Source organism: Mauremys mutica, chromosome 2, assembly GCF_020497125.1.
Source record: "Mauremys mutica isolate MM-2020 ecotype Southern chromosome 2, ASM2049712v1, whole genome shotgun sequence".
Taxonomy (NCBI): Eukaryota; Metazoa; Chordata; order Testudines; family Geoemydidae; genus Mauremys; species Mauremys mutica.
In genome coordinates this window covers 167,754,342-167,824,141 of record NC_059073.1, presented here as the reverse complement: position 1 = coordinate 167,824,141, position 69,800 = coordinate 167,754,342, and positions in this window count along the sequence as shown.

The window sequence follows — 69,800 nt, the reverse complement described above, 5'->3', positions numbered from 1 at the left end:
GACAGAGCTCCTCTGCAACTACCTAAAGTTTAGTGTGTGCAGATGCAATAGCTATCTATCTATCTAATCACGAACACTAATAAGCATCTTTAATTTTTCTTGTTTAAGCGTTTCCATTTGAGCTCCCTCTGTTCTACTTACAACTTTATTCACTTTTAACAACGTAGCGATCTAGCTAGCTGTCTAGCGATCTAATTATCTATCTAATCACAAACACTAATGAGCACCTTTTATTTTTCTTGTGTACGGTTTACAATTACAAATGGAACTTCCCCTGTTTCACTGACAGCATTTCTCAAGATTTATACAGTTACACTGTCTGTCTCTCGCTCTAGCTCGATCGATGGAGCTAACTAATCACGAACAGTGATAAGAAGCTTTACTTTTTCTCTTTGTAAGAGTCCCTGTTTTCCTGATAGCTTTACTCAAGCGTTATTCAGTTACTCGATCTAGCAATCTAGCTAGCTAGCTATCGGATCAGACAGGCACCTGAATACATAAGACATTATTAAATATAACCTAAGACTTACACAGCTACCCCTCTGATACTTGTCAGTGAAACAGGGGAAGTTCCGCTGGAAATGCGTAAACAAGAAAAATAAAAGCTCATTAGTTTTAGTGATTAGATAGCTGTCTAGGTCGCTAGACAGCTAGCTAGATCGCTAGATAGATCAATGTGGAGAAAAGTTGTAAGTAGACCAGGAGGAGTTCAAATGGAAATTCTTAAGCCAGAAAAATTAAAGATGCTCATTAGTGTTTATGGATAGCTAGATCTGTAGATAGATAAGGTAACTGTAGAACTTTTCAGTAATGTTGTCAGTAAAACTGCCGCAGTTCCAATGGCATTGCTTAAACAAGAAAAATTAAAGATGCTTATTAGTGTTCGTGATAGATAGATAGATAGATAGATAGATAGATAGATAGATAGATAGATAGATAGATAGATAGATAGATAGATAGATCCGTGCATCTGAACACCCTAAACTTTAGATAGTTGGCTAATCGCTGTCTCTAGAGCGGCCCAAAACCAACCCCCTGAGTCAAATACCTGTGAGCTGTGGATAGCTGTAGGCTTTGAACCCATTTCTAGTTCCTTTTCTGAAACAGCGTACATTTCAAATGGACTGGGTCCCCTTGTAGCTAGACATTGCTCTTGTCTGTAGCTGCACTATGATTCGAGCGTCTTTAAAATCAATGGCCGACTACCAGTTTATTTCCACAGCAGATTTGCTCACCTATATCAAAGACTTCTGACTCGACTGAGATTACGTCCCTGAAGAGTAAACATTAGCAGATTAGGTTATTTTTAAAGAATTCAAGTATAGAGAGTACCTGAAAGCCGTAGTTTTCTGCTAGGAAGTGGGAACTCAAAAAGGCAGACGATTATTAGGAGAGAAAAATCTATTAGTTATGTAGCACTGCCAAATACTCAGCAGTGCATCAGAATTGCAGAAGGAGGACGATTCCATTAGACTTTCCTCGCTCGCAGAGATAAGGCTCGAAAGGGTCATGTTTTGCTATATTCACGGAAGGAGCTCTAACAAAGGGCTTAACAGTGCAACCGAATGCTATTTTGTGGCTATTTCAAAGAGAAATTCGTACCTATCAGTGAGCTGCAATGACTGGCTCATGTTTAGCAAGGTTCACGAAAGGAATCTTTACCAAATGTCCAGCAGGGGATGCTATTGGCTTGTGAAAGACGATTCTCAGATAAATCGGTGCCTAGCAGTGATCCTGAACGAATTTCTCATAATTTCTCATATTTTCTCATATTCTCCTATTTTCCTTTTCTGAAACAGCGTACATTTCAAATGGACTGGATCCCCTTGTAGCTAGACATTGCTCTTGTCTGTAGCTGCACTATGATTCGAATTTCTCATATTTTCCATTTTCACACACGCAGATTAGTCTTATGGCCAGCAATGCAACCGAATAGCATTTGTAAAATGGTTCCAGGAGAAAGTGTTGCCTAGCAGTGCTTTGCACTGAACGTCTCCTTTTTAGCAATTTTCACGAAAGGAACTCTGCCAAATAGCCACCAGTGCTTTCGAATAGCAATTGGAGGTTGGTTCAAGGGGAAAGTCGTGTCTAGCACTGATGTGGGTTTAATAATTCTTCATTAGCTCTTTTCATGTGCCTAGCTTACATTTTGACTGAATTTCTGAGGTTTAGCTATTTTCACAAACGGATCTCTGCCAAATGGGCAGGAGTGTAATCGAATAACATTTGTAGGATGGTTCCAGGAGCAATTCGTGCCTACGAGTGATTTGGAATGAATTGCTCATGTGTAGCTGTTTTCACAGCGTATCTCGGTCATGTTGTTGCTGTGCATCCGAATAGCAAATTTAGGATGGGAACAGGAGGAAGTCGTGCTTACCAATGATGTGGAATCCTTTCTCATGTTTAGCTGCTTTGAAACCTTCTTTGAAATCGTACCTCTGTCAAATTGACAGCAGTGCAGTTTGATATCAATTTTAGGATGGTACCAGGAGAAATTCATGACTACTAATAATCCGCAATGAATTTCTCACATTTCGCTGTTTTCCCAAACGGATCTCTGCCAAATTGCCAGCAATGCATCGGAATAGCATTTGTAAGATGGGTCTAGGAGAAAGTGTTGCCTAGCAGTGGTTTGCACTGAACGTCTCCTTTTTAGGAATTTTCACAAACGGAGCTCTTCCAAATAGCCAGCAGTGGAACCGAATAGCATTTTTAGCGTGTTTCCAGAAGAAATTCATGCCTACGAGTGATTTCGAATGAATTGCTCAGGTATAGCTGTTTTCACAGCGTAGCTCGGTCAAGTTGCTAGCTGTGCATCCGAATAGCAATTTTAGGATGGGAGCAGGAGGAATTCGTGCTTCCCAATAATCTGCAGTGAATTTCTCATGTTTCACTGTTTTCACAACGTAGAACTGCCAATTACTCAGCAGTGTATCAGAATTGCAGAAGGAGGACGATTCCATTAGACGTTCCTCGCTCGCAGCGAAAAGGGTCATGTTTTGCTATTTTCACGGAAGGAGCTCTAACAAAGGGCTTAACAGTGCAACTCTGCTTTACGAAAGGGCTCTGAACCAAGAGAGCCCAAATCACAGCCCCCCCAGACTGGAACGCGTTGAGAAGACCCCAGCCCAGCTTGAACCCCAGGGGTATTGGAGTGACAAAAAGCCCTGGGCTGCATAAGCCTTTCCACCTGCCAACTGCGAGTGCCCTTGAGTCCCCCCGACCTAAAGGGGGGCAGGAAACTGGAATGGCCTGGGGTAACTCTTCCCCCATAACTGGGGGGATCCTGGGGCATCCATGGGAATGTAGGTGGGTTCGAACTTCCCCAGGTCACTGGCTGAAGTGACCCCACTCAGTTCGGTCTCGAAGGGGGGAGAGATGTGACGAAGGGGGACTGTTCTTACTGGGGGTCTGTGAATGCTGTGTTGGTGCCTCAGTGTCCCCTATGCAGTTCTTAAGTATCTAGCAAAGCAAGAGACCAGTGCACCTAAATGCCTGACACTCTGTCTCCTTGCAACTGATGGCCTGGGCCCCTCCTCTGCAAAGGTGCCAACTGAAGGTGTTGGAGACTGTCACGGAGTGTGGGGGAGTCCGGCCCTGCACCCCTCTTCCTCGGACTCACAGGGACTCTCAGCCAGCCTGTAAAACAGAAGGTTTATTGAAAAACAGGAGCACAGGCTACAGCAGAGCTAGTGTTCAGAGCCAGGACCTCTCAATCTTGCCTTTCTGGGGTTCACGGTGCTTGGATCCCAGCCTAGGATTCCCTGAACTCCCACCATCCAGCCCCAATCCGAAACTGACTCCCCCTCTCCACTCGGCTCTTTTTCTTTGTCTAGCTCCCCTGGCAAAGGTGTTGACCTCCCCTCCCCCCTGCCTAGCTCAGGTTACAGGCTGAATACCTGTCCCTCACCTAAAGTCCTCCCCGGCTCTCCCAACCCCACACAGACAGCCCCTACTCCATCACACAGGGTTGCAGGCTCCAGGCCAAGAGAGTGGGGCTGCGGGGCTTCTGAACTTGGGTGGGGGAGCGGGACACCGGGTTGCTGGGCTCTTGGCTGGGTAGCAGGAGTCTCAGGGCTCATGCCAGGGGACCGTGGCTCCATGGTTGCGGGCTCCTGCCAGAAGAGCGGGGGTGTGGGGTTGCCGGCGGGATCGCGATTTTGCGGGCTCCAGTCCAGCGAGTGGGGCTGCAGGGTTGCGGGGCTGTGAGTGAAGAGAGTGCGGCTGCGGGGTTGCTGCGCTTGGGCGGGAGAGTGGGACCGCGGGCCTGCAGGGCTCCTGCCGGAGAGCAGGACCGCGGTGTTGCGGGTAGGGCTTCCCGCCCTAGGGTTAGGGTTCCTATGGGTAGGGCACTTGGAGCTAGGGTTAGGGTTCCTATAGGTAGGGCTTCCCGCCCTAGGGTTAGGGTTCCTATGGATAGGGCTTCCCGCCCTAGGATTAGGGTTCCTATGTGTAGGGCACTTGGAGCTAGGGTTAGGGTTCCTATGGGTAGGGCTTCCCGCCCTAAGGTTAGGGTTCCTATGGGTAGGGCTTCCCACCCTAGGATTAGAGTTCCTATGTGTAGGGCACTTGGAGCTAGGGTTAGGGTTCCTATTGGTAGGGCACTTGGAGCTAGGGTTAGGGTTCCTATGGGTAGGGCTTCCCTCCCTAGGGTTAGGGTTCCTATATGTACGGCTTCCCGTCCTTGGGTTAGGGTTCCTATGGGTAGGGCACTTGGAGCTAGGGTTAGGGTTCCGATGGGTAGCGCTTCCCGCCCTAGGGTTAGGGTTCCTATGGGTAGGGCACTTGGAGCTACGGTTAGGGTTCCTATGGGTAGGGCTTCCCGCCCTAGGGTTAGGGTTCCTATGTGTAGGGCACTTGGAGCTAGGGTTAGGGTTCCTATGGGTAGGGCTTCCCGCCCTAGGGTTAGGGTTCCTATATGTACGGTTTCCCGCCCTTGGGTTAGGGTTCCTATGGGTAGGGCACTTGGAGCTAGGGTTAGGGTTCCGATGGGTAGGGCTTCCCGCCCTAGGGTTAGGGTTCCTATGGGTAGGGCACTTGGAGATAGGGTTAGGGTTCCTATTGGTAGGGCTTCCCGCCCTAGGGTTAGGGTTCCTATGTGTAGGGCACTTGGAGCTAGGGTTGGGTTCCTATGGGTAGGGCTTCCCGCCCTAGGGTTAGGGTTCCTATATGTAGGGCTTCCCGCCCTAGGGTTAGGGTTCCTATGGGTAGGGCACTTGGAGCTAGGGTTAGGTTTCCTATGGGTAGGGCTTCCCGCCCTACGGTTAGGGTTCCTATGTGTAGGGCACTTGGAGCTAGGGTAAGGGTTCCTATGGGTAGGGCTTCCCACCCTAGGGTTAGGGTTCCTATAAGTATGGCACTTGGAGCTAAGGTTAGGGTTCCTATGGGTAGGGCTTCCCGCCCTAGGGTTAGGGTTTCTATGTGTACGGCACTTGGAGCTAGGGTTAGGGTTCCTATGTGTAGGGCACTTGGAGCTAGGGTTAGGGTTCCTATGGGTAGGGCTTCCCTGCCTAGGGTTAGGGTTCCTATGGGTAGGGCACCTGGAGCTAGGGTTAGGGTTCCTATCTGTAGCGCACTTGGAGCTAGGGTTAGGGTTCCTATGGGTAGGGCTTCCCGCCCTAGGGTTAGGGTTCCTATGGGTAGGGCACTTGGAGCTAGGTTTAGGGTTCCTATGGGTAGGGCACTTGGAGCTAGGGTTAGGGTTCCTATCTGTAGCGCACTTGGAGCTAGGGTTAGGGTTCCTATGAGTAGGGCTTCCCGCCCTAGGGTTAGGGTTCCTATGTGTAGGGCACTTGGAGATAGGGTTAGGGTTCCTATGGGTAGGGCTTCCCGCCATAGGGTTAGGGTTCCTATGTGTAGGGCACTTGGAGCTAGGGTTAGGGTTCCTATGGGTAGGGCACTTGGAGCTATGGTTAGGGTTCCTATGGGTAGGGCACTTGGAGCTAGGGTTAGGGTTCCTATGGGTAGGGCTTCCCGCCCTAGGGTTAGGGTTCCTATATGTAGGGCTTCCAGCCCTAGGGTTAGGGTTCCTATGGGTAGGGCACTTGGACCTAGGGTTAGGGTTCCTATGGGTAGGGCTTCCCGCCCTACGGTTAGGGTTCCTATGTGTAGGGCACTTGGAGCTAGGGTTAGGGTTCCTATGGGTAGGGCTTCCCGCCCTAGGGTTAGGGTTCCTATAAGTAGGGCACTTGGAGCTAAGGTTAGGGTTCCTATGGGTAGGGCTTCCCGCCCTAGGGTTAGGGTTTCTATGTGTACGGCACTTGGAGCTAGGGTTAGGGTTCCTATGTGTAGGGCACTTGGAGCTAGGGTTAGGGTTCCTATGGGTAGGGCTTCCCTGCCTAGGGTTAGGGTTCCTATGGGTAGGGCACCTGGAGCTAGGGTTAGGGTTCCTATCTGTAGCGCACTTGGAGCTAGGGTTAGGGTTCCTATGGGTAGGGCTTCCCGCCCTAGGGTTAGGGTTCCTATGGGTAGGGCACTTGGAGCTAGGTTTAGGGTTCCTATGGGTAGGGCACTTGGAGCTAGGGTTAGGGTTCCTATCTGTAGCGCACTTGGAGCTAGGGTTAGGGTTCCTATGAGTAGGGCTTCCCGCCCTAGGGTTAGGGTTCCTATGTGTAGGGCACTTGGAGCTAGGGTTAGGGTTCCTATGGGTAGGGCTTCCCGCCATAGGGTTAGGGTTCCTATGTGTAGGGCACTTGGAGCTAGGGTTAGGGTTCCTATGGGTAGGGCACTTGGAGCTATGGTTAGGGTTCCTATGGGTAGCACACTTGGAGCTAGGGTTAGGGTTCCTATGGGTAGGGCACTTGGAGCTAGGGTTAGGGTTCCTATGGGTAGGGCTTCCCGCCCTAGGGTTAGGGTTCCTATGGGTAGGGCTTCCCGCCCTAGGATTAGGGTTCCTATGTGTAGGGCACTTGGAGCTAGGGTTAGGGTTCCTATGGGTAGGGCACTTGGGGCTAGGGTTAGGGTTCCTATGGGTAGGGCTTCCCGCCCTAGGGTTAGGGTTCCTATGGGTAGGGCTTCCCTCCCTAGAGTTAGGGTTCCTATGGGTAGGGCTTCCCGCCCTAGGGTTAGGGTTCCTATGTGTAGGGCACCTGGAGCTAGGGTTAGGGTTCCTATGGGTAGGGCTTCCCGCCCTAGGGTTAGGGTTCCTAGGGGTAGGGCACTTGGAGCTAGGGTTAGGGTTCCTATGGGTAGGGCTTCCCGCCCTAGGGTTAGGGTTCCTATGTTTAGGGCACTTGGAGCTAGGGTTAGGGTTCCTATGGGTAGGGCACTTGGAGCTAGGGTTAGGGTTCCTATGGGTAGGGCTTCCCGCCCTAGGGTTAGGGTTCCTATGAGTAGGGCACTTGGAGCTAGGGTTAGGGATCCTATGGGTAGGGCTTCCCGCCCTAGGGTTAGGGTTCCTATGGGTAGGGCTTCCCGCCCTAGGGTTATGGTTCCTATGTGTAGGGCACTTGGAGCTAGGGTTAGGGTTCCAATGGGTAGGGCTTCCCGCCCTAGGGTTAGGGTTCCTATGTGTAGGGCACTTGGAGCTAGGGTTAGGGTTCCGATGGGTAGGGCTTCCCGCCCTAGGGTTAGGGTTCCTATGGGTAGGGCACTTGGAGCTAGGGTTATGGTTCCTATGGGTAGGGCACTTGGAGCTAGGGTTAGGGTTCCTATGGGTAGGGCTTCCCGCCCTAGGGTTAGGGTTCCTATGGGTAGGGCACCTGGAGCTAGGGTTAGGGTTCCTATGGGTAGGGAACTTGGAGCTAGGGTTAGGGTTCCTATGGGTAGGGCACTTGGAGCTAGGGTTAGGGTTCCTACGGGTAGGGCACTTGGACCTAGTGTTTGGCTTCCTATGTCTAGGGCTTTCCGCCCTAGGGTTAGGGTTCTTATGGGTAGGGCACTTGGACCTAGGGTTAGGGTTCCTATGGGTACGGCACTTGGAGCTAGGGTTAGGGTTCCTATGGGTAGGGCTTCCCGCCCTAGGGTTAGGGTTCCTATGGGTAGGGCACTTGGAGCTAGGGTTAGGGTTCCTATGGGTAGGGCTTCCCGCCCTAGGGTTATGTTTCCTATGTGTAGGGCACTTGGAGCTAGGGTTAGGGTTCCTATGGGTAGGGCTTCCCGCCCTATGGTTAGGGTTCCTATGTGTAGGGCACTTGGAGCTAGGATTAGGGTTCCTATGGGTAGGGCTTCCCGCCATAGGGTTAGGGTTCCTATGGGTAGGGCTTCCCGCCCTAGGGTTATGGTTCCTATGTGTAGGGCACCTGGAGCTAGGGTTAGGGTTTCTATGGGTAGGGCACTTGGAGCTAGGGTTAGGGTTCCTATGGGTAGGGCACTTGGAGCTAGGGTTAGGGTTCCTATGGGTAGGGCACTTGGAGCTAGGGTTTGGGTTCCTATAGGTAGGGCTTCCCCCCCTAGTGTTAGGGTTCCTATGTGTAGGGCACTTGGAGCTAGGGTTAGGGTTCCTATGGGTAGGGCTTCCCGCCCTAGGGTTAGGGTACCTATGTGTAAGGCACTTGGAGCTAGGGTTAGGGTTCCTATGGGTAGGGCTTCCCGCCCTAGGATTAGGGTTCCTATGGGTAGGGCTTCCCGCCCTAGGGTTAGGGTTCCTATGTGTAGTGCACCTGGAGCTAGGGTTAGGGTTCCTATGGGTAGGGCACTTGGAGCTAGGGTTTGGGTTCCTATAGGTAGGGCTTCCCGCCCTAGGGTTAGGATTGCTATGGGTAGGGCTTCCAGCCCTAGGGTTAGGGTTCCTATGGGTAGGGCACTGGGAGTTAGGGTTAGGGTTCCTATGCGTAGGGCTTCCCGCCCTAGGGTTAGGGTTCCTATGTGTAGGGCACTTGGATCTAGGGTTAGGTTTCCTATGGGTAGGGCACTTGGAGCTAGGGTTAGGGTTCCTATGTGTAGGGCACTTGGAGCTAGGATTAGGGTTCCTATTTGTAGGGCACTTGGAGCTAGGGTTAGGGTTCCTATGGGTAGGGTACTTGGAGCTAGGGTTAGGGTTCCTATGGGTAGGGCTTCCCGCCCTAGGGTTAGGGTTCCTATGAGTAGGGCTTCCCGCCCTAGGGTTAGGGTTCCTATGTGTAGGGCACTTGGATCTAGGGTTAGGGTTCCAATGGGTAGGGCACTTGGAGCTAGGGTTAGGGTTCCTATGGGTAGGGCACTTGGAGCTAGGGTTAGGGTTCTTATGGGTAGGGCACTTGGAGCTAGGCTTAGGGTTCCTATGGGTAGGGCTTCCCGCCCTATGGTTAGGGTTCCTATCGGTAGGGCACTTGGAGCTAGGGTTAGGGTTCCTATGGGTAGGGCTTCCCGCCCTAGGGTTAGGGTTCCTATGAGTAGGGCACTTGGAGCTAGGGTTAGGGATCTAATGGGTAGGGCTTCCCGCCCTAGGGTTAGGGTTCCTATGGGTAGGGCTTCCCGCCCTAGGGTTAGGGTTCCTATGTGTAGGGCACTTGGAGCTAGGGTTAGGGTTCCAATGGGTAGGGCTTCCAGCCCTAGGGTTAGGGTTCCTATGTGTAGGGCACTTGGAGCTAGGGTTAGGGTTCCTATGGGTAGGGCTTCCCGCCCTAGGGTTAGGGTTCCTATGGGTAGGGCACTTGGAGCTAGGGTTAGGGTTCCTATGGGTAGGGCACTTGGAGCTAGGGTTAGGGTTCCTATGGGTAGGGCACTTGGAGCTAGGGTTAGGGTTCCTATGGGTAGGGCACTTGGAGCTAGGGTTAGGGTTCCTATGGGTAGGGCACTTGGAGCTAGGGTTAGGGTTCCTATGGGTAGGGCACTTGGAGCTAGGGTTAGGGTTCCTACGGGTAGGGCACTTGGACCTAGTGTTTGGCTTCCTATGTGTAGGGCTTTCCGCCCTAGGGTTAGGGTTCTTATGGGTAGGGCACTTGGAGCTAGGGTTAGGGTTCCTATGGGTAGGGCACTTGGAGCTAGGGTTAGGGTTCCTATGGGTAGGGCTTCCCGCCCTAGGGTTAGGGTTCCTATGGGTAGGGCACTTGGAGCTAGGGTTAGGGTTCCTATGGGTAGGGCTTCCCGCCCTAGGGTTAGGTTTCCTATGTGTAGGGCACTTGGAGCTAGGATTAGGGTTCCTATGGGTAGGGCTTCCCGCCCTAGGGTTAGGGTTCCTATGGGTAGGGCTTCCCGCCCTAGGGTTATGGTTCCTATGTGTAGGGCACCTGGAGCTAGGGTTAGGGTTCCTATGGGTAGGGCACTTGGAGCTAGGGTTAGGGTTCCTATGGGTAGGGCACTTGGAGCTAGGGTTAGGGTTCCTATGGGTAGGGCACTTGGAGCTAGGGTTAGGGTTCCTATGGGTAGGGCTTCCCGCCCTAGGGTTAGGGTTCCTATGTGTAGGGCACTTGGAGCTAGGGTTAGGGTTCCTATGGGTAGGGCTTCCCGCCCTAGGGTTAGGGTTCCTATGGGTAGGGCTTCCCGCCCTAGGGTTAGGGTTCCTATGGGTAGTGCACCTGGAGCTAGGGTTAGGGTTCCTATGGGTAGGGCACTTGGAGCTAGGGTTTGGGTTCCTATAGGTAGGGCTTCCCGCCCTAGGGTTAGGATTGCTATGGGTAGGGCTTCCAGCCCTAGGGTTAGGGTTCCTATGGGTAGGGCACTGGGAGTTAGGGTTAGGGTTCCTATGGGTAGGGCTTCCCGCCCTAGGGTTAGTGTTCCTATGAGTAGGGCACTTGGAGCTAGGGTTAGAGATCCTATGGGTAGGGCTTCCCGCCCTAGGGTTAGGGTTCCTATGGGTAGGGCTTCCCGCCCTAGAGTTAGGGTTCCTATGTGTAGGGAACTTGGAGCTAGGGTTAGGGTTCCTATGGGTAGGGCTTCCCGCCCTAGGGTTAGGGTTCCTATGTGTAGGGCACTTGGATCTAGGGCTAGGTTTCCTATGGGTAGGGCACTTGGAGCTAGGGTTAGGGTTCCTATGTGTAGGGCACTTGGAGCTAGGATTAGGGTTCCTATTTGTAGGGCACTTGGAGCTAGGGTTAGGGTTCCTATGGGTAGGGTACTTGGAGCTAGGGTTAGGGTTCCTATGTGTAGGGCACTTGGAGCTAGGATTAGGGTTCCTATGGGTAGGGCTTCCCGCCCTAGGGTTAGGGTTCCTATGGGTAGGGCACTTGGAGCTAGGGTTATGGTTCCTATGGGTAGGGCACTTGGAGCTAGGGTTAGGGTTCCTATGGGTAGGGCTTCCCGCCCTAGGGTTAGGGTTCCTATGGGTAGGGCACTTGGAGCTAGGGTTAGGGTTCCTATGGGTACGGCACTTGGAGCTAGGGTTAGGGTTCCTATGGGTAGGGCACTTGGAGCTAGGGTTAGGGATCCTATGGGTAGGGCTTCCCGCCCTAGGGTTAGGGTTCCTATGGGTAGGGCTTCCCGCCCTAGGGTTAGGGTTCCTATGTGTAGGGCACTTGGAGCTCGGGTTAGGGTTCCAATGGGTAGGGCTTCCAGCCCTAGGGTTAGGGTTCCTATGTGTAGGGCACTTGGAGCTAGGGTTAGGGTTCCTATGGGTAGGGCTTCCCGCCCTAGGGTTAGGGTTCCTATGGGTAGGGCACTTGGAGCTAGGGTTAGGGTTCCTATGGGTAGGGCACTTGGAGCTAGGGTTAGGGTTCCTATGGGTAGGGCACTTGGAGCTAGGGTTAGGGTTCCTATGGGTAGGGCTTCCCGCCCTAGGGTTAGGGTTCCTATGGGTAGGGCACTTGGAGCTAGGGTTAGGGTTCCTACGGGTAGGGCACTTGGACCTAGTGTTTGGCTTCCTATGTGTAGGGCTTTCCGCCCTAGGGTTAGGGTTCCTATGGGTAGGGCACTTGGAGCTAGGGTTAGGGTTCCTATGGGTAGGGCACTTGGAGCTAGGGTTAGGGTTCCTATGGGTAGGGCACTTGGAGCTAGGGTTAGGGTTCCTATGGGTAGGGCTTCCCGCCCTAGGGTTAGGTTTCCTATGTGTAGGGCACTTGGAGCTAGGATTAGGGTTCCTATGGGTAGGGCTTCCCGCCCTAGGGTTAGGGTTCCTATGGGTAGGGCTTCCCGCCCTAGGGTTATGGTTCCTATGTGTAGGGCACCTGGAGCTAGGGTTAGGGTTCCTATGGGTAGGGCACTTGGAGCTAGGGTTAGGGTTCCTATGGGTAGGGCACTTGGAGCTAGGGTTAGGGTTCCTATGGGTAGGGCACTTGGAGCTAGGGTTAGGGTTCCTATGGGTAGGGCACTTGGAGCTAGGGTTAGGGTTCCTATGGGTAGGGCTTCCCGCCCTAGGGTTAGGGTTCCTATGTGTAGGGCACTTGGAGCTAGGGTTAGGGTTCCTATGGGTAGGGCTTCCCGCCCTAGGGTTAGGGTTCCTATGGGTAGGGCTTCCCGCCCTAGGGTTAGGGTTCCTATGTGTAGTGCACCTGGAGCTAGGGTTAGGGTTCCTATGGGTAGGGCACTTGGAGCTAGGGTTTGGGTTCCTATAGGTAGGGCTTCCCGCCCTAGGGTTAGGATTGCTATGGGTAGGGCTTCCAGCCCTAGGGTTAGGGTTCCTATGGGTAGGGCACTGGGAGTTAGGGTTAGGGTTCCTATGGGTAGGGCTTCCCGCCCTAGGGTTAGTGTTCCTATGAGTAGGGCACTTGGAGCTAGGGTTAGAGATCCTATGGGTAGGGCTTCCCGCCCTAGGGTTAGGGTTCCTATGGGTAGGGCTTCCCGCCCTAGAGTTAGGGTTCCTATGGGTAGGGCACTTGGAGCTAGGGTTAGGGTTCCTATGGGTAGGGCTTCCCGCCCTAGGGTTAGGGTTCCTATGTGTAGGGCACTTGGATCTAGGGTTAGGTTTCCTATGGGTAGGGCACTTGGAGCTAGGATTAGGGTTCCTATTTGTAGGGCACTTGGATCTAGGGTTAGGTTTCCTATGGGTAGGGCACTTGGAGCTAGGATTAGGGTTCCTATGGGTAGGGCACTTGGAGCTAGGGTTAGGGTTCCTATGGGTAGGGCTTCCCGCCCTAGGGTTAGGGTTCCTATGGGTAGGGCACTTGGAGCTAGGGTTATGGTTCCTATGGGTAGGGCACTTGGAGCTAGGGTTAGGGTTCCTATGGGTAGGGCTTCTCGCCCTAGGGTTAGGGTTCCTATGGGTAGGGCACTTGGAGCTAGGGTTAGGGTTCCTATGGGTACGGCACTTGGAGCTAGGGTTAGGGTTCCTATGGGTAGGGCACTTGGAGCTAGGGTTAGGGTTCCTATGGGTAGGGCTTCCCGCCCTAGGGTTAGGGTTCCTATGGGTAGGGCACTTGGAGCTAGGGTTAGGGTTCCTATGGGTAGGGCACTTGGAGCTAGGGTTAGGGTTCCTATGGGTAGGGCACTTGGAGCTAGGGTTTGGGTTCCTATGGGTAGGGCTTCCCGCCCTAGGGTTAGGGTTCCTATGTGTAGGGCACTTGGAGCTAGGGTTAGGGTTCCTATGGGTAGGGCTTCCCGCCCTAGGGTTAGGGTTCCTATGTGTAGGGCACTTGGAGCTAGGGTTAGGGTTCCTATGGGTAGGGCTTCCCACCCTAGGGTTAGGGTTCCTATGGGTAGGGCTTCCCACCCTAGGGTTAGGGTTCCTATGTGTAGTGCACCTGGAGCTAGGGTTAGGGTTCCTATGGGTAGGGCACTTGGAGCTAGGGTTTGGGTTCCTATAGGTAGGGCTTCCCGCCCTAGGGTTAGGATTGCTATGGGTAGGGCTTCCAGCCCTAGGGTTAGGGTTCCTATGGGTAGGGCACTGGGAGTTAGGGTTAGGGTTCCTATGGGTAGGGCTTCCCGCCCTAGGGTTAGTGTACCTATGAGTAGGGCACTTGGAGCTAGGGTTAGAGATCCTATGGCTAGGGCTTCCCACCCTAGGGTTAGGGTTCCTATGGGTAGGGCTTCCCGCCCTAGAGTTAGGGTTCCTATGTGTAGGGCACTTGGATCTAGGGTTAGGTTTCCTATGGGTAGGGCACTTGGAGCTAGGGTTAGGGTTCCTATGGGTAGGGCTTTCCGCCCTAGGGTTAGGGTTCCTATGGGTAGGGCTTCCCGCCCTAGGGTTAGGGTTCCTACGTGTAGGGCACTTGGATCTAGGGTTAGGGTTCCTATGGGTAGGGCACTTGGAGCTAGGGTTAGGGTTCCTATGGGTAGGGCACTTGGAGCTAGGGTTAGGGTTCCTATGGGTAGGGCACTTGGAGCTAGGGTTAGGGTTCTTATGGGTAGGGCACTTGGAGCGAGGGTTAGGGTTCCTATGGGTAGGGCACTTGGAGCTAGGCTTAGGGTTCCTATGGGTAGGGCTTCCCGCCCTAGGGTTAGGGTTCCTATCGGTAGGGCACTTGGAGCTAGGGTTAGGGTTCCTATGGGTAGGGCTTCCCGCCCTAGGGTTAGGGTTCCTATGAGTAGGGCACTTGGAGCTAGGGTTAGGGTTCCAATGGGTAGGGCTTCCCGCCCTAGGGTTAGGGTTCCTATGTGTAGGGCACTTGGAGCTAGGGTTAGGGTTCCTATGGGTAGGGCTTCCCGCCCTAGGGTTAGGGTTCCTATGGGTAGGGCACTTGGAGCTAGGGTTAGGGTTCCTATGGGTAGGGCACTTGGAACTAGGGTTAGGGTTCCTATGGGTAGGGCACTTGGAACTAGGGTTAGGGTTCCTATGGGTAGGGCACTTGGAGCTAGGGTTAGGGTTCCTATGGGTAGGGCTTCCCGCCCTAGGGTTAGGGTTCCTACGTGTAGGGCACTTGGATCTAGGGTTAGGGTTCCTATGGGTAGGGCACTTGGAGCTAGGGTTAGGGTTCCTATGGGTAGGGCACTTGGAGCTAGGGTTAGGGTTCCTATGGGTAGGGCACTTGGAGCTAGGGTTAGGGTTCTTATGGGTAGGGCACTTGGAGTGAGGGTTAGGGTTCCTATGGGTAGGGCACTTGGAGCTAGGCTTAGGGTTCCTATGGGTAGGGCTTCCCGCCCTAGGGTTAGGGTTCCTATCTGTAGGGCACTTGGAGCTAGGGTTAGGGTTCCTATGGGTAGGGCTTCCCGCCCTAGGGTTAGGGTTCCTATGAGTAGGGCACTTGGAGCTAGGGTTAGGGATCCTATGGGTAGGGCTTCCCGCCCTAGGGTTAGGGTTCCTATGGGTAGGGCTTCCCGCCCTAGGGTTAGGGTTCCTATGTGTAGGGCACTTGGAGCTAGGGTTAGGGTTCCAATGGGTAGGGCTTCCCGCCCTAGGGTTAGGGTTCCTATGTGTAGGGCACTTGGAGCTAGGGTTAGGGTTCCTATGGGTAGGGCTTCCCGCCCTAGGGTTAGGGTTCCTATGGGTAGGGCACTTGGAGCTAGGGTTAGGGTTCCTATGGGTAGGGCACTTGGAACTAGGGTTAGGGTTCCTATGGGTAGGGCACTTTGGAACTAGGGTTAGGGTTCCTATGGGTAGGGCACTTGGAGCTAGGGTTAGGGTTCCTATGGGTAGGGCTTCCCGCCCTAGGGTTAGGGTTCCTATGGGTAGGGCACTTGGAGCTAGGGTTAGGGTTCCTACGGGTAGGGCACTTGGACCTAGTGTTTGGCTTCCTATGTGTAGGGCTTTCCGCCCTAGGGTTAGGGTTCTTATGGGTAGGGCACTTGGAGCTAGGGTTAGGGTTCCTATGGGTACGGCACTTGGAGCTAGGGTTAGGGTTCCTATGGGTAGGGCACTTGGAGCTAGGGTTAGGGTTCCTATGGGTAGGGCTTCCCGCCCTAGGGTTAGGTTTCCTATGTGTAGGGCACTTGGAGCTAGGGTTAGGGTTCCTATGGGTAGGGCTTCCCGCCCTAGGGTTAGGGTTCCTATGGGTAGGGCTTCCCGCCCTAGGGTTAGGGTTCCTATGTGTAGTGCACCTGGAGCTAGGGTTAGGGTTCCTATGGGTAGGGCACTTGGAGCTAGGGTTTGGGTTCCTATAGGTAGGGCTTCCCGCCCTAGGGTTAGGATTGCTATGGGTAGGGCTTCCAGCCCTAGGGTTAGGGTTCCTATGGGTAGGGCACTGGGAGTTAGGGTTAGGGTTCCTATGGGTAGGGCTTCCCGCCCTAGGGTTAGTGTTCCTATGAGTAGGGCACTTGGAGCTAGGGTTAGAGATCCTATGGTTAGGGCTTCCCGCCCTAGGGTTAGGGTTCCTATGGGTAGGGCTTCCCGCCCTAGAGTTAGGGTTCCTATGTGTAGGGCACTTGGAGCTAGGGTTAGGGTTCCTATGGGTAGGGCTTCCCGCCCTAGGGTTAGGGTTCCTATGTGTAGGGCACTTGGATCTAGGGTTAGGTTTCCTATGGGTAGGGCACTTGGAGCTAGGGTTAGGGTTCCTATGTGTAGGGCACTTGGAGCTAGGATTAGGGTTCCTATTTGTAGGGCACTTGGAGCTAGGGTTAGGGTTCCTATGTGTAGGGCACTTGGAGCTAGGGTTAGGTTTCCTATGGGTAGGGCACTTGGAGCTAGGATTAGGGTTCCTATTTGTAGGGCACTTGGAGCTAGGGTTAGGGTTCCTATGGGTAGGGCACTTGGAGCTAGGGTTAGGGTTCCTATGGGTAGGGCACTTGGAGCTAGGCTTAGGGTTCCTATGGGTAGGGCTTCCCGCCCTACGGTTAGGGTTCCTATGTGTAGGGCACTTGGAGCTAGGGTTAGGGTTCCTATGCGTAGGGCTTCCCGCCCTAGGGTTAGAGTTCCTATGTGTAGGGCACCTGGAGCTAGGGTTAGTGTTCCTATGGGTAGGGCTTCCCGCCCTAGGGTTAGGGTTCCTAGGGGTAGGGCACTTGGAGCTAGGGTTAGGGTTCCTATGGGTAGGGCTTCCCGCCCTAGGGTTAGGGTTCCTATGTGTAGGGCACTTGGAGATAGGGTTAGGGTTCCTATGGGTAGGGCACTTGGAGCTAGGGTTAGGGTTCCTATGGGTAGGGCTTCCCGCCCTAGGGTTAGGGTTCCTATGTGTAGTGCACGTGGAGCTAGGATTAGGGTTCCTATGGGTAGGGCACTTGGAGCTAGGGTTTGGGTTCCTATAGGTAGGGCTTCCCGCACTGGGGTTAGGATTCCTATGGGTAGGGCTTCCAGCCCTAGGGTTAGGGTTCCTAACCCTAACCCTGCTCCACCATGGGCCGAATCTGGCCGCTCAGGGTTTTAGATCCAGCCCGCAGGATTGCCACCCCCACGCCACTGCTCCCACACCACTCCAGGAAGCGACCAGCACTATGTCCCAAGGGTTAAACCAAGTCCCTGCTGGTGCAGCTCCATTGAATGTCCTTGCTGGGGCGGGGAGCCTTAGGCTACGCTGATTGGGGAAGCAGCCACAGCTGGGCCATGCCCCAGTAAGGCCACAGCTGGCCCTTATACCTGCTCCTCCAATGGGAACTCTCCCACGGAAACTCCCCTGTTCGCTAGCTCCTGTGCTGCTGACTGGCTGGGCGGCCGCTTTTATAGGCCCCTCCTCAGCCTAGCTCCGCCCCCTGCTGAGGGCGCTGCTGCCCGCTCAGCAGTCTGCCCCGACGGGCCTCTAGAGAGAGATACAATCACTACAAAGACAGATGCAAATGCACAAAGAAAGATGCAAATCCAAATACCTGCTCCTGCAATGGGAACTCTCCCACGCAAACTTCCCTGTTCGCCGCCCTGTTTGCTGGCTCCTGTGCCGCTGCCTGGCTGGGCAGCCGCTTTGATAGGCCCCTCGACAGCCTAGCTCCGCCCCCTACTCAGGGCACCGCTTGCCGCTCAGCAGTCTGCCCCGACGGGCCTCTACAGAGAGATACAAGCACTACAAAGACAGATGCAAATCCACAAAGACAGATGCAAATCCAAATACCTGCTCCTCCATTGGGAACTCTCCCATGCAAACTCCCCTGTTTGCTGGCTCCTGTGCCGCTGCCTGGCTGGGCGGTCGCTTTTATAGGCCCCTCTTCAGCCTAGCTCCGCCCCCTACTCAGTGCGCCGCTGCCAGCCCAGCAGTCTGCCCCGACAGGACTCTACAGAGAGATACAAGCACTACAAAGACAGATGCAAATACTCAAAGACAGATGCAAATCCAAATACCTGCTCCTCCAATGTGAACTCTCCCGCGCTGGCTCCTGTGCAGCAGCTCGCTGGCTCCTGTGCCGCTGCCTGCCTGGGCGGACGCTTTTATAGGCCCCTCCTCAGCCTAGCTCCGCCCCCTACTCAGGGCGCGGCTGCCCGCTCAGCTGTCTGCCCCGACGGGCCTCTACAGAGAGATACAAGCACTACAAAGACAGATGCAAATCCACAAAGACAGATGCAAATCCAAATACCTGCTCCACCAGGGGAAGGAATGGCACTATATGTTAAAGAAAGTGTAGATTCAAATGAAGTAAAAATCTTAAGGGAATCCACAGGTTCCATAGAGTCTCTATGGATAGAAATGTCATGCTCTAGTAAAAATATAACAGTAGGGATCTATTATCGACCACCTGACCAGGACAGTAATAGTGATGATGAGATGCTAAGGGAAATTAGAGAGGCTATCAAAATTAAGAACCCAATAATGGTGGGGGATTTCAATTATCCCCATATTGACTGGAAACATTTCACTTCAGGACGAAATGCGGAGATAAAATTTCTCGATACTTTAAATGACTGCTTCATGGAGCAGCTGGTATGGGAACCCACATGGGGAGAGGCGACTCTAGATTTAATCCTCAGTGAAGCGCAGGGGCTGGTCCAAGAGGTAACTATAGCAGGACCGCTTGGAAATAGTGACCATAATACAATAGCATTCAACATCCCTGTGGTGGGAAGAACATCTCAGCTGCCCAACACTGTGGCCTTTAATTTCAAAAGGGGGAGCTATACAAAAATGAGGGGGTTAGTTAGACAAAAGTTAAAAGGTACAGTGACTAAAGTGAAATCCCTGCAAGTTGCGTGGGCCCTTTTTAAAGACACCATAATAGAGGCCCAACTTCAATGTATACCCCAAATTAAGAAAAACAGTAAAAGAACTAAAAAAGAGCCACCGTGGCTTAACAACCATGTAAAAGAAGCAGTGAGAGATAAAAAGACTTCCTTTAAAAAGTGGAAGACAAACCCCAGTGAGGCAAATAGAAAGGAGCACAAACACTGCCAACTTAAGTGCAAGAGTGTAATAAGAAAAGCCAAAGAGGAGTTTGAAGAACGGCTAGCCAAAAACTCCAAAGGTAATAACAAAATGTTTTTAAGTACATCAGAAGCAGGAAGCCTGCTAAACAACCAGTGGGGCCCCTTGATGATCGAAATACAAAAGGAGCGCTTAAAGATGATAAAGTCATTGCGGAGAAACTAAATGGATTCTTTGCTTCAGTCTTCATGGCTGAGGATGTTAGGGAGATTCCCAAACCTGAGCTGGCTTTTGTAGGTGACAAATCTGAGGAACTGTCACAGATTGAAGTATCACTAGAGGAGGTTTTGGAATTAATTGATAAACTCAACATTAACAAGTCACCGGGACCAGATGGCATTCACCCAAGAGTTCTGAAAGAACTCAAATGTGAAGTTGCGGAACTATTAACCAAGGTTTGTAACCTGTCCTTTAAATCGGCTTCGGTACCCAATGACTGGAAGTTAGCTAATGGAACACCAATATTTAAAAAGGGCTCTAGAGGTGATCCCGGAAATTACAGACTGGTAAGTCTAACTTCGGTACCGGGCAAATTAGTTGAAACAATAGTAAAAAAAAAAAATTGTCAGACACATAGAAAAACATAAACTCTTGAGCAATAGTCAACATGGTTTCTGTAAAGGGAAATTGTGTCTTACTAATCTATTAGAGTTCTTTGAAGGGGTCAACAAACATGTGGACAAGGGGGATCCGGTGGACATAGTGTACTTAGATTTCCAGAAAGCCTTTGACAAGGTCCCTCACCAAAGGCTCTTACGTAAATTAAGCTGTCATGGGATAAAAGGAAAGGTCCTTTCATGGATTGAGAACTGGTTAAAGGACAGGGAACAAAGGGTAGGAATTAATGGTAAATTCTCAGACTGGAGAGGGGTAACTAGTGGTGTTCCCCAAGGGTCAGTCCTAGGACCAATCCTATTCAATTTATTCATAAATGATCTGGAGAAAGGGGTAAACAGTGAGGTGGCAAAGTTTGCAGATGACACTAAACTACTCAAGATAGTTAAGACCAAAGCAGATTGTGAAGAACTTCAAAAAGATCTCACAAAACTAAGTGATTGGGCAACAAAGTGGCAAATGAAATTTAATGTGGATAAATGTAAAGTAATGCACATTGGAAAAAATAACCCCAACTATACATACAACATGATGGGGCTAATTTAGCTACAACGAGTCAGGAAAAAGATCTTGGAGTTATCGTGGATAGTTCTCTGAAGATGTCCACGCAGTGTGCAGAGGCAGTCAAAAAAGCAAACAGGATGTTAGGAATCATTAAAAAGGGGATAGAGAATAAGACTGAGAATATATTATTGCCCTTATATAAATCCATGGTACGCCCACATCTCGAATACTGTGTACAGATGTGGTCTCCTCACCTCAAAAAAGATATTCTAGCACTAGAAAAGGTTCAGAAAAGAGCAACTAAAATGATTAGGGGTTTAGAGAGGGTCCCATATGAGGAAAGATTAAAGAGGCTAGGACTCTTCAGTTTGGAAAAGAGGAGACTAAGGGGGGACATGATAGAGGTATATAAAATCATGAGTGATGTTGAGAAAGTGGATAAGGAACTTATTCCCATAATACAAGAACTAGGGGTCACCAAATGAAATTAATAGGCAGCAGGTTTAAAACTAATAAAAGGAAGTTCTTCTTCACACAGCACACAGTCAACTTGTGGAACTCCTTACCTGAGGAGGTTGTGAAGGCTAGGACTATAACAATTTTTAAAGGGGACTGGATACATTCATGGTGGCTAAGTCCATAAATGGCTATTAGCCAGGATGGGTAAGAATGGTGTCCCTAGCCTCTGTTCGTCAGAGGATGGAGATGGATGGCAGGAGAGAGATCACTTGATCATTGCCTGTTAGGTTCACTCCCTCAGGGGCACCTGGCATTGGCCACTGTCGGTAAACAGATACTGGGCTAGATGGACCTTTGGTCTGACCCGGTACGGCCTTTCTTATGTTCTTATGTCCTCCACCAATAGGAACTCTCCCACGCCAACTCCCCTGTCCGCTGGCTCCTGTGCCGCTGCCTTGCTGGGCGGCCGCTTTTATAGGCCCCTCCTCAGCCTAGCTCCGCCCCCTACTCAGGGCGCCGCTGCCGCTCAGCAGTCTGCCCCGAGGGTCCTCTAAAGAGAGATACAAGCACTTAAAAGACAGATGCAAATCCAAATACCTGCTCCTCCAATGGGAACTCTCCCACGCAAACTCCCCTGTTCGCCTCCCTGTATGGTGGCTCCTGTGCGGCTGCCTGCCTGGGCGGCCACTTCTATAAGCCCCTCCTCAGCCTAGCTCCGCCCCCTACTCAGGGCGCCGCTGCCCGCTCAGCAGTCTGCCCAGAGGGTCCTCTACAGAGAGATACAATGACTACAAAGACACATGCAAATACACAAAGACAGATGCCAATCCAAATACCTGCTCCTCAAATGGGAACTCTCCCACGCAAACGCCTCTGTTCGCTGGCTCCTGTGCCGCTGCCTGGCTGGGCGGCCGCTTTTATAGGCCCCTCCTCAGCCTAGCTCCGCCCCCTACTCAGGGCGCCGCTGCCCGCTCAGCAGTCTGCCCCGACGGGTCTCTACAGAGAGATACAAGCATACAAAGACAGATGCAAATACACAAAGACAGATGCAAATCCAAATACCTGCACCTCCAATGGGAACTATCCCATGCAAACTCCCCTGTTCGCCCGCCTGTTCAGAGCTGTGCCGCTGCCTGGCTGGGCGGCCGCTTTTATAGGCCCCTCCTCAGCCTAGCTCCGCCCCCTAATCATGGCGCCGCTGCCCGCTCAGCAGTCTGCCCCGAGGGTCCTCTAAAGAGAGATACAAGCACTACAAAGAAAGATGCAAATCCACAAAGACAGATGCAAATCCAAATACCTGCTCCTCCAATGGGAACTCTCCCACGAAAACTCCCCTGTTCGCCGCCCTGTTTGCTGGCTCCTGTGCCGCTGCCTGGCTGGGGGGCCGCTTTTATAGGCCCCTCCTCAGCCTAGCTCCGCCCCTACCCAGGGCACCGCTGCCCGCTCAGCAGTCTGCCCCGACGGGCGTCTACAGAGAGATACAAGCACTACAAAGACAGATGCAAATCCAAATACCTGCTCCTCCAATGGGAACTCTCCCACGCAAACGCCTCTGTTCGCTGGCTCCTGTGCCGCTGCTCGCTGGCTCCTGTGCCGCTGCCTGGCTGGGCGGCCGCTTTTATAGGCCCCTCCTCAGCCTAGCTCCGCCCCCTACTCAGGGCGCCGCTGCCCGTTCAGCAGTCTGCCCCGACGGGTCTCTACAGAGAGATACAAGCATACAAAGACATGCAAATACAGAAAGAGAGATGCAAATCCAATACCTGCTCCTCCAATGGGAACTCACCCACGCAAACTCCAATGTTTGCCGCCTCCTGTGCCGCTGTCTGTCTGGGCGGCCGCTTTTTCTAGGCCCCTCCTCAGCCTAGCTCCGTCGCCTACTCAGGGCGCCGCCGCCCGCTCAGCAGTCTGCCCCGACGGGCCTCTACAGAGAGATACAAGCACTACAAAGACACATGCAAATACACAAAGAGAGATGCAAATCCAAATACCTGCTCCTCCAATGGGAACTCTCCCACGCAAACTCCCCTGTTCGCCCGCCTGTTCAGAGCTGTGCCGCTGCCTGGCTGGGCGGCCGATTTATAGGCCCCTCCTCAGCCTAGCTCCGCCCCCTAATCATGGCGCCGCTGCCCGCTCAGCAGTCTGCCCCGAGGGTCCTCTAAAGAGAGATACAAGCACTACAAAGAAAGATGCAAATCCACAAAGACAGATGCAAATCCAAATACCTGCTCCTCCAATGGGTACTCTCCCACGAAAACTCCCCTGTTCACCGCCCTGTTTGCTGGCTCCTGTGCCTCTGCCTGGCTGGGGGGCCGCTTTTATAGGCCCCTCCTCAGCCTAGCTCCGCCCCTACTCAGGGCGCCGCTGCCTGCTCAGCAGTCTGCCCCGACGGGCGTCTACAGAGAGATACACGCACTCACAAAGACAGATGCAAATACACAAAGACAGATGCAAATCCAAATACCTGCTACTCCAATGGGAACTCTCCCACGCAAACTCACCTGTTTGCCGGCTCCTGTGCTGCTGCCTGGCTGGGCGGCCACTTTTATAGGCCCCTCCTCAGCCTAGCTCCGCCCCCTACTCAGGGCATCGCTGCCCGCTCAGCAGTCTGCCCCGACGGGCGTCTACAGAGAGATACAAGCACTCACAAAGACAGATGCAAATACACAAAGACAGATGCAAATCCAAATACCTGCTACTCCAATGGGAACTCTCCCACGCAAACTCACCTGTTCGCCGGCTCCTGTGCTGCTGCCTGGCTGGGCGGCCACTTTTATAGGCCCCTCCTCAGCCTAGCTCCGCCCCCTACTCAGGGCATCGCTGCCCGCTCAGCAGTCTGCCCCGACGGGCCTCTACAAAGAGATACAAGCACTACAAAAACAGATGCAAATCCAAATACCTGCTCCTCCAATGGGAACTCTCCCATGCAAACTCCCCTGTTTGCCGCCCTGTTTGCTGGCTCCCGTGCCGCTGCCTGGCTGGGCGGCCGCTTTTAAAGGCCCCTCCTCAGCCTAGCTCCGCCCCCTACTCAGGGCACCGCTGCCCGCTCAGCAGTCTGCCCCAACGGGCCTCTACAGAGATATACAAGCACTACAAAGACAGATGCAAATCCACAAAGACAGATGCAAATCCAAATACCTGCTACTCCAATGGGAACTCTCCCACGCAAACCCCCCTGTTCGCTGTCTCCTGTACCACTGCTCGCTTCCTCCTGTGCCGCTGCCTGCCTGGGCGGACGCTTTTATAGGCCCCTCCTCAGCCTAGCTCCGCCCCCTACTCAGGGCGCCGCTGCCCGCTCAGCAGTCTTCCCCAACGGGCCTCTACAGAGAGATACAAGCACTACAAAGAGAGATGCAAATACACAAAGACAGATGCATTTCCAAATACCTGCTCCTCCAATGGCCACTCTGTACGCAAACTGCCCTGTTTGCTGGCTCCTGTGCCGCTGCCTGGCTGGGCGGCCGCTTTTATAAGCCCCTCCTCAGCCTAGCTCCGCCCCCTACTCAGGGCGCCGCTGCCCGCTCAGCAGTCTGCCCCAAAGGCCCTCTACAGAGAGATATAAGCACAACAAAAACAGATGCAAATCCACCATAACAGATGCATATCCAAATACCTGCTCGTCCAATGGGAACTCTCCCACGCAAACACCCCTGTTCGTTGGCTCCTGTGCCGCTGTTTGCTGGCTCATGTGCCGCAGCCTGGCTGGGCGGCCGCTTTTATAGGCCTCTCCTCAGCCTAGCTCCGCCCCATACTCAGGGCGCGGTTGCCCGCTCAGCAGTCTGCCCCGACGGGCCTCTACAGGGAGATAGAAGCACGAGAAAGACAGATTCAAATACACAAAGACAGATGCAAATCCAAATACCTGCTCCTCCAATGGGAACTCTCCAACACAAACTGCCGTGTTTGCTGGCTCCTGTGCCGCTGCCTGGCTGGGCGGCCGCTTTTATAGGCCCCTCCTCAGCCTAGCTCCGCCCCCTACTCAGGGCGCCGCTGCCCGCTCAGCAGTCTGCCCCGACGGGCCTCTACAGAGAGATACAAGCACTACAAAGACAGAGATGCAAATCCAAATACCTGCTCCTCCAATGGGAACTCTCCAACGCAAACTCCCCTGTTCGCCGCCCTGTTTGCTTGGTCCTGTGCGGCTGCCTGGCTGGGCGGCCGGTTTTATAGGCCCCTCCTCAGCCTAGCTCCACCCCCTACTCAGGGCGCCGTTGCCCGCTAAGCAGCCTGCCCCGACGGGCCTCTACAGAAAGATACAAGCACTACAAAGACAGACGCAAATCCACAAAACACATGCAAATTCAAATACCTGCTCCTTCAGTGGGAACTCTCCAACGCAAACTCCCCTGTTCGCCGCCCTGTTTGCTGGCTCCTGTGCCGCTGCCTGGCTGGGCGGCCGCTTTTATAGGCCCCTCTTCAGCCTAGCTCCGCCCCCTACTCAGGGCGCCGCTGCCTGCTCAGCAGTCTGCCCCGACGGGCCTCTACAGAGAGGACAAGCACTACAAAGACAGATGCAAATCCAAATACCTGCTCCTCCAATGGGAAGTCTCCCACGCAATCTCCCCTGTTTCCTGGCTCCTGTGCGACTGCTCGCAGGTGTGCCGCTTCCTGGCTGGGCGGACGCTTTTATAGGCCCCTCCTCAGCCTAGCTCCGCCCCCTACTCAGGACGCCGCTGCCCGCTCAGCAGTGTGCCCCGACGGGCCTCTACAGAGAGATACAAGCACTACAAAGACAGATGCAAATCCACAAAGACAGACGCAAATCCAAATACCAGCTCCTCCAATGGGAACTCTCCCACGCAAACTACCCTGCTTGCTGGCTCCTGTGCCGCTGCCTGAGTGGGCGGCCGCTTTTATAGGCCCCTCCTCAGCCTAGCTCCGCCCCCTACTCAGGGTGCCGCTGCCCGCTCAGCAGTCTGACACGACGTGCCTCTACAGAGAGATACAAGCACTACAAAGACAGACGGAAATCCACACATCAGATGCAAATCCAAATACCTGCTCTTCCAATGGCAACTCTCCCACGCAAACTCCCCTGTTCGCCGCCCTGTTTGCTGGCTCCTGTGCGGCTGCCTGGCTGGGCGGCCGCTTTTATAGGCCCCTCCTCAGCCTAGCTCCGCCCCCTACTCAGGGCGCCGCTGCCCGCTCAGCAGCCTGCCCCGACGGGCCTCTACAGAGAGATACATGCACTACAAAGACAGATGCAAATCCACAAAACAGATGCAAATTCAAATATCTGCTCCTCCAATGGGAACCCTACCACGCAAACTCCCGTGTTCCCTGCCCTGTTTGCTGGCTCCTGTGCCGCTGCCTGGCTGGGCGGCCGCTTTTATAGGCCCCTCCTCAGCCTAGCTCCGCCCCCTACTCAGGGCGCCGCTGCCCGCTCAGCAGCCTGCCCCGACGGGCCTCTAAAGACAGATACAAGCACTACAAAGACAGATCCAAATCCACAAAGACAGATGCAAATACCTGCTCCTCCAATGGGAGCTCTCCCACGCCAACTCCGCTGTTCGCCGCCCTGTTTGCTGGCTCCTGTGCCGCTGCCTGGCTGGTCGGCCGCTTTTATAGGCCCCTCCTCAGCTTAGCTCCGCCCCCTACTCAGGGCGCCTTTGGCCGCTCAGCAGTCTGCCGCGACGGGCCTCTACAGAGAAATACAAGCACTACAAAGACAGACGGAAATCCACACATCAGATGCAAATCCAAATACCTGCTCTTCCAATGGCAACTCTCCCACGCAAACTCCCCTGTTCCCCGCCCTTTTCACTGGCTCCTGTGCCGCTGCCTGGCTGAGCGGCCGCTTTTATAGGCCCCTCCTCAGCCTAGCTCCGCCCCCTACTCAGGGCGCCGCTGCCCGCTCAGCAGTCTGCCCCAAAGGGCCTCTACAGAGAGATACAAGCACTACAAAGACAGATGCAAATCCAAATACTTGATTCTCCAATAGGAACTCTCCCACGCAAACTCCCCTGTTCGCCGCCCTGTTTGCTGTCTCCTGTGCCGCTGCCTGGATAGATGTCCCTTTTTATAGGCCCCTCCTCAGCCTAGCTCCGCCCCTACTCAGGGCGCCGCTTCCCGATCAGCAGTCTACCTCGACGGGCCTCTACAGACAGATACAAGCACTACAAAGACAGATGCAAATCCACAAAACAGATTCAAATCCAAATACCTGCTCCTCCAATGGGAACTCTCCCACGCAAACTCCCCTGTTCGCCACCCTGTTTGCTGGCTCCTGTGCTGCTGCCTGGCTAGGCGGCCGCTTTTATTGGCCCCTCCTCAGCCTAGCTCCGCCCCTACTCAGGGCTCCGCTGCCTGCTCAGCAGTCTACCTCGACGGGCCTCTACAGACAGATACAAGCACTACAAAGACAGATGCAAATCCACAAAACAGATTCAAATCCAAATACCAGCTCCTCCAATGGGAACTCTCACACGAAAACTCCCCTGCTTGCTGGCTCCTGTGCCGCTGCCTGTGTGGGTAGCCGCTTTTATAGGCCCCTCCTCAGCCTAGCTCCGCCCCCTACTCAGGGTGCCGCTGCCAGCTCAGCTGTCTGACACGACGTGCCTCTACAGAGAGATAGAAGAACTACAAATAAACATGCAAATACACAAAGACAGATGCAAATCCAAAAACCTGCTCCTCCAATTGGAATTCTCCCACGAAAACTCCCGTGTTCGCCGCCCTGTTTACTGGCACCTGTGCCGCTGCCTGGCTGTGCAGCCGCTTTTATAGTCCCCTCCTCAGCCTAGCTCCGCCCCCTACTCAGGGTGCGGCTGCCCGCTCAGCAGTCTGCCCCAACGGGCCTCTACAGAGAGATACAAGACCTACAAAGACAGATGCAAATACACAAAGACAGATGCAAATCCAAATACCTGCTCCTCTAATGGGAACTCTCCCACGCAAACTCCCCTGTTCACCACTCTGATTACTGGCTCCTGTGCCGCTGCGTGGCTGGGCGGCCGCTTTTATAGGCCCCTCCTCAGCCTAGCTCCGCCCCCTAATCAGGGCACCGCTGCCCGCTCAGCAGTTTGCTTCGACGGGTCTCTACAGAGAGATACAAGCACTACAAAGACAGATGCAAATACACAAAGACAGATGCAAATCCAAATACCTGCTCCTGCAAAGGGAACTCTCCCACGCAAACTCCCCTGTTCGCTTGCTCCTGTGCCGCTGTTTGCTGGCTCCTGTGCCGCAGCCTGGCTGAGCGACAGCTTTAATAGGCCCCTCCTCAGCCTAGCTCCGCCCGCTACTCAGGGCGCCGCTGCCCGCTCAGCAGTCTGCCCCGACGGGCCTCTACAGGGAGATATAAGCACTATAAGACAGATGCAAATACACAAAGACTGATGCAAATCCAAATACCTGCTCCTCCAATGGGAACTCTCCCACGCAAACTGCCCTGTTTGCTGGCTCCTGTGCCGCTGCCTGGCTGGGCGGCCGCTTTTATAGGCCCCTCCTCAGCCTAGTTCCGCCCCCTACTCAGTGTGCCGCTGCCCGCTCAGCAGTTTGCCCCAACGGGCCTCTACAGAGAGATACAAGCACTAGAAAAACAGGTGCAAATACACAAAGACATATGCAAATCCAAATACCTGCTCCTCCAATGGGCACTCTGTACGCAAACTGCCCTGTTTGCTGGCTCCTGTGCCGCAGCCTGGCTGGTCGGCCGCTTTTATAGGCCCCTCCTCAGCCTAGCTCCGCCCCCTACTCAGGGCCCCGCTGCCCGCTGAGCAGCCTGCCCGGACGGGCCTCTACAGAGAGATACAAGCACTACAAAGACAGATGCAAATCCACAAAGACAGTTGCAAATCCAAATAACTGCTCCTCCAATGGGAAATCTCCCAAGCAAACTCCCCTGTTCGCTGGCTCCTGTGCCGCTGCTCGCTGTCTCCAGTGCCGCTGCCTGGCTGGGCGGCCACTTTTTTAGGCCCCTCCTCAGCCTAGCTCCGCCGCCTACTCAGGGCGCCGCTGTTCGCTCAGCAGTCTGCCCCGACGGCCCTCTACAGAGAGATACAAGCACTACAAAGACAGATGCAAATACACAAAGACAGATGCAAATCCAAATACCTGCTCCTCCAATGGGAACTCTCCCACGCAAACTGCCCTGTTTGCTGGCTCCTGTGCCGCTGCCTGGCTGGGCGGCCGCTTTTATAGGCCCCTCCTCAGCCTAGTTCCGCCCCCTACTCAGTGTGCCGCTGCCCGCTCAGCAGTTTGCCCCAACGGGCCTCTACAGAGAGATACAAGCACTAGAAAAACAGGTGCAAATACACAAAGACATATGCAAATCCAAATACCTGCTCCTCCAATGGGCACTCTGTACGCAAACTGCCCTGTTTGCTGGCTCCTGTGCCGCAGCCTGGCTGGTCGGCCGCTTTTATAGGCCCCTCCTCAGCCTAGCTCCGCCCCCTACTCAGGGCCCCGCTGCCCGCTGAGCAGCCTGCCCGGACGGGCCTCTACAGAGAGATACAAGCACTACAAAGACAGATGCAAATCCACAAAGACAGTTGCAAATCCAAATAACTGCTCCTCCAATGGGAAATCTCCCAAGCAAACTCCCCTGTTCGCTGGCTCCTGTGCCGCTGCTCGCTGTCTCCAGTGCCGCTGCCTGGCTGGGCGGCCACTTTTTTAGGCCCCTCCTCAGCCTAGCTCCGCCGCCTACTCAGGGCGCCGCTGTTCGCTCAGCAGTCTGCCCCGACGGCCCTCTACAGAGAGATACAAGCACTACAAAGACAGATGCAAATACACAAAGACAGATGCAAATCCAAATACCTGCTCCTCCAATGTGAACTCTCCCACGCTGGCTCCTGTGCAGCAGCTCGCTGGCTCCTGTGCCGCTGCCTGGCTGGGCGGCTGCTTTTATAGGCCCCTCCTCAGCATAGCTCCGCCCCCTACTCAGGGCGCCTCTGCCCGCTCAGCAGTCTGCCCCGATGGGCCTCTACAGAGAGATACAAGCACTACAAAGACAGATGCAAATCCACAAAGACAGATGCAAATCCAAATACCTGCTCCACCAGGGGAAGGAGTGGCACTATATGTTAAAGAAAGTGTAGATTCAAATGAAGTAAAAATCTTAAGGGAATCCACAGGTTCCATAGAGTCTCTATGGATAGAAATGTCATGCTCTAGTAAAAATATAACAGTAGGGATCTATTATCGACCACCTGACCAGGACAGTAATAGTGATGATGAGATGCTAAGGGAAATTAGAGAGGCTATCAAAATTAAGAACCCAATAATAGTGGGGGATTTCAATTATCCCCATATTGACTGGAAACATTTCACTTCAGGACGAAATGCGGAGATAAAATTTCTCGATACTTTAAATGACTGCTTCATGGAGCAGCTGGTATGGGAACCCACATGGGGCGAGGCGACTCTAGATTTAATCCTCAGTGAAGCGCAGGGGCTGGTCCAAGAGGTAACTATAGCAGGACCGCTTGGAAATAGTGACCATAATACAATAGCATTCAACATCCCTGTGGTGGGAAGAACGTCTCAGCTGCCCAACACTGTGGCCTTTAATTTCAAAAGGGGGAGCTATACAAAAATGAGGGGGTTAGTTAGACAAAAGTTAAAAGGTACAGTGACTAAAGTGAAATCCCTGCAAGTTGCGTGGGCCCTTTTTAAAGACACCATAATAGAGGCCCAACTTCAATGTATACCCCAAATTAAGAAAAACAGTAAAAGAACTAAAAAAGAGCCACCGTGGCTTAACAACCATGTAAAAGAAGCAGTGAGAGATAAAAAGACTTCCTTTAAAAAGTGGAAGACAAACCCCAGTGAGGCAAATAGAAAGGAGCACAAACACTGCCAACTTAAGTGCAAGAGTGTAATAAGAAAAGCCAAAGAGGAGTTTGAAGAACGGCTAGCCAAAAACTCCAAAGGTAATAACAAAATGTTTTTAAGTACATCAGAAGCAGGAAGCCTGCTAAACAACCAGTGGGGCCCCTTGATGATCGAAATACAAAAGGAGCGCTTAAAGATGATAAAGTCATTGCGGAGAAACTAAATGGATTCTTTGCTTCAGTCTTCATGGCTGAGGATGTTAGGGAGATTCCCAAACCTGAGCTGGCTTTTGTAGGTGACAAATCTGAGGAACTGTCACAGATTGAAGTATCACTTGAGGAGGTTTTGGAATTAATTGATAAACTCAACATTAACAAGTCACCGGGACCAGATGGCATTCACCCAAGAGTTCTGAAAGAACTCAAATGTGAAGTTGCGGAACTATTAACCAAGGTTTGTAACCTGTCCTTTAAATCGGCTTCGGTACCCAATGACTGGAAGTTAGCTAATGGAACACCAATATTTAAAAAGGGCTCTAGAGGTGATCCCGGAAATTACAGACTGGTAAGTCTAACTTCGGTAACGGGCAAATTAGTTGAAACAATAGTAAAAAAAAAAATTGTCAGACACATAGAAAAACATAAACTCTTGAGCAATAGTCAACATGGTTTCTGTAAAGGGAAATTGTGTCTTACTAATCTATTAGAGTTCTTTGAAGGGGTCAACAAACATGTGGACAAGGGGGATCCGGTGGACATAGTGTACTTAGATTTCCAGAAAGCCTTTGACAAGGTCCCTCACCAAAGGCTCTTACGTAAATTAAGCTGTCATGGGATAAAAGGAAAGGTCCTTTCATGGATTGAGAACTGGTTAAAGGACAGGGAACAAAGGGTAGGAATTAATGGTAAATTCTCAGACTGGAGAGGGGTAACTAGTGGTGTTCCCCAAGGGTCAGTCCTAGGACCAATCCTATTCAATTTATTCATAAATGATCTGGAGAAAGGGGTAAACAGTGAGGTGGCAAAGTTTGCAGATGACACTAAACTACTCAAGATAGTTAAGACCAAAGCAGATTGTGAAGAACTTCAAAAAGATCTCACAAAACTAAGTGATTGGGCAACAAAGTGGCAAATGAAATTTAATGTGGATAAATGTAAAGTAATGCACATTGGAAAAAATAACCCCAACTATACATACAACATGATGGGGCTAATTTAGCTACAACGAGTCAGGAAAAAGATCTTGGAGTTATCGTGGATAGTTCTCTGAAGATGTCCACGCAGTGTGCAGAGGCAGTCAAAAAAGCAAACAGGATGTTAGGAATCATTAAAAAGGGGATAGAGAATAAGACTGAGAATATATTATTGCCCTTATATAAATCCATGGTACGCCCACATCTCGAATACTGTGTACAGATGTGGTCTCCTCACCTCAAAAAAGATATTCTAGCACTAGAAAAGGTTCAGAAAAGAGCAACTAAAATGATTAGGGGTTTAGAGAGGGTCCCATATGAGGAAAGATTAAAGAGGCTAGGACTCTTCAGTTTGGAAAAGAGGAGACTAAGGGGGGACATGATAGAGGTATATAAAATCATGAGTGATGTTGAGAAAGTGGATAAGGAACTTATTCCCATAATACAAGAACTAGGGGTCACCAAATGAAATTAATAGGCAGCAGGTTTAAAACTAATAAAAGGAAGTTCTTCTTCACACAGCACACAGTCAACTTGTGGAACTCCTTACCTGAGGAGGTTGTGAAGGCTAGGACTATAACAATTTTTAAAGGGGAATGGATACATTCATGGTGGCTAAGTCCATAAATGGCTATTAGCCAGGATGGGTAAGAATGGTGTCCCTAGCCTCTGTTCGTCAGAGGATGGAGATGGATGGCAGGAGAGAGATCACTTGATCATTGCCTGTTAGGTTCACTCCCTCAGGGGCACCTGGCATTGGCCACTGTCGGTAAACAGATACTGGGCTAGATGGACCTTTGGTCTGACCCGGTACGGCCTTTCTTATGTTCTTATGTCCTCCACCAATAGGAACTCTCCCACGCCAACTCCCCTGTCCGCTGGCTCCTGTGCCGCTGCCTTGCTGGGCGGCCGCTTTTATAGGCCCCTCCTCAGCCTAGCTCCGCCCCCTACTCAGGGCGCCGCTGCCGCTCAGCAGTCTGCCCCGAGGGTCCTCTAAAGAGAGATACAAGCACTACAAAGACAGATGCAAATCCAAATACCTGCTCCTCCAATGGGAACTCTCCCACGCAAACTCCCCTGTTCGCCTCCCTGTATGGTGGCTCCTGTGCGGCTGCCTGCCTGGGCGGCCACTTCTATAAGCCCCTCCTCAGCCTAGCTCCGCCCCCTACTCAGGGCGCCGCTGCCCGCTCAGCAGTCTGCCCAGAGGGTCCTCTACAGAGAGATACAATGACTACAAAGACACATGCAAATACACAAAGACAGATGCCAATCCAAATACCTGCTCCTCAAATGGGAACTCTCCCACGCAAACGCCTCTGTTCGCTGGCTCCTGTGCCGCTGCCTGGCTGGGCGGCCGCTTTTATAGGCCCCTCCTCAGCCTAGCTCCGCCCCCTACTCAGGGCGCCGCTGCCCGCTCAGCAGTCTGCCCCGAGGGTCCTCTAAAGAGAGATACAAGCACTACAAAGAAAGATGCAAATCCACAAAGACAGATGCAAATCCAAATACCTGCTCCTCCAATGGGAACTCTCCCACGAAAACTCCCCTGTTCGCCGCCCTGTTTGCTGGCTCCTGTGCCGCTGCCTGGCTGGGGGGCCGCTTTTATAGGCCCCTCCTCAGCCTAGCTCCGCCCCTACTCAGGGCGCCGCTGCCTGCTCAGCAGTCTGCCCCGACGGGCCTCTACAGAGAGATACAAGCACTCACAAAGACAGATGCAAATACACAAAGACAGATGCAAATCCAAATACCTGCTCCTCCAATGGGAACTATCCCATGCAAACTCCCCTGTTCCCCGGCTCCTGTGCTGCTGCCTGGCTGGGCGGCCACTTTTATAGGCCCCTCCTCAGCCTAGCTCCGCCCCCTACTCAGGGCATCGCTGCCCGCTCAGCAGTCTGCCCCGACGGGCCTCTACAAAGAAATACAAGCACTACAAAGACAGATGCAAATACACAAAGACAGATGCAAATCCAAATACCTGCTCCTCCAATGGGAACTCTCCCATGCAAACTCCCCTGTTTGCCGGCCTGTTTGCTGGCTCCCGTGCCACTGCCTGGCTGGGCGGCCACTTTTATAGGCCCCTCCTCAGACTAGCTCCGCCCCCTACTCAGGGCGCCGCTGCCCGCTCAGCAGTCTGCCCCAACGGGCCTCTACAGAGAGATACAAGCACAGCAAAGACAGATGCAAATCCACAAAGACAGATGCAAATCCAAATACCTGCTTCTCCAGTGGGAACTCTCCCACGCACACTGCCCTGCTCGCCACCCTGTTCTCTAGCTCCTGTGCCGCTGACTGGCTGGGCAGCCGCTTTTATAGGCCCCTCCTCAGCCTAGCTCCGCCCCCTACTCAGGGCGCCGCTGCCCGCTCAGCAGTCTGCCCCAACGGGCCTCTACAGAGAGATACAAGCACACAAAGACAGATGCAAATCCACAAAGACAGATGCATATCCAAATTCCTGCTCGTCCAATGGGAACTCTCCCACGCAAACACCCCTGTTCGCTGGCTCCTGTGCCGCTGTTTGCTGGCTCATGTGCCGCAGCCTGGCTGGGCGGCCGCTTTTACAGGCCCCTCCTCAGCCTAGCTCCGCCCCCTCCTCAGGGCGCGGCTGTCCGCTCAGCAGACTGCCCCAACGGGCCTCTACAGAGACATACAAGCACTACAAAGAGAGATGCAAATACACAAAGACAGATGCAAATCCAAATACCTGCTCCTCCAATGGGAACTCTCCAACACAAACTGCCGTGTTTGCTGGCTCCTGTGCCGCTGCCTGGCTGGGCGGCCGCTTTTATAGGCCCCTCCTCAGCCTAGCTCCGCCCCCTACTCAGGGCGCCGCTGCCGCTCAGCAGTCTGCCCCGAGGGTCCTCTAAAGAGAGATACAAGCACTACAAAGACAGATGCAAATCCACAAAGACAGATGCAAATCCAAACACCTGCTCCTCCAATGGGAACTCTCCCACGCAAACTCCCCTGTTCGCCTCCCTGTATGGTGGCTCCTGTGCCGCTGCCTGCCTGGGCAGCCACTTCTATAGGCCCCTCCTCAGCCTAGCTCCGCCCCCTACTCAGGGCGCCGCTGCCCGCTCAGCAGTCTGCCCCGAGGGTCCTCTACAGAGAGATACAAGGACTACAAAGACACACGCAAATACACAAAGACAGATGCAAATCCAAATACCTGCTCCTCCAATGGGAACTCTCCCACGCAAACTTCGCCGCCCTGTTTGCTGGCTCCTGTGCCACTGCCTGGCTGGACGGCCATTTTATAGGCCCCTCCTCAGCCTAGCTCCGACCCCTACTCAGGGCGCCGCTGCCCGCTCAGCAGTCTGCCCCGACGAGCCTCTACAGAGAGATACAAACACTACAAAGACAGATGCCAATACACAAAGACAGATGCAAATCCAAATACCTGCTCCTCCAATGGGAACTGTCCCACGCAAACTCCCCTGTTCGCTGGCTCCTGTGCCGCTCCTCGCTGGCTCCTGTGCCACTGCCTGGCTGGGCGGCTGCTTTTATAGGCCCCTCCTCAGCCTAGCTCCGCCCCCAACTCAGGGCGCCGCTGCCCGCTCAGAAGTCTGCCCCGACGGGCCTCTACAGCGAGATACAAGCACTACAAAGACATATGCAAATCCACAAAGACAGATGCAAATCCAAATAACTGCTCCTCCAATGGGAACTCTCCCATGCAAACTCACTTGTTCGCTGGCTCCTGTGCCGCTGCCTGGCTGGGCGGTCGCTTTTATAGGCCTCTCCTCAGCGTAGCTCCGCCCCCTACTCAGGGCGCCGCTGCCCGCTCAGAAGACTGCCCCGACGGGCCTCTACAGAGAGATACAAGCACTATAAGTCAGATGCAAATACACAAAGACAGATGCAAATCCAAATAACTTTTCCTCCAATGGGAACACTCCAACGCAAACTCCCGTGTTCGCCGCCCAGTTTGCTGGCTCCTGTGCCGCTGCCTGGCTGGGCGGCCGCTTTTATAGGCCCCTCCTCAGCCTAGCTCCGCCCCCTACTCAGGGCGCCGCTGCCCGCTCAGCAGTCTGCCCCGACGGGCCTCTACAGAGAGATACAAGCACTACAAAGACAGATGCAAATGCACAAAGACAGATGCAAATCCAAATATTTGCTCCTCCAGTGGGAAATCTCCCAAGCAAACTCCCCTGTTCTCTGGCTCCTGTGCCGCTGATCGCTGGCTCCTGTGCCGCTGCCTGGCTGGGCAGCCACTTTTATAGGCCCCTCCTCAGCCTAGCTCCGCCCCCTACTCAGGGCGCCGCTGCTCGCTCAGCAGTCTGCCCCGACGGGCCTCTACAGAGAGATACAAGCACTACAAAGACAGATGCACATACACAAAGAAAGATGCAAATCCAAAACCTGCTCCTCCATTGGGAACTCTCCCACGCAAACTCCCCTGTTCACTGGCTCCTGTTCCGCTGCTTGCTGGCTCCTGTGCCTCTGCCTCGCTGGGTGGCCGCTTTAATAGGCCCCTCCTCAGCCTAGCTCAGCCCTCTACTCAGGGCACCGCTACCCGCTCCGCAGTCTGCCCCGACGGGCCTGTACAGAGAGATATAAGCACTACAAAGATACATGCATATACACAAAGACAGATGCAAATCCAAATACCTGCTCCTACAATGGGAACTCTCTCACGCAAACTCCCCTGTTCGCCACCCTGTTCGCTGGCTCCTCTGCAGCTGCTCGCAGCTGTGCCCCAGCCTGGCTGGGCGCCGCTTTTATAGGCCCCTCCTCAGCCTAGCTCCGCCCCCTACTCAGGGCGCCGCTGCCCGCTCAGCAGTCTGCCCCGACGGGCCTCTACAGAGAGATACAAGAACTACAAAGACAGATGCAAAGACACATGCAAATCCAAATACCTGCTCCTCCAGAGGGAACTCTCCGACGCAAACTTCCCTGTTCGCCGCCCTGTTTGCTGGTTCCTGTGCCGCTGCCTGGTTGGACGGCCGCTTTTTTATTCCCCTCCTAAGCCTAGCCCCGCCCCCTACTCAGGGAGCCTCTGCACGCTCAGCAGTCTGCCCCGACGGGCCTCTACACAGTGATACAAGCACTACTAATACAGATGCAAATACACAAAGACAGATGCAAATCCAAATACCTGCTTCTCCAATTGGAACACTCCCACGCAAACTCCCCTGTTCGCCGCCCTGTTTGTTGGCTCCTGTGCCGCTGCCTGGCTGGTCGGCCGCTTTTATAGGCCCCTCCTCAGCCTAGCTCCGCCCCCTACTCAGGGCGCCGCTGCCCGCTCAGCAGTCTGCCCCGACGGGCCTCTACAGAGAGATACAAGAACTACAAAGACAGATGCAAAGACACATGCAAATCCAAATACCTGCTCCTCCAAAGGGAACTATCCGACGCAAACTTCCCTGTTCACCGCCCTGTTTGCTGGTTCCTGTGCCGCTGCCTGGTTGGACGGCCGCTTTTTTATTCCCATCCTAAGCCTAGCCCCGCCCCCTACTCAGGGAGCCTCTGCACGCTCAGCAGTCTGCCCCGACGGGCCTCTACACAGAGATACAAGCACTACTAATACAGATGCAAATACACAAAGACAGATGCAAATCCAAATACCTGCTCCTCCAATGGGAACTCTCCCACGCAAATTCCCCTGTTCGCTGGCTCCTGTGCCGCTGCTCGCTGGCTCCTGTGCCGCTACCTGGCTGGGCTGCCGCTTTTATAGGCCCCTCCTCAGCGTAGTTCTGCCACTATTCAGGGCGCCCCTGCCCCCTCAGCAGTCTGCCCCGACGGGCCTCTACAGAGAGATACAAGCAATACAAAGACAGATGCAAATCCACAAAGACAGATGCAAATCCAAATATCTGCTCCTCCAATGGGAACTCTCCCACGCAAACTCCCCTATTCGCCGCCCTGTTTGCTGGCTCCTGTGCCGCTGCTCGCAGCTGCGCGGCTGCCTGGCTGGGCGGCCGCTTTTATAGGCCCCTCCTCAGCCTAGCTCCGCCCCCTACTCAGGGCGCCGCTGCCGCTCAGCAGTTTGCCCCGACGGGCCTCTACATAGAGATACAAGCACTACAAAGACAGTTGGAAATCCACAAAGAAAGATGCAAATCCAAATACATGCTCCTCCAATGGGAACTCCCTCACACAAAATACCCTGTTCGCAGCCATGTTTGAAGGCTCCTGTGCCGCTGCCTGGCTTGGGGGCCGCTTTTATAGGCCCCCCCACAGCCTAGCTCCACCCCCTACTCAGGACGCCGCTGCCCGCTCAGCAGTCTGTCCCGACGGGTCTCTACAGAGAGATACAAGCACTACAAAGACAGATGCAAATCCACATACCTGCTTCAACAATGGGAACACTCCCACGCAAACTCTCCTGTTCGCCGCCCTGTTTGCTGGCTCCTGTGCCGCTGCCTGACTGGGTAGCCGCTTTTATAGGCCCCCCCACAGCCTAGCTCCGCCCCCTACTCAGGACGCCGCTGCCCGCTCAGCAGTCTGCCCCGACGGGCCTCTACAGAGAGATACAAGCACTACAAAGACAGATGCATATCCAAATACCTGCTCCTCCAATGGGAACTCTGCCACGCAAACTCCCCTGTTCGCTGGCTCCTGTGCCGCTACTCGCTGGCTCCTGTGCCGCTCCCCGGCTGGGCGGCCGCTTTTATAGGCCCCTCCTCAGCCTAGCTCCGCCCCCTACTCAGGGCGCCGCTGCCCGCTCAGCAGTCTGCCCGAAAGGGCCTCTACAGAGAGATAGAAGCACTACAAAGACAGATGCAAATCCAAATACCTTTTCCTCCAATGTTAACTCTCACACGCAAACTCCGCTGTTCGCCGCCCTGTTCGCTGCTCGCAGCTGTGCCGCTGCCTGGCTGGGCGGACGCTTTTATATGCCCCTCCTCAGCCTAGCTACGCCCCCTACTCAGGGCGCCGCTGCCCACTCAGCAGTCTGCCCCGACGGGCCTCTACAGAGAGATACAAGCACTAGAAAGACAGATGCAAATACATAAAGACTAATGCAAATCCAAATACCTGCTCCTCCAATGGGAACACTCCCACGCAAACTCCCCTGTTCGCCGCCCTGTTTGCTGGCTCCTGTGCCGCTGCCTGGCTGGGCGACCGCTTTTACAGGCCCCTCCTCAGCCTAGCTCCGCCCCCTACTAAGGGCGCCGCAGCCCGCTCAGCAGTCTGCCCCGACGGGCCTCTACAGGGAGATAGAAGCACTACAAAGACAGATGCAAATACACAAAGACAGATGCAAATCCAAATACCTGCTCCACAAATGGGAACTCTCCCACGCAAACTCCCCTGTTCGCCGCCCTTTTCTCTGGCTCCTGTGCCGCAGCCTGGCTGGGCGTCCGCTTTTATAGGCCCCTCCTCAGCCTAGCTCCGCCCCCTACTCAGGGCACCCCTGCCCGCTCAGTCTGCCCCGACGGGCCTCTACAGAGAGATACAAGCACTACACAGACTGGTGCAAACACACATGCAAATCCAAATACCTGCTCCTCCAAAAGGAACTCTCCCACGCAAACTTCCCTGTTCGCAACCCTGTTTGCTGGTTCCTGTGCCGCTGCCTGGCTGGGCGGCCGCTTTTATAGGCCCCTCCTAAGCCTAGCCCCGCCCCCTACTCAGGGAGCCTCTGCCAGCTCACCAGTCTGCCCCGACGGGCCTCTATAGAGAGATACAAGCACTACAAAGACAGATGCAAATACACAAAGACAGATGCAAATCCAAATACCTGCTCCTCCAATGGGAACTCTCCCACGCAAATTCCCTTGTTCACTGGCTCCTGTGCCGCTGCTCGCTGGCTCCTGTGCCGCTACCTGGCTGGGCAGCCGCTTTTATAGGCCCCTCCTCAGCCTAGCTCTGCCACAATTCAGGGCGCCGCTGCCCCCTCAGCAGTCTGCCCCGATTGGCCTCTACAGAGAGATACAAGCAATACAAAGACAGATGCAAATCCACCAAGACAGATGCAAATCCAAATATCTGCTCCTCCAATGGGAACTCTCCCACGCAAACTCCCCTGGTCGCTGGCTCCTGTGCCGCTGCTCGCTGGCTCCTGTGCCGCAGACTGGCTGGGCGGCCGCTTTTATAGGACCCTCCTCAGCCTAGCTCCGCCCCCTACTCAGGGCGCCGCTGCCCGCTCAGCAGTCTACCCCGACGGGCCTCTACAGAGAGATACAAGCACTACAAAGACAGATACAAGCACTACAATGACAGATGCAAATCCAAATCCTTGCTCCTCCAATGGGAACTCTACCACGCATCTCCCCTGTTCGCTGGCTCCTGTGCCGCTGCTCGCTGGCTCCTGTGCCGCTGCCTGGCTGGGCGGCCGCTTTTATAGGCCCCTCCTCAGCCTAGCTCCGCCCCCTACTCAGGGCGCCGCTGCCCGCTCAGCAGTCTGCTCCGACGGCAGGGCACTTGGAGCTAGGGTTAGGGTTCCTATGGGTAGGGCACTTGGAGCTAGGGTTAGGGTTGCTATGGGTAGGGCACTTGGAGCTAGGGTTAGGTTTCCTATGGGTAGGGCTTCCCGCCCTAGGGTTAGGGTTCCTATGTGTAGGGCACTTGGTGCTAGGGTTAGGGTTCCTATGGGTAGGGCTTCCCGCCCTAGGGTTAGGGTTCCTATGGGTAGGGCACTTGGAGCTAGGGTTAGGGTTCCTATGGGTAGGGCTTCCCGCCCTAGGGTTATGGTTCCTATGTGTAGGGCACTTGGAGCTAGGGTTAGGGTTCCTATGGTAGGGCACTTGGAGCTAGGGTTAGGGTTCCTATGGGTAGGGCTTCCCGCCCTAGGGTTTGGGTTCCTATGGGTGTTACTTGGCCAGTCCTCGAGGTCCCCCCCCCATTAACACCTCTGTGGGCAAATGTGGGTGTACCCCCACCTCCTTGGGGCCCTCCTTGGCCCCCCACTTCAGGTGTACCCTCACCACGGGCACCTTGAATGGTGTCCCGCTCACACCCCTCAGGGGCAGGTAGGTGTTGGGCACCATCCAATCTGGGGCCACCACCCCAGGCCGGGCCAGCGTCACCTCTGCGCCCGTGTCCCAGTACCCAGTGACCTTCATCCCATCTACCTCCAGGGGAAGAAGGCACTCTCTCCGGAGGGGTAGCCTCGTGCCCACCCTGTAAACCCAAAACTCGGAGCCTGGAGCATCCAGCCCCCCAGAGGAGCTGACCTGGGGCCCTCCTCCCTCCTTCCCAGGTGGAACGCTGCCAGCCCCCCTTTCCTGGGAATGTTGCCTCTCATCCGACTGGGTCTTTACCCAGTCAACCCTCTGTGGGTTGAGTCTGCTCGGTCTGTCCCTGAGCTTGGGGCATTGGGCCCATATGTGGCCTCGTTGGCCACATTGATAGCAGCCCATGTCTCGTGGGTCCCCTCGAGTGGGTCGGATGGACCTGACACTGGATGTTCCCCTTTGGTGGGGGTTCTCCATAGGCCCCTGCTGGGAGGTCCCATGGTGACTTTCTCGCTGCGTTGAGGCAGGCCTGCTCCTTCGAGACTTCTCCCTGCTATTCCCTGCCCGACTGTCCACAAATTGGTCGACCAGCTGGCCTGCGTGCTGCGGGTTCTCAGGCTCCTGGTCCATCAACCACAGCCTCAGGTCAGACGGGCACTGCTCATACAGGTGCTCCAGTATGTATAGGTCAAGCATGTCCTCTTTAGTTTGGGCCCCAGCTGTTCACTTGTGGGCATACCCCTTCGCCCGGTTGACCAGTTGTAGGTATGGGACCTCACGGGTTTTATGTTGTTCCGGAACCTCTTCCTGTACATCGCAGGAGTCAGCCCAAACTCGTGGAGCAGGGCCTGTTTGAACAGTTCATAGTCCCCTGACTCCGCCCCTTTCATTCGGCTGTACACCTCCACGGCTGTGGAGTCCAATAAGGGGGTTAGAAACGGGATCCTGTCTGCAGGGTCAACCCTGTGCAGCTCGCAGGTATTCTCAAAGGCCGTCAGGAAGGTATCTATGTCCTTCCGCTCCTTACGCCGGGCCAGGAAGCCTTTAGCAAAGATTTTTGTAGGCTTGGGTCCCACCTCGCTCACCGTAGCCGGGGCCCCGCTGCTCCTCAGCCGGGCCAGTTCCAGCTCATGCTGGCGCTGGTTCTCCTCGTGTTTATGCTGGTTCTCCCGCTCCTTCAGTTCTTGCCTCCTCAACTCCTCTGTCATATTCCAACCGCATCTGTTCCAGGGACGGGGAGCTCTGCCGGGACGATCCCCTGCTGGCCGCCGGGCTGAGGGTGCCCTCAGTATTCACTGGGCTTCCCCCAACCCCTCCCATAGGTATAGGTGGGCAGGGTCTCGGGGTGTCCTCGGCAGCAGTCTGGCCCCTCCCAGCCATGTCAGGCCCCGCGGCCCACACTGTATCTGTTGGGCGGCTTCCCTCTGGGACAGGGCTCGGTTCACCCAAGCGATCCTTCTCCTCCAGCTGGGCAATTAGCTGGTCTTTGGTGGACCTCCCAATGCGCAGCCCCCTCTACCTGCACAGCTCCACCAGGTCTTTCTTAAGGTGCTTAGCATATATCTTCCTGCTGGCCACTCGCCGGCGTGTGCTCTCAGCTTCCCACCGGTTCCAGGGAGACCCCTCGTGCACCAGCCCTTCTTCAGGTCACTCCCTCTCGGCCAGGGTCGTGCTGCAGATTCCTCCGCCCCTGAGACTGCTCCTGCAATCCCCCCGGGGACCCTGTTACTGCAAAGTCCTTTGCGCTGGTCACACGCTCCCGGGGTTAATTGCCTCCTGAAATCGCCCCTTCGTTTTACTGCTCCCTAGTCACTTACTGCAGGAAGCGCCGTCCACGGGGTGCAGTACATTCCGCCCCTGCCACCAGCTGTCACGGAGTGTGGGGGAGTCAGCGTCCTGCACCCCCAGCTTCCTGCGATTCACCAGGACTCTCAGAGGCAGACCGAGCAGACCCAACCCGCAGAGGTTTGACTGGGTAAAGACCCAGTCAGATGAGGGGCAACATTCCCAGGAAAGGGGGGCTGGCAGCGTTCCACCTGGGAAGGAGGGAGGAGGGCCCCAGGTCAGTTCCTCTTGGGGGGCTGGATGCTCCAGGCTCCGAAGTTTGGGTTTACAGGATGGGCACGGGGCTGCCCCTCTGGATAGAGTGCCTTGTTCCCCTGGACGTAGATGTGAAGAAGGTCACTGGGTACTGGGACACGGGCACAGCCAGTAAAGCAGGTGGTTTATTCAGATGCCAGGAACACAGTGCAACACAGGTCTTGCAGGCACAGAGAACCAGATCCCCGCTGTTAGGCCCATCTTGGGGCCCCAGGAGCCCCACAGCCCCATTGCGAGATCAGAGCCCTGTCTGTCCTCCCCTTCCTCCCCGAGCCAGCTCCAGTCTCCCCAACTCCCTCCAGTCCCTCCTCTCTGCTCAGCCCCTTTCCCCGGCCAGGAGGTCACCTGATCTCTTTGTCTCCAACACCTTCAGTTGGCACCTTTGCAGAGGAGGGGCCCAGGCCAGCAGTTGCTAGGAGACAGAGTGTCGGGCATTTAGGTGCACTGGCCTCTTGCTTTGCTAGATACTTAAGAACTGCATAGGGGACACTGAGGCACCAACACAGCATTCACAGACCCCAGTAGGAACAGTCCACCTTTGTCACAAGGGTTGCGGAGCCCTAGCAGGGGTGATGCCGGGAGAGCAGGACCGCGGGGTTGGGGGGGCTCTGTCCGGGGTAGCGGGGCTCTCTCCGGGGTGTCCGGGCACCGGGGCGCCGGAGTTGTGGGGCTCCTGCCGGGAGAGCGGGACCACAGGGTGACGGGATCTGGCTGGGGTGTCGGGGCCCTGGGGCTCCAGCGAGGAGAGTGGGCCTGCGGAGTTGCGTGGTTCTGGCGGGGGAGCGGGACCGCGGGCTTGCGGGGTTCTGGCCGTGGGAGCGGATCTGCGGGACTTGCTGCGCTCAGCTGGGACAGCTGGATCGCTGGCATGCGGAGCTCCGGCCGGGGGAGCGGGACCAAGGAGTTGCGGGTCTGCTGCCAGGAGAGCGGGGCTCCGTGTTTGCGGGCACCTGCCAGAAGAGCGGGGGTGCGGGGTTGCCGGGGGATCGCGGTTTTGCGGGGCTCCGGTCCGGCGAGTGGGGCTGCAGGGTTGTGGGGCTCTGAGTGGAGAGAGTGGTTGCTGCACTTGGTCTGGGGATTGGGACCGCGGGGTTGCAGGGCTCCTGCCGGGAGAGCAGGACTCAGTGTTGCGGGGCTCGGTCTGCGTTAGCCGGGCTCTGTCCGGGTTGGCGGGGCTCTGTCCAGCGTGTCGGTGCCCCGGGGCTCCGGCGGTGAGAGTAGGTCTGGGGAGTTGCGGACTCCAGCCGGGTGAGCGGGACTATGGGGTGGCAGGGCTCTGGCCGGGAGAGCGGGGCTGCGGGGTTGCCGTGCTCCGGTCGGGGAAATGGAGCCGCGGGACTTGCCGCGCTCGGCCGGGACAGCGGGATCGCGGGGATGCGGAGGTCCGGCCGGAGATGCGGGACCAAGGGGTTGCGGAGATCCGGCCGGGAGAACGGGTCTGCTGGGTGGCGGGGCTCCAGCCTGGGTAGCGGGACGCGGTGTTGCGGGGCTCTGGTCGGGAGAGCGGGGCTGCGGGGTTACGGGGTTCCGGCCAGAGAGGGGGGCTGTGGGGTTGTGAGCCTCTGACCGGGAGCTCTGGGGTTGCGAGGTTCTGGCGGGGACGCGGAGCTCCGGCCGGTGGGAGCGGGACGAAGGGGTGGCCGTGCTCCGGTCGGGGAAACGGAGCCGCAGGACTTGCCGCGCTTGGCCGGGACAACGGGATCGCGGGGATGCGGAGGTCCGGCCGGGGATGCGGAACCAAGGGGTTGGGGGCTCCGGCCGGGAGCACGGGTCTGCTAGGTTGCGGGCCTCCTGCCGGGAGAGCGGGGCTGCCGGGTTACGGGGTTCCGGCCAGAGTGCGGAGTTGCGAGCCTCTGACCGAGAGAACGGGGCTGCAGGGTTGCCGGCTCCGGTCCGGCGACTGGGGGTGGAGGGTTGCGGGGCTCCGGGACAAGAGAGTGTGGCTGCGGGGTTTCTGTACTTGGGCGGGGGAGCGGGACCGCGGGGTTGTGGGGCTCCGGCTGGGAGCTCTGAAGTTGCGAGGTTCTGGCCGGGGGAGAGGGCCGCGGGGATGTGGAGCTACAGCCGGAGGAGAGGGAGAAAGGGGTTGCGGAGCTTGGTCCCGGAGAGCGAGACAATACTGTACCTGTCGCCTATGGTGAAGTCTTACTAATGTGGGACAGCCCGAGAAGAGGGTCTCTGCGACATTTATTGTGGAGATGCACGAAATAGTTGTGGTTCTGAAGAGAGACAACTAAGAGAGTTTTGTCACCAAAATAGAGTATGGCTGAGAACGTAGCCGGGAAGAGTTCAGAGAGCGCCTGAGGACAAGAAGTCCATGTCTGGCAGTGACTATTTCAATGAGTCGCTATAGTAGTGTTTATAGCCTGCTCTGTTACTTCGGAGAGAATTAGAATGGATCACCTCTTTTGTAAAGTCTTTTCTATGTTCTGGACCCCGCGGACCCACCGAGGGAGCGGGATCCACGCTCCTCCGGCCGGCGCGCGACCGTCCGTACGCGCCCGCTCCCCGGGCAGCTCATTTCGTGGCATTTTTCTAGTCCATTTAGCATAGCGCTCTTGAAAAATAAACTACTTCACCGGAGCTTTTTCAAAAGCCTCAAGGAAAGAGCCTTGACAAGGCAACAGCACCCTCTGCTGGTTTCTAGGAAAAACTCTCTCTGTCGTGCAATAAGACTGGCTACAGCAGGGCTCGGCCCCGTTTCAGAAGAGCTGTGCCCAGTCTTCATTTAGTCACTCATTTTTGAGGTTTCGCGTAACCGAAATACATATCAAGGTTTTCAGAAGGTCTCTTTCTTTATGTCTAAAATGTATAACTAAACTAATTGCATCCGAAGAAGTGGGTGTTCACCCACGAAAGCTCATGCTGCAAAACGTCTGTTAGTCTATAAGGTGCCACAGGATTCTTTGCTGCTTTTACAGAACCAGACTAACACGGCTACCCCTCTGACACTAAACTTTGTTTGTATGTATAGTAAATAAGGTTTCTTAAATGATGAAGACGCTTCATCTATATTGAAATTAAAATGGACAGCGCCACCCTCCCCATAATCCTCTGCCTCGAATTGGTGGCGAGGACCGGGCAGTGTGAGTGCCACTGAAAATCAGCTTCTGTGCAGCCTTCGGCACACGTGCCATAGGTTGTCTAGCCCAGGTTTAGAGGAACATGCATTCCAATTTTACTTCATACAGTTCCAAATTGTATAGTTTACTGGGTTTACAGTCAGGATTTCACTTAGTCTCCACTACCTAGGTGTCTGAGTTTGAGCTGTAACAGCAATCTATGTGTATGCCTACACAGCTATAGAGCCATTTTAATCTAGCTATGGCTAAGCTGCTGCTTGTAATATTAGCCTCTCTATACAGGCCCTTGGAGCTTTGGAAAGAATTAGTCTCTGGAATGAAGTTTCCTAGGCTCATTCTCGTGCCTGACTTTTTAATGCCTTTATTGGAAAAGTCGTCTGTCTTTTTGAGTTCCCCCTTCCTAGTTTCAAAATACGGCTTATTACATTCTTTCTGTTTCTCGAATTCTTTAAAAACAACTTGAGGTATGGAATCTCAGTCGGGACAGGAGTCTTTGAGCAAATCTGCTGTAGAAATGAAGAGTTAGTCGGCCAGTGATTTGAAAGACACCCACGCTCGAATCATAGGGCAGCTGCAGACTAGAGCAATGTCCAGGTACGCGGGGGACCATTTGAAATGTACGCTCTTTCAGAAAAGGACCTAGAAATGGTTTCAAAGCCTGCAGATACCATCAGCCACAGGTATTGGCGCAGGGTTTTGGTTTTTGCCGTTCTGGAGACAGAGCTCCTCTGCAACTACCTAAAGTTTAGTGTGTGCAGATGCAATAGCTATCTATCTATCTAATCACGAACACTAATAAGCATCTTTAATTTTTCTTGTTTAAGCGTTTCCATTTGAGCTCCCTCTGTTCTACTTACAACTTTATTCACTTTTAACAACGTAGCGATCTAGCTAGCTGTCTAGCGATCTAATTATCTATCTAATCACAAACACTAATGAGCACCTTTTATTTTTCTTGTGTACGGTTTACAATTACAAATGGAACTTCCCCTGTTTCACTGACAGCATTTCTCAAGATTTATACAGTTACACTGTCTGTCTCTCGCTCTAGCTCGATCGATGGAGCTAACTAATCACGAACAGTGATAAGAAGCTTTACTTTTTCTCTTTGTAAGAGTCCCTGTTTTCCTGATAGCTTTACTCAAGCGTTATTCAGTTACTCGATCTAGCAATCTAGCTAGCTAGCTATCGGATCAGACAGGCACCTGAATACATAAGACATTATTAAATATAACCTAAGACTTACACAGCTACCCCTCTGATACTTGTCAGTGAAACAGGGGAAGTTCCGCTGGAAATGCGTAAACAAGAAAAATAAAAGCTCATTAGTTTTAGTGATTAGATAGCTGTCTAGGTCGCTAGACAGCTAGCTAGATCGCTAGATAGATCAATGTGGAGAAAAGTTGTAAGTAGACCAGGAGGAGTTCAATTGGAAATTCTTAAGCCAGAAAAATTAAAGATGCTCATTAGTGTTTATGGATAGCTAGATCTGTAGATAGATAAGGTAACTGTAGAACTTTTCAGTAATGTTGTCAGTAAAACTGCCGCAGTTCCAATGGCATTGCTTAAACAAGAAAAATTAAAGATGCTTATTAGTGTTCGTGATTGATAGATAGATAGATAGATAGATAGATAGATAGATAGATAGATAGATAGATAGATAGATAGATAGATCCGTGCATCTGAACACCCTAAACTTTAGATAGTTGGCTAATCGCTGTCTCTAGAGCGGCCCAAAACCAACCCCATGAGTCAAATACCTGTGAGCTGTGGGTAGCTGTAGGCTTTGAACCCATTTCTAGTTCCTTTTCTGAAACAGCGTACATTTCAAATGGACTGGGTCCCCTTGTAGCTAGACATTGCTCTTGTCTGTAGCTGCACTATGATTCGAGCGTCTTTAAAATCAATGGCCGACTACCAGTTTATTTCCACAGCAGAATGCTCACCTACATCAAAGACTTCTGACTCGACTGAGATTACGTCCCTGAAGAGTAAACATTAGCAGATTAGGTTATTTTTAAAGAATTCAAGTATAGAGAGTACCTGAAAGCCGTAGTTTTCTGCTAGGAAGTGGGAACTCAAAAAGGCAGACGATTATTAGGAGAGAAAAATCTATTAGTTATGTAGCACTGCCAAATACTCAGCAGTGCATCAGAATTGCAGAAGGAGGACGATTCCATTAGACTTTCCTCGCTCGCAGAGATAAGGCTCGAAAGGGTCATGTTTTGCTATATTCACGGAAGGAGCTCTAACAAAGGGCTTAACAGTGCAACCGAATGCTATTTTGTGGCTATTTCAAAGAGAAATTCGTACCTATCAGTGAGCTGCAATGACTGGCTCATGTTTAGCAAGGTTCACGAAAGGAATCTTTACCAAATGTCCAGCAGGGGATGCTATTGGCTTGTGAAAGACGATTCTCAGATAAATCGGTGCCTAGCAGTGATCCTGAACGAATTTCTCATAATTTCTCATATTCTCCTATTTTCCTTTTCTGAAACAGCGTACATTTCAAATGGACTGGATCCCCTTGTAGCTAGACATTGCTCTTGTCTGTAGCTGCACTATGATTCGAATTTCTCATATTTTCCATTTTCACACACGCAGATTAGTCTTATGGCCAGCAATGCAACCGAAAAGCATTTGTAAAATGGTTCCAGGAGAAACTGTTGCCTAGCAGTGCTTTGCACTGAACGTCTCCTTTTTAGCAATTTTCACGAAAGGAACTCTGCCAAATAGCCACCAGTGCTTTCGAATAGCAATTGGAGGTTGGTTCAAGGGGAAAGTCGTGTCTAGCACTGATGTGGGTTTAATAATTCTTCATTAGCTCTTTTCATGTGCCTAGCTTACATTTTGACTGAATTTCTGAGGTTTAGCTATTTTCACAAACGGATCTCTGCCAAATGGGCAGGAGTGTAATCGAATAACATTTGTAGGGTGGTTCCAGGAGCAATTCGTGCCTACGAGTGATTTGGAATGAATTGCTCATGTGTAGCTGTTTTCACAGCGTATCTCGGTCATGTTGTTGCTGTGCATCCGAATAGCAAATTTAGGATGGGAACAGGAGGAAGTCGTGCTTACCAATGATGTGGAATCCTTTCTCATGTTTAGCTGCTTTGAAACCTTCTTTGAAATCGTACCTCTGTCAAATTGACAGCAGTGCAGTTTGATATCAATTTTAGGATGGTACCAGGAGAAATTCATGACTACTAATAATCCGCAATGAATTTCTCACATTTCGCTGTTTTCCAAACGGATCTCTGCCAAATTGCCAGCAATGCATCGGAATAGCATTTGTAAGATGGGTCTAGGAGAAAGTGTTGCCTAGCAGTGGTTTGCACTGAACGTCTCCTTTTTAGGAATTTTCACAAACGGAGCTCTTCCAAATAGCCAGCAGTGGAACCGAATAGCATTTTTAGCGTGTTTCCAGAAGAAATTCATGCCTACGAGTGATTTCGAATGAATTGCTCAGGTATAGCTGTTTTCACAGCGTAACTCGGTCAAGTTGCTAGCTGTGCATCCGAATAGCAATTTTAGGATGGGAGCAGGAGGAATTCGTGCTTCCCAATAATCCGCAGTGAATTTCTCATGTTTCGCTGTTTTCACAACGTAGAACTGCCAATTACTCAGCAGTGTATCAGAATTGCAGAAGGTGGACGATTCCATTAGACGTTCCTCGCTCGCAGCGAAAAGGGTCATGTTTTGCTATTTTCACGGAAGGAGCTCTAACAAAGGGCTTAACAGTGCAACTCTGCTTTACGAAAGGGCTCTGAACCAAGAGAGCCCAAATCACAGTCCCCCCAGACTGGAACGCGTTGAGAAGACCCCAGCCCAGCTTGAACCCCAGGGGTATTGGAGTGACAAAAAGCCCTGGGCTGCATAAGCCTTTCCACCTGCCAACTGCGAGTGCCCTTGAGTCCCCCCGACCTAAAGGGGGGCAGGAAACTGGAATGGCCTGGGGTAACTCTTCCCCCATAACTGGGGGGATCCTGGGGCATCCATGGGAATGTAGGTGGGTTCGAACTTCCCCAGGTCACTGGCTGAAGTGACCCCACTCAGTTCGGTCTCGAAGGGGGGAGAGATGTGACGAAGGGGGACTGTTCTTACTGGGGGTCTGTGAATGCTGTGTTGGTGCCTCAGTGTCCCCTATGCAGTTCTTAAGTATCTAGCAAAGCAAGAGACCAGTGCACCTAAATGCCTGACACTCTGTCTCCTTGCAACTGATGGCCTGGGCCCCTCCTCTGCAAAGGTGCCAACTGAAGGTGTTGGAGACTGTCACGGAGTGTGGGGGAGTCCGGCCCTGCACCCCTCTTCCTCGGACTCACAGGGACTCTCAGCCAGCCTGTAAAACAGAAGGTTTATTGAAAAACAGGAGCACAGGCTACAGCAGAGCTAGTGTTCAGAGCCAGGACCTCTCAATCTTGCCTTTCTGGGGTTCACGGTGCTTGGATCCCAGCCTAGGATTCCCTGAACTCCCACCATCCAGCCCCAGACCGAAACTGACTCCCCCTCTCCACTCGGCTCTTTTTCTTTGTCTAGCTCCCCTGGCAAAGGTGTTGACCTCCCCTCCCCCCTGCCTAGCTCAGGTTACAGGCTGAATACCTGTCCCTCACCTAAAGTCCTCCCCGGCTCTCCCAACCCCACACAGACAGCCCCTACTCCATCACACAGGGTTGCAGGCTCCAGGCCAAGAGAGTGGGGCTGCGGGGCTTCTGCACTTGGGTGGGGGAGCGGGACACCGGATTGCTGGGCTCTTGGCTGGGTAGCAGGAGTCTCCGGGCTCCTGCCGGGGGACCGTGGCTCCATGGTTGCGGGCTCCTGCCAGAAGAGCGGGGGTGTGGGGTTGCCGGCGGGATCGCGATTTTGCGGGGCTCCGGTCCAGCGAGTGGGGCTGCAGGGTTGCGGGGCTGTGAGTGAAGAGAGTGCGGCTGCGGGGTTGCTGCGCTTGGGCGGGAGAGTGGGACCGCGGGCCTGCAGGGCTCCTGCCGGAGAGCAGGACCGCGGTGTTGCGGGTAGGGCTTCCCGCCCTAGGGTTAGGGTTCCTATGGGTAGGGCACTTGGAGCTAGGGTTAGGGTACCTATGTGTAGGGCACTTGGAGCTAGGGTTAGGGTTCCTATAGGTAGGGCTTCCCGCCCTAGGGTTAGGGTTCCTATGGATAGGGCTTCCCACCCTAGGATTAGGGTTCCTATGTGTAGGGCACTTGGAGCTAGGGTTAGGGTTCCTATGATTGGGCACTTGGAGCTAGGGTTAGGGTTCCTATGGGTAGGGCTTCCCTCCCTAGGGTTAGGGTTCCTATATGTACGGCTTCCCATCCTTGGGTTAGGGTTCCTATGGGTAGGGCACTTGGAACTAGAGTTAGGGTTCCGATGGGTAGGGCTTCCCGCCCTAGGGTTAGGGTTCCTATGGGTAGGGCACTTGGAGCTAGGGTTAGGGTTCCTATGGGTAGGGCTTCCCGCCCTAGGGTTAGGGTTCCTATGTGTAGGGCACTTGGAGCTAGGGTTAGGGTTCCTATGGGTAGGGCTTCCCGCCCTAGGGTTAGGGTTCCTATATGTACGGCTTCCCGTCCTTGGGTTAGGGTTCCTATGGGTAGGGCACTTGGAGCTAGGGTTAGGGTTCCGATGGGTAGGGCTTCCCGCCCTAGGCTTAGGGTTCCTATGGGTAGGGCACTTGGAGCTAGGGTTAGGGTTCCTATGGGTAGGGCACTTGGAGCTAGGGTTAGGGTTCCTATGGGTAGGGCACTTGGAGCTAGGGTTAGGGTTCCTATGGGTAGGGCACTTGGAGCTAGGGTTAGGGTTCCGATGGGTAGGGCTTCCCGCCCTAGGCTTAGGGTTCCTATGGGTAGGGCACTTGGAGCTAGGGTTAGGGTTCCTATGGGTAGGGCACTTGGAGCTAGGGTTAGGGTTCCTATGGGTAGGGCTTCCCGCCCTACGGTTAGGGTTCCTATGTGTAGGGCACTTGGAGCTAGGGTTAGGGTTCCTATGGGTAGGGCTTCCCGCCCTAGGGTTAGGGTTCCTATAAGTAGGGCACTTGGAGCTAAGGTTAGGGTTTCTATGGGTAGGGCTTCCCGCCCTAGGGTTAGGGTTTCTATGTGTACGGCACTTGGAGCTAGGGTTAGGGTTCCTATGTGTAGGGCACTTGGAGCTAGGGTTAGGGTTCCTATGGGTAGGGCTTCCCTGCCTAGGGTTAGGGTTCCTATGGGTAGGGCACCTGGAGCTAGGGTTAGGGTCCCTATCTGTAGCGCACTTGGAGCTAGGGTTAGGGTTCCTATGGGTAGGGCTTCCCGCCCTAGGGTTAGGGTTCCTATGGGTAGGGCACTTGGAGCTAGGGTTAGGGTTCCTATGGGTAGGGCACTTGGAGCTAGGGTTAGGGTTCCTATCTGTAGCGCACTTGGAGCTAGGGTTAGGGTTCCTATGAGTAGGGCTTCCCGCCCTAGGGTTAGGGTTCCTATGGGTAGGGCACTTTGAGCTAGGGTTAGGGTTCCTATGGGTAGGGCTTCCCGCCATTGGGTTAGGGTTCCTATGTGTAGGGCACTTGGAGCTAGGGTTAGGGTTCCTATGGGTAGGGCACTTGGAGCTAGGGTTAGGGTTCCTATGTGTAGCGCACTTGGAGCTAGGGTTAGGGTTCCTATGGGTAGGGCACTTGGAGCTAGTGTTAGGGTTCCTATGGGTAGGGCTTCCCGCCCTAGGGTTAGGGTTCCTATGGGTAGGGCTTCCCGCCCTAGTGTTAGGGTTCCTATGTGTAGGGCACTTGGAGCTAGGGTTAGGGTTCCTATGGGTAGGGCACTTGGAGCTAGGGTTAGGGTTCCTATGGGTAGGGCTTCCCGCCCTAGGGTTAGGGTTCCTATGTGTAGGGCACCTGGAGCTAGGGTTAGGGTTCCTATGGGTAGGGCTTCCCGCCCTAGGGTTAGGGTTCCTAGGGGTAGGGCACTTGGAGCTAGGGTTAGGGTTCCTATGGGTAGGGCTTCCCGCCCTAGGGTTAGGGTTCCTATGTTTAGGGCACTTGGAGCTAGGGTTAGGGTTCCTATGGGTAGGGCACTTGGAGCTAGGGTTAGGGTTCCTATGGGTAGGGCACTTGGAGCTAGGGTTAGGGTTCCTATGGGTAGGGCTTCCCGCCCTAGGGTTAGGGTTCCTATGTGTAGGGCACTTGGAGCTAGGGTTAGGGTTCCTATGGGTAGGGCTTCCCGCCCTAGGGTTAGGGTTCCTATGGGTAGGGCACTTGGAGCTAGGGTTAGGGTTCCTATGGGTAGGGCTTCCCGCCCTAGGGTTAGGGTTCCTATGTGTAGTGCACCTGGACCTAGGGTTAGGGTTCCTATGGGTAGGGCACTTGGAGCTAGGGTTAGGATTCCTATGGGTAGGGCTTCCCACCCTAGGTTTAGGGTTCCTATGAGTAGGGCACTTGGAGCTAGGGTTAGGGATCCTATGGGTAGGGCTTCCCGCCCTAGGGTTAGGGTTCCTATGGGTAGGGCTTCCCGCCCTAGGGTTAGGGTTCCTATGTGTAGGGCACTTGGAGCTAGGGTTAGGGTTCCTATGGGTAGGGCTTCCCGCCCTAGGGTTAGGGTGCCTATGGGTAGGGCACTTGGAGCTAGGGTTAGGGTTCCTATGGGTAGGGCACTTGAAGCTAGGGTTAGGGTTCCTATGGGTAGGGCTTCCCGCCCTAGGGTTAGGGTTCCTATGTGTAGGGCACTTGGAGCTAGGGTTAGGGTTCCTATGGGTAGGGAGCTTGGAACTAGGATTAGGGTTCCTATGGGTATGTCGCTTGGAGCTAGGGTTAGGGTTCCTATGGGTAGGGCACTTGGAGCTAGGGTTAGGGTTCCTATGGGTAGGGCTTCCCGCCCTAGGGTTAGGGTTCCTATGGGTAGGGCACTTGGAGCTAGGGTTAGGGTTCCTATGGGTAGGGAACTTGGAGCTAGGGTTAGGGTTCCTATGGGTAGGGCACTTGGAGCTAGGGTTAGGGTTCCTATGGGTAGGGCACATGGACCTAGTGTTTGGCTTCCTATGTGTAGGGCTTTCCGCCCTAGGGTTAGGGTTCTTATGGGTAGGGCACTTGGAGCTAGGGTTAGGGTTCCTATGGGTACGGCACTTGGAGCTAGGGTTAGGGTTCCTATGGGTAGGGCACTTGGAGCTAGGGTTAGGGTTCCTATGGGTAGGGCTTCCCGCCCTAGGGTTAGGGTTCCTATGGGTAGGGCACTTGGAGCTAGGGTTAGGGTTCCTATGGGTAGGGCTTCCCGCCCTAGGGTTAGGGTTCCTATGTGTAGGGCACTTGGAGCTAGGGTTAGGGTTCCTATGGGTAGGGCTTCCAGCCCTAGGGTTAGGGTTCCTATGTGTAGGGCACTTGGAGCTAGGGTTAGGGTTCCTATGGGTACAGCTTCCCGCCCTAGGGTTAGGGTTCCTATGGGTAGGGCATCCCGCCCTAGGGTTAGGGTTCCTATGGGTAGGGCTTCCCGCCCTAGGGTTAGGGTTCCTATGGGTAGGGCACTTGGAGCTAGGGTTAGGGTTCCTATGGGTACGGCACTTGGAGCTAGGGTTAGGGTTCCTATGGGTAGGGCACTTGGAGCTAGGGTTAGGGTTCCTATGGGTAGGGCTTCCCGCCCTAGGGTTAGGATTCCTATGGGTAGGGCACTTGGAGCTAGGGTTAGGGTTCCTATGGGTAGGGCTTCCCGCCCTAGGGTTAGGGTTCCTATGGGTAGGGCACTTGGAGCTAGGGTTAGGGTTACTATGGGTAGGGCACTTGGAGCTAGGGTTAGGGTTCCTATGGGTAGGGCACTTGGAGCTAGGGTTAGGGTTCCTATGGGTAGGGCTTGCCGCCCTAGGGTTAGGGTTCCTATGTGTAGGGCACTTGGAGCTAGGGTTAGGGTTCCTATGGGTAGGGCTTCCAGCCCTAGGGTTAGGGTTCCTATGTGTAGGGCACTTGGAGCTAGGGTTAGGGTTCCTATGGGTACAGCTTCCCGCCCTAGGGTTAGGGTTCCTATGGGTAGGGCATCCCACCCTAGGGTTAGGGTTCCTATGGGTAGGGCTTCCCGCCCTAGGGTTAGGGTTCCTATGGGTAGGGCACTTGGAGCTAGGGTTAGGGTTCCTATGGGTACGGCACTTGGAGCTAGGGTTAGGGTTCCTATGGGTAGGGCACTTGGAGCTAGCGTTAGGGTTCCTATGGGTAGGGCTTCCAGCCCTAGGGTTAGGATTCCTATGGGTAGGGGACTTGGAGCTAGGGTTAGGGTTCCTATGGGTAGGGCTTCCCGCCCTAGGGTTAGGGTTCCTATGTGTAGGGCACTTGGAGCTAGGGTTAGGGTTCCTATGGGTAGGGCTTCCCGCCCTAGGGTTAGGGTTCCTATGTGTAGGGCACTTGGAGCTAGGGTTAGGGTTCCTATGGGTAGGGCTTCCAGCCCTAGGGTTAGGGTTCCTATGTGTAGGGCACTTGGAGCTAGGGTTAGGGTTCCTATGGGTACAGCTTCCCGCCCTAGGGTTAGGGTTCCTATGGGTAGGGCATCCCGCCCTAGGGTTAGGGTTCCTATGGGTAGGGCTTCCCGCCCTAGGGTTAGGGTTCCTATGGGTAGGGCACTTGGAGCTAGGGTTAGGGTTCCTATGGGTACGGCACTTGGAGCTAGGGTTAGGGTTCCTATGGGTAGGGCACTTGGAGCTAGGGTTAGGGTTCCTATGGGTAGGGCATCCCGCCCTAGGGTTAGGGTTCCTATGGGTAGGGCACTTAGAGCTAGGGTAAGGGTTCCTATGGGTAGGGCTTCCAGCCCTAGGGTTAGGGTTCCTATGGGTAGGGCTTCCCGCCCTAGCGTTAGGGTTCCTATGGGTAGGGCACTTAGAGCTAGGGTAAGGGTTCCTATGGGTAGGGCTTCCAGCCCTAGGGTTAGGGTTCCTATGTGTAGGGCACTTGGATCTAGGGTTAGGGTTCCCATTGGTAGGGCACTTGGAGCTAGGGTTAGGGTTCCTATGGGTAGGGCTTCCCGCCCTAGGGTTAGGGTTCCTATGTGTAGGGCACTTGGAGCTAGGGTTAGGGTTCCTATGGGTAGGGCTTCCCGCCCTAGGGTTAGGGTTCCTATGTGTAGGGCACTTGGAGCTAGGGTTAGGGTTCCTATGGGTAGGGCTTCCAGCCCTAGGGTTAGGGTTCCTATGTGTAGGGCACTTGGAGCTAGGGTTAGGGTTCCTATGGGTACAGCTTCCCGCCCTAGGGTTAGGGTTCCTATGGGTAGGGCATCCCGCCCTAGGGTTAGGGTTCCTATGGGTAGGGCTTCCCGCCCTAGGGTTAGGGTTCCTATGGGTAGGGCACTTGGAGCTAGGGTTAGGGTTCCTATGGGTACGGCACTTGGAGCTAGGGTTAGGGTTCCTATGGGTAGGGCACTTGGAGCTAGGGTTAGGGTTCCTATGGGTAGGGCTTCCCGCCCTAGGGTTAGGATTCCTATGGGTAGGGCACTTGGAGCTAGGGTTAGGGTTCCTATGGGTAGGGCTTCCCGCCCTAGTGTTAGGGTTCCTATGTGTAGGGCACTTGGAGCTAGGGTTAGGGTTCCTATGGGTAGGGCTTCCCGCCCTAGGGTTAGGGTTCCTATGTGTAGGGCACTTGGAGCTAGGGTTAGGGTTCCTATGGGTAGGGCTTCCAGCCCTAGGGTTAGGGTTCCTATGTGTAGGGCACTTGGAGCTAGGGTTAGGGTTCCTATGGGTACAGCTTCCCGCCCTAGGTTTAGGGTTCCTATGGGTAGGGCATCCCGCCCTAGGGTTAGGGTTCCTATGGGTAGGGCTTCCCACCCTAGGGTTAGGGTTCCTATGGGTAGGGCACTTGGAGCTAGGGTTAGGGTTCCTATGGGTAGGGAACTTGGAACTAGGGTTAGGGTTCCTATGGGTAGGGCACTTGGAGCTAGGGTTAGGGTTCCTATGGGTAGGGCCCTTGGAGCTAGGGTTAGGGTTCCTATGGGTAGGGCTTCCCGCCCTAGGGTTAGGGTTCCTATGGGTAGGGCACTTGGAGCTAGGGTTAGGGTTCCTATGGGTAGGGAACTTGGAGCTAGGGTTAGGGTTTCTATGGGTAGGGCACTTGGAGCTAGGGTTAGGGTTCCTATGGGTAGGGCACTTGGACCTAGTGTTTGGCTTCCTATGTGTAGGGCTTTCCGCCCTAGGGTTAGGGTTCTTATGGGTAGGGCACTTGGAGCTAGGGTTAGGGTTCCTATGGGTAGGGCTTCCAGCCCTAGGTTTAGGGTTCCTATGTGTAGGGCACTTGGAGCTAGGGTTAGGGTTCCTATGGGTACAGCTTCCCGCCCTAGGGTTAGGGTTCCTATGGGTAGGGCTTCCCGCCCTAGGGTTAGGGTTCCTATGGGTAGGGCTTCCCGACCTAGGGTTATGGTTCCTATGTGTAGGGCACCTGGAGCTTGGGTTAAGGTTCCTATGGGTAGGTCACTTGGAGCTAGGGTTAGGGTTCCTATGGGTACGGCACTTGGAGCTAGGGTTAGGGTTCCTATGGGTCGGGCTTCCCGCCCTAGGGTTAGGGTTCCTATGGCTAGGGCTTCCCGCCCTAGGGTTAGGGTTCCTATGGGTAGGGCACTTGGAGCTAGGGTTAGGGTTCCTATGGGTAGGGTTTCCCGCGCTAGGGTTAGGGTTCCTATGGGTAGGGCACTTGGAGCTAGGGTTAGGGTTCCTATGGGTAGGGCACTTGGAGCTAGGGTTAGGGTTCCTATGGGTAGGGCTTCCCGCCCTAGGGTTAGGGTTCCTATGTGTAGGGCACTTGGAGCTAGGGTTAGGGTTCCTATGGGTAGGGCTTCCCGCCCTAGGGTTAGGGTTCCTATGGGTAGGGCTTCCCGCCCTAGCGTTAGGGTTCCTATGGGTAGGGCACTTAGAGCTAGGGTAAGGGTTCCTATGGGTAGGGCTTCCAGCCCTAGGGTTAGGGTTCCTATGTGTAGGGCACTTGGATCTAGGGTTAGGGTTCCCATTGGTAGGGCACTTGGAGCTAGGGTTAGGGTTCCTATGTGTAGGGCACTTGGAGCTAGGGTTAGGGTTCCTATGGGTAGGGCACTTGGAGCTAGGGTTAGGGTTCCTATGGGTAGGGCTTCCCGCCCTAGGGTTAGGGTTCCTATGGGTAGGGCTTCCCGCCCTAAGGTTAGGGTTCCTATGTGTAGGGCACTTGGAGCTAGGGTTAGGGTTCCTATGGGTAGGGCACTTGGAGCTAGGGTTAGGGTTCCTATGGGTAGGGCACTTGGAGCTAGGGTTAGGGTTCCTATGGGTAGGGCACTTGGAGCTAGGGTTAGGGTTCCTATGGGTAGGGCTTCCCGCCCCAGGGTTAGGGTTCCTATGTGTAGGGCACTTGGAGCTAGTGTTAGGGTTCCTATGGGTAGGGCTTCGCGCCCTAGGGTTAGGGTTCCTATGGGTAGGGCACTTGGAGCTAGGGTTAGGGTTCCTATGGGTAGGGCTTCCCGCCCTAGGGTTAGGGTTCCTATGGGTAGGGCACTTGGAGCTAGGGTTAGGGTTCCTATGGGTAGGGCACTTGGAGCTAGGGTTAGGGTTCCTAAGGGTAGGGCTTCCCGCCCTAGGGTTAGGGTTCCTATGTGTAGGGCACTTGGAGCTAGGGTTAGGGTTCCTATGGGTAGGGCTTCCCACCCTAGGGTTAGGGTTCCTATGGGTAGGGCTTCCCGCCCTAGGGTTAGGGTTCCTATGTGTAGTGCACCTGGAGCTAGGGTTAGGGTTCCTATGGGTAGGGCACTTGGAGCTAGGGTTAGGGTTCCTATGGGTAGGGCTTCCCGCCCTAGGTTTAGGGTTCCTATGAGTAGGGCACTTGGAGCTAGGGTTAGGGATCCTATGGGTAGGGCTTCCCGCCTTAGAGTTAGGGTTCCTATGGGTAGGGCTTCCCGCCCTTGGGTTAGGGTTCCTATGTGTAGGGCACTTGGAGCTAGGGTTAGGGTTCCTATGGGTAGGGCCTCCCGCCCTAGGGTTAGGGTTCCTATGGGTAGGGCACTTGGAGCTAGGGTTAGGGTTCCTATCTGTAGCGCACTTGGAGCTAGGGTTAGGGTTCCTATGGGTAGGGCTTCCTGCCCTAGGGTTAGGGTTCCTATGGGTAGGGCACTTGGAGCTAGGGTTAGGGTTCCTATGGGTAGGGCTTCCCTCCATAGGGTTAGGGTTCCTATGTGTAGGGCACTTGGAGCTAGGGTTAGGGTTCCTATGGGTAGGGCACTTGGAGCTATGGTTAGGGTTCCTATGTGTAGCGCACTTGGAGCTCGGGTTAGGGTTCCTATGGGTAGGGCACTTGGAGCTAGGGTTAGGGTTCCTATGGGTAGGGCTTCCCGCCCTAGGGTTAGGGTTCCTATGGGTAGGGCTTCCCGCCCTAGGGTTAGGGTTCCTATGTGTAGGGCACTTGGAGCTAGGGTCAGGGTTCCTATGGGTAGGGCACTTGGAGCTAGTGTTAGGGTTCCTATGGGTAGGGCTTCCCGCCCTAGGGTTAGGGTTCCTATGGGTAGGGCTTCCCGCCCTAGGGTTAGGGTTCCTATGTGTAGGTCACCTGGAGCTAGGGTTAGGGTTCCTATGGGTAGGGCTTCCCGCCCTAGGGTTAGGGTTCCTAGGGGTAGGGCTTCCCGCCCTAGGGTTAGGGTTCCTATGTGTAGGGCACCTGGAGCTTCGGTTAGGGTTCCTATGGGTAGGGCACTTGGAGCTAGGGTTAGGGTTCCTATGGGTACGGCACTTGGAACTAGTGTTAGGGTTCCTATGGGTAGGGCACTTGGAGCTAGGGTTAGGGTTCCTATGGGTCGGGCTTCCCGCCCTAGGGTTAGGGTTCCTATGGGTAGGGCTTCCCGCCCTAGGGTTAGGGTTCCTATGGGTAGGGCACTTGGAGCTAGGGTTAGGGTTCCTATGGGTAGGGCTTCCCGCCCTAGGGTTAGGGTTCCTATGGGTAGGGCACTTGGAGCTAGGGTTAGGGTTCCTATGGGTAGGGCACTTGGAGCTAGGGTTAGGGTTCCTATGGGTAGGGCTTCCCGCCCTAGGGTTAGGGTTCCTATGTGTAGGGCACTTGGAGCTAGGGTTAGGGTTCCTATGGGTAGGGCTTCCCGCCCTAGGGTTAGGGTTCCTATGGGTAGGGCACTTGGAGCTAGGGTTAGGGTTCCTATGGTAGGGATTACAGCCCTAGGGTTAGGGTTCCTATGGGTAGGGCACTTGGAGCTAGGGTTAGGGTTCCTATGGGTAGGGCTTCCCAACCTAGGGTTAGGGTTCCTATGTGTAGGGCACTTGGAGCTAGGGTTAGGGTTCCTATGGGTAGGGCTTCCCGCCCTAGGGTTAGGGTTCCTATGTGTAGGTCACCTGGAGCTAGGGTTAGGGTTCCTATGGGTAGGGCTTCCTGCCCTAGGGTTAGGGTTCCTAGGGGTAGGGCTTCCCGCCCTAGGGTTATGGTTCCTATGTGTAGGGCACCTGGAGCTTGGGTTAGGGTTCCTATGGGTAGGGCACTTGGAGCTAGGGTTAGGGTTCCTATGGGTACGGCACTTGGAGCTAGGGTTAGGGTTCCTATGGGTAGGGCTCTTGGAGCTAGGGTTAGGGTTCCTATGGGTCGGGCTTCCCGCCCTAGGGTTAGGGTTCCTATGGGTAGGGCTTCCCGCCCTAGGGTTAGGGTTCCTATGGGTAGGGCACTTGGAGCTAGGGTTAGGGTTCCTATGGGTAGGGCTTCCCGCCCTAGGGTTAGGGTTCCTATGGGTAGGGCACTTGGAGCTAGGGTTAGGGTTCCTATGGGTAGGGCACTTGGAGCTAGGGTTAGGGTTCCTATGGGTAGGGCTTCCCGCCCTAGGGTTAGGGTTCCTATGTGTAGGGCACTTGGAGCTAGGGTTAGGGTTCCTATGGGTAGGGCTTCCCGCCCTAGGGTTAGGGTTCCTATGGGTAGGGCACTTGGAGCTAGGGTTAGGGTTCCTCTGGTAGGGATTACCGCCCTAGGGTTAGGGTTCCTATGGGTAGGGCACTTGGAGCTAGGGTTAGGGTTCCTATGGGTAGGGCTTCCCGACCTAGGGTTAGGGTTCCTATGTGTAGGGCACTTGGAGCTAGGGTTAGGGTTCCTATGGGTAGGGCTTCCCGCCCAAGGGTTAGGGTTCCTATGGGTAGGGCTTCCCGCCCTAGGGTTAGGGTTCCTATGTGTAGTGCACCTGGAGCTAGGGTTAGGGTTCCTATGGGTAGGGCACTTGGAGCTAGGGTTCGGGTTCCTATGGGTAGGGCTTCCCGCCCTAGCGTTAGGGTTCCTATGGGTAGGGCACTTAGAGCTAGGGTTAGGGTTCCTATGGGTAGGGCTTCCAGCCCTAGGGTTAGGGTTCCTATGTGTAGGGCACTTGGATCTAGGGTTAGGGTTCCCATTGGTAGGGCACTTGGAGCTAGGGTTAGGGTTCCTATGTGTAGGGCACTTGCAGCTAGGGTTAGGGTTCCTATGGGTAGGGCACTTGGAGCTAGGGTTAGGGTTCCTATGGGTAGGGCTTCCCGCCCTAGGGTTAGGGTTCCTATGGGTAGGGCTTCCCGCCCTAAGGTTAGGGTTCCTATGTGTAGGGCACTTGGAGCTAGGGTTAGGGTTCCTATGGGTAGGGCACTTGGAGCTAGGGTTAGGGTTCCTATGGTAAGGGCACTTGGAGCTAGGGTTAGGGTTCCTATGTGTAGGGCACTTGGAGCTAGGGTTAGGGTTCCTATGGGTAGGGCACTTGGAGCTAGGGTTAGGGTTCCTATGGGTAGGGCTTCCCGCCCCAGGGTTAGGGTTCCTATGTGTAGGGCACTTGGAGCTAGGGTTAGGGTTCCTATGGGTAGGGCTTCCCGCCCTAGGGTTAGGGTTCCTATGGGTAAGGCACTTGGAGCTAGGGTTAGGGTTCCTATGGGTAGGGCTTCCCGCCCTAGGGTTAGGGTTCCTATGGGTAGGGCACTTGGAGCTAGGGTTAGGGTTCCTATGTGTAGGGCACTTGGAGCTAGGGTTAGGGTTCCTAAGGGTAGGGCTTCCCGCCCTAGGGTTAGGGTTCCTATGTGTAGGGCACTTGGAGCTAGGGTTAGGGTTCCTATGTGTAGGGCTTCCCACCCTAGGGTTAGGGTTCCTATGGGTAGGGCTTCCCGCCCTAGGATTAGGGTTCCTATGTGTAGTGCACCTGGAGCTAGGGTTAGGGTTCCTATGGGTAGGGCACTTTGAGCTAGGGTTAGGGTTCCTATGGGTAGGGCTTCCCGCCCTAGGTTTAGGGTTCCTATGAGTAGGGCACTTGGAGCTAGGGTTAGGGATCCTATGGGTAGGGCTTCCCGCCTTAGAGTTAGGGTTCCTATGGGTAGGGCTTCCTGCCCTAGGGTTAGGGTTCCTATGCGTAGGGCACTTGGAGCTAGGGTTAGGGTTCCTATGGGTAGGGCTTCCCGCCCTAGGGTTAGGGTTCCTATGTGTAGGGCACTTGGAGCTAGGGTTAGGGTTCCTTGGGGAAGGGCACTTGGAGCTAGGGTTAGGGTTCCTATGGGTAGGGAGCTTGGAACTAGGGTTAGGGTTCCTATGGGTAGGGCACTTGGAGCTAGGGTTAGGGTTCCTATGGGTAGGGCTTCCCGCCCTAGGGTTAGGGTTCCTATGGGTAGGGCACTTGGAGCTAGGGTGAGGGTTCCTATGGGTAGGGAACTTGGAGCTAGGGTGAGGGTTTCTATGGGTAGGGCACTTGGAGCTAGGGTTAGGTTTCCTATGGGTAGGGCACTTGGACCTAGTGTTTGGCTTCCTATGTGTAGGGCTTTCCGCCCTAGGGTTAGGGTTCTTATGGGTAGGGCACTTGGAGCTAGGGTTAGGGTTCCTATGGGTACGGCACTTGGAGCTAGGGTTAGTGTTCCTATGGGTAGGGCACTTGGAGCTAGGGTTAGGGTTCCTATCGGTCGGGCTTCCCGCCCTAGGGTTAGGGATCCTATGGGTAGGGCTTCCCGCCCTAGGGTTAGGGTTCCTATGGGTAGGGCACTTGGAACTAGGGTTAGGGTTCCTATGGGTAGGGCTTCCCGCCCTAGGGTTAGGGTTCCTATGGGTAGGGCTTCCCGCCCTAGGGTTAGGTTTCCTATGTGTAGGGCACTTGGAGCTAGGGTTAGGGTTCCTATGGGTAGGGCTTCCAGCCCTAGGGTTAGGGTTCCTATGTGTAGGGCACTTGGAGCTAGGGTTAGGGTTCCTATGGGTAGGGCTTCCCGCCCTAGGGTTAGGGTTCCTATGGGTAGGGCTTCCCGCCCTAGGGTTATGGTTCCTATGTGTAGGGCACCTGGAGCTAGGGTTAGGGTTCCTATGGGTCGGGCTTCCCGCCCTAGGGTTAGGGTTCCTATGGGTAGGGCTTCCCGCCCTAGGGTTAGGGTTCCTATGGGTAGGGCACTTGGAGCTAGGGTTAGGGTTCCTATGGGTATGGCTTCCCGCCCTAGGGTTAGGGTTCCTATGTGTAGGGCACTTGGATCTAGGGTTAGGGTTCCCATTGGTAGGGCACTTGGAGCTAGGGTTAGGGTTCCTATGTGTAGGGCACTTGCAGCTAGGGTTAGGGTTCCTATGGGTAGGGCACTTGGAGCTAGGGTTAGGGTTCCTATGGGTAGGGCTTCCCGCCCTAGGGTTAGGGTTCCTATGGGTAGGGCTTCCCGCCCTAAGGTTAGGGTTCCTATGTGTAGGGCACTTGGAGCTAGGGTTAGGGTTCCTATGGGTAGGGCACTTGGAGCTAGGGTTAGGGTTCCTATGTGTAGGGCACTTGGAGCTAGGGTTAGGGTTCCTATGGGTAGGGCACTTGGAGCTAGGGTTAGGGTTCCTATGGGTAGGGCTTCCCGCCCCAGGGTTAGGGTTCCTATGTGTAGGGCACTTGGAGCTAGGGTTAGGGTTCCTATGGGTAGGGCTTCCCGCCCTAGGGTTAGGGTTCCTATGGGTAAGGCACTTGGAGCTAGGGTTAGGGTTCCTATGGGTAGGGCTTCCCGCCCTAGGGTTAGGGTTCCTATGGGTAGGGCACTTGGAGCTAGGGTTAGGGTTCCTATGTGTAGGGCACTTGGAGCTAGGGTTAGGGTTCCGAAGGGTAGGGCTTCCCGCCCTAGGGTTAGGGTTCCTATGTGTAGGGCACTTGGAGCTAGGGTTAGGGTTCCTATGGGTAGGGCTTCCCACCCTAGGGTTAGGGTTCCTATGGGTAGGGCTTCCCGCCCTAGGGTTAGGGTTCCTATGTGTAGTGCACCTGGAGCTAGGGTTAGGGTTCCTATGGGTAGGGCACTTGGAGCTAGGGTTAGGGTTCCTATGGGTAGGGCTTCCCGCCTTAGGTTTAGGGTTCCTATGAGTAGGGCACTTGGAGCTAGGGTTAGGGATCCTATGGGTAGGGCTTCCCGCCTTAGAGTTAGGGTTCCTATGGGTAGGGCTTCCCGCCCTAGGGTTAGGGTTCCTATGTGTAGGGCACTTGGAGCTAGGGTTAGGGTTCCTATGGGTAGGGCTTCCCGCCCTAGGGTTAGGGTTCCTATGTGTAGGGCACTTGGAGCTAGGGTTAGGGTTCCTTTGGGTAGGGCACTTGGAGCTAGGGTTAGGGTTCCTATGGGTAGGGAGCTTGGAACTAGGGTTAGGGTTCCTATGGGTAGGGCACTTGGAGCTAGGGTTAGGGTTCCTATGGGTAGGGCTTCCCGCCCTAGGGTTAGGGTTCCTATGTGTAGGGCACTTGGAGCTAGGGTTAGGGTTCCTATGGGTAGGGCTTCCCGCCCTAGGGTTAGGGTTCCTATGTGTAGGGCACTTGGAGCTAGGGTTAGGTTTCCTATGGGTAGGGCACTTGGAGCTAGGGTTAGGGTTCCTATGGGTAGGGCACTTGGAGCTAGGGTTAGGGTTCCTATGTGTAGGGCACTTGGAGCTAGGGTTAGGGTTCCTATGCGTAGGGCACTTGGAGCTAGTGTTAGGGTTCCTATGGGTAGGGCTTCCCGCCCCAGGGTTAGGGTTCCTATGTGTAGGGCACTTGGAGCTAGGGTTAGGGTTCCTATGGGTAGGGCTTCCCGCCCTAGGGTTAGGGTTCCTATGGGTAAGGCACTTGGAGCTAGGGTTAGGGTTCCTATGGGTAGGGCTTCCCGCCCTAGGGTTAGGGTTCCTATGGGTAGGGCACTTGGAGCTAGGGTTAGGGTTCCTATGTGTAGGGCACTTGGAGCTAGGGTTAGGGTTCCTAAGGGTAGGGCTTCCCGCCCTAGGGTTAGGGTTCCTATGTGTAGGGCACTTGGAGCTAGGGTTAGGGTTCCTATGGGTAGGGCTTCCCACCCTAGGGTTAGGGTTCCTATGGGTAGGGCTTCCCGCCCTAGGGTTAGGGTTCCTATGTGTAGTGCACCTGGAGCTAGGGTTAGGGTTCCTATGGGTAGGGCACTTGGAGCTAGGGTTAGGGTTCCTATGGGTAGGGCTTCCCGCCCTAGGTTTAGGGTTCCTATGAGTAGGGCACTTGGAGCTAGGGTTAGGGATCCTATGGGTAGGGCTTCCCGCCTTAGAGTTAGGGTTCCTATGGGTAGGGCTTCCCGCCCTAGGGTTAGGGTTCCTATGTGTAGGGCACTTGGAGCTAGGGTTAGGGTTCCTATGGGTAGGGCTTCCCGCCCTAGGGTTAGGGTTCCTATGTGTAGGGCACTTGGAGCTAGGGTTAGGGTTCCTATGGGTAGGGAGCTTGGAACTAGGGTTAGGGTTCCTATGGGTAGGGCACTTGGAGCTAGGGTTAGGGTTCCTATGGGTAGGGCTTCCCGCCCTAGGGTTAGGGTTCCTATGGGTAGGGCACTTGGAGCTAGGGTTAGGGTTCCTATGGGTAGGGAACTTGGAGCTAGGGTTAGGGTTTCTATGGGTAGGGCACTTGGAGCTAGGGTTAGGTTTCCTATGGGTAGGGCACTTGGACCTAGTGTTTGGCTTCCTATGTGTAGGGCTTTCCGCCCTAGGGTTAGGGTTCTTATGGGTAGGGCACTTGGAGCTAGGGTTAGGGTTCCTATGGGTACGGCACTTGGAGCTAGGGTTAGGGTTCCTATGGGTAGGGCACTTGGAGCTAGGGTTAGGGTTCCTATCGGTCGGGCTTCCCGCCCTAGGGTTAGGGATCCTATGGGTAGGGCTTCCCGCCCTAGGGTTAGGGTTCCTATGGGTAGGGCACTTGGAACTAGGGTTAGGGTTCCTATGGGTAGGGCTTCCCGCCCTAGGGTTAGGGTTCCTATGGGTAGGGCTTCCCGCCCTAGGGTTAGGGTTCCTATGGGTAGGGCTTCCAGCCCTAGGGTTAGGGTTCCTATGTGTAGGGCACTTGGAGCTAGGGTTAGGGTTCCTATGTGTAGGGCACTTGGAGCTAGGGTTAGGGTTCCTATGGGTAGGGCTTCCCGCCCTAGGGTTAGGGTTCCTATGGGTAGGGCTTCCCGCCCTAGGGTTATGGTTCCTATGTGTAGGGCACCTGGAGCTTGGGTTAGGGTTCCTATGGGGACGGCACTTGGAGCTAGGGTTAGGGTTCCTATGGGTAGGGCACTTGGAGCTAGGGTTAGGGTTCCTATGGGTCGGGCTTCCCGCCCTAGGGTTAGGGTTCCTATAGGTAGGGCTTCCCGCCCTAGGGTTAGGGTTCCTATGGGTAGGGCACTTGGAGCTAGGGTTACGGTTCCTATGGGTAGGGCTTCCCGCCCTAGGGTTAGGGATCCTATGGGTAGGGCACTTGGAGCTAGGGTTAGGGTTCCTATGGGTAGGGCACTTGGAGCTAGGGTTAGGGTTCCTATGGGTAGGGCTTCCCGCCCTAGGGTTAGGTTTCCTATGTGTAGGGCACTTGGAGCTAGGGTTAGGGTTCCTATGGGTAGGGCTTCCCGCCCTAGGGTTAGGGTTCCTATGGGTAGGGCACTTGGAGCTAGGGTTAGGGTTCCTATGGTAGGGCTTCCCGCCCTAGGGTAAGGGTTCCTATGGGTAGGGCACTTGGAGCTAGGGTTAGGGTTCCTATGGGTAGGGCTTCCCGACCTAGGGTTAGGGTTCCTATGGGTACGGCACTTGGAGCTAGGGTTAGGGTTCCTATGGGTAGGGCACTTGGAGCTAGGGTTAGGGTTCCTATCGGTCGGGCTTCCCGCCCTAGGGTTAGGGATCCTATGGGTAGGGCTTCCCGCCCTAGGGTTAGGGTTTCTATGGGTAGGGCACTTGGAACTAGGGTTAGGGTTCCTATGGGTAGGGCTTCCCGCCCTAGGGTTAGGGTTCCTATGGGTAGGGCGTCCCGCCCTAGGGTTAGGTTTCCTATGTGTAGGGCACTTGGAGCTAGGGTTAGGGTTCCTATGGGTAGGGCTTCCAGCCCTAGGGTTAGGGTTCCTATGTGTAGGGCACTTGGAGCTAGGGTTAGGGTTCCTATGGGTAGGGCTTCCCGCCCTAGGGTTAGGGTTCCTATGGGTAGGGCTTCCCGCCCTAGGGTTATGGTTCCTATGTGTAGGGCACCTGGAGCTTGGGTTAGGGTTCCTATGGGTACGGCACTTGGAACTAGGGTTAGGGTTCCTATGGGTAGGGCACTTGGAGCTAGGGTTAGGGTTCCTATGGGTCGGGCTTCCCGCCCTAGGGTTAGGGTTCCTATGGGTAGGGCTTCCCGCCCTAGGGTTAGGGTTCCTATGGGTAGGGCACTTGGAGCTAGGGTTAGGGTTCCTATGGGTATGGCTTCCCGCCCTAGGGTTAGGGTTCCTATGGGTAGGGCACTTGGAGCTAGGGTTAGGGTTCCTATGGGTAGGGCACTTGGAGCTAGGGTTAGGGTTCCTATGGGTAGGGCTTCCCGCCCTAGGGTTAGGGTTCCTATGTGTAGGGCACTTGGAGCTAGGGTTAGGGTTCCTATTGGTAGGGCTTCCCGCCATAGGGTAAGGGTTCCTATGGGTAGGGCACTTGGAGCTAGGGTTAGGGTTCCTATGGGTAGGGCTTCAAGACCTAGGGTTAGGGTTCCTATGTGTAGGGCACTTGGAGCTAGGGTTAGGGTTCCTATGGGTCGGGCTTTCCGCCCTAGGGTTAGGGTTCCTATGGGTAGGGCTTCCCGGCCTAGGGTTAGGGTTCCTATGGGTAGGGCACTTGGAGCTAGGGTTAGGGTTCCTATGGGTAGGGCTTCCCGCCCTAGGGTTAGGGTTCCTATGGGTAGGGCACTTGGAGCTAGGGTTAGGGTTCCTATGGGTAGGACACTTGGAGCTAGGGTTAGGGTTCCTATGGGTAGGGCTTCCCGCCCTAGGGTTATGGTTCCTATGTGTAGGGCACTTGGAGCTAGGGTTAGGGTTCCTATGGGTAGGGCTTCCCGCCCTAGGGTTAGGGTTCCTATGGGTAGGGCACTTGGAGCTAGGGTTAGTGTTCCTATGGTTGGGCTTCCCGCCCTAGGGTTAGGGTTCCTATGGGTAGGGCACTTTGAGCTAGGGTTAGGGTTCCTATGGGTAGGGCTTCCCGACCTAGGGTTAGGGTTCCTATGTGTAGGGCACTTGGAGCTAGGGTTAGGGTTCCTATGGGTAGGGCTTCCCGCCCAAGGGTTAGGGTTCCTATGGGTAGGGCTTCCCGCCCTAGGGTTAGGGTTCCTATGTGTAGTGCACCTGGAGCTAGGGTTAGGGTTCCTATGGGTAGGGCACTTGGAGCTAGGGTTCGGGTTCCTATGGGTAGGGCTTCCCGCCCTAGCGTTAGGGTTCCTATGGGTAGGGCACTTAGAGCTAGGGTTAGGGTTCCTATGGGTAGGGCTTCCAGCCCTAGGGTTAGGGTTCCTATGTGTAGGGCACTTGGATCTAGGGTTAGGGTTCCCATTGGTAGGGCACTTGGAGCTAGGGTTAGGGTTCCTATGTGTAGGGCACTTGCAGCTAGGGTTAGGGTTCCTATGGGTAGGGCACTTGGAGCTAGGGTTAGGGTTCCTATGGGTAGGGCTTCCCGCCCTAGGGTTAGGGTTCCTATGGGTAGGGCTTCCCGCCCTATGGTTAGGGTTCCTATGTGTAGGGCACTTGGAGCTAGGGTTAGGGTTCCTATGGGTAGGGCACTTGGAGCTAGGGTTAGGGTTCCTATGGGAAGGGCACTTGGAGCTAGGGTTAGGGTTCCTATGTGTAGGGCACTTGGAGCTAGGGTTAGGGATCCTATGGGTAGGGCACTTGGAGCTAGGGTTAGGGTTCCTATGGGTAGGGCTTCCCGCCCCAGGGTTAGGGTTCCTATGTGTAGGGCACTTGGAGCTAGGGTTAGGGTTCCTATGGGTAGGGCTTCCCGCCCTAGGGTTAGGGTTCCTATGGGTATGGCACTTGGAGCTAGGGTTAGGGTTCCTATGGGTAGGGCTTCCCGCCCTAGGGTTAGGGTTCCTATGGGTAGGGCACTTGGAGCTAGGGTTAGGGTTCCTATGTGTAGGGCACTTGGAGCTAGGGTTAGGGTTCCTAAGGGTAGGGCTTCCCGCCCTAGGGTTTAGGGTTCCTATGTGTAGGGCACTTGGAGCTAGGGTTAGGGTTCCTATGGGTAGGGCTTCCCACCCTAGGGTTAGGTGTTCCTATGGGTAGGGGCTTCCCGCCCTAGGGTTAGGAGTTCCTCTGTGTAGTGCCCCTAGGAGCTAGGGTTAGGGTTCCTATGGGTAGGGAACTTTGAGCTAGGGTTTAGGGTTCCTATGGGTAGGGTCTTCCCGCCCTAGGTTTAGGGTTCCTATGAGTAGGGCACTTGGAGCTAGGGTTAGGGATCCTATGGGTAGGGCTTCCCGCTTTAGAGTTAGGGTTCCTCAGGGTAGGGCTTCCACGCCCTAGGGTTAGGGTTTTCCTATGTGTATGGGCCACTTGGAGCTAGGGGTTTAGGGTTCCTATGGGTAGGGCTTCCCGCCCTAGGGTTAGGGTTTCCTATGTGTAGGGCACTTGGAGCTAGGGTTAGGGTTCCTATGGGTAGGGCACATTGGAGCTAGGGTTAGGGTTCCTATGGGTAGGGAGCTTTGGAACTAGGGTTAGGGGTTCCTATGGGTAGGGCACTTGTGGAGCTAGGGTTAGGGTTTCCTATGGGTAGGGGCTTCCCGCCCTAGGGTTAAGGGTTCCTTATGGGTTAGGAGCACTTGGAGCTAGGGTTAGGGTTCCTATGGGTAGGGGGAACCTTGGAGCTAGGGTTAGGGTTTCTATGGGTAGGGCACTTGGAGCTAGGGTTTAGGTTTCCTATGGGTAGGGCACTTGGACCTAGTGGTTTGGCTTCCTATGTGTATGGGGCCTTTCACGCCCTAGGGTTAGGGTTCTTGATGGGTAGGGCACTTGGAGCAAGGGTTAGGGTTCCTATGGGTACGGCACTTGTGCTAGGGTTAGTTGTTTCCGATGGGTATGAGCACTTGGAGCT